This window comes from Notolepis coatsorum, assembly GCF_963971535.1.
Source record: "Notolepis coatsorum genome assembly, chromosome: 10".
NCBI classification, from domain to species: Eukaryota; Metazoa; Chordata; class Actinopteri; order Aulopiformes; family Paralepididae; genus Notolepis; species Notolepis coatsorum.
Window position 1 is genome coordinate 112,144,166 of NC_140174.1, and position 72,089 is coordinate 112,216,254.

Consider the following 72,089-nt stretch of genomic DNA (forward strand, 5'->3'; position numbering starts at 1 on the left):
TGAATCCCATTGAGATGCCACTGTCAACAAGACTTGGTCAGGTTGGTGTTTTTGTTACATGCATAGTTTTCAAATCAACCATCATGCAGCGGCAATAATGGGGATCAATAAAGGAATATCTTATCTTAACTTAGATGAGAAGTAGAGCGATATGAAGCATCTATTGTCTATTGTGTCACATCCTGCATTGTCCCTTGTGAGGTCCTATTGTCCTTGGATCGCATGTATCAGTATGAACTGTGTTGTGTGAGGTCCTATTGTCCTTGGATGGCATGTGTCAGTATGTACTGTGTCAGTGTGTAAGTCTCCGAATGTCACCACAACAGATCCCACTTTATTCATCACACATTTCTGACAATGAGGTAAGATACCACAAGCTAATATATCTGAATATAAAAATATGAGAAAATGTTAGTGATTCGTCTAGTTTCAGGGTGATTCGTCTAGTTTCAGTGTTTTCAGTTACTGAAACTAAAAATAATCCACAGACCTTGATGCTGAGTGCCATTCAGATGCGTTATATTAGAGTGTTTGTTGTATCCACACACATCCAGATTAGATTAGATTAGATTTAACAAAAATACATTTGGCATCCAACCAGAGTGCAAATGTAACAGTATGTAGCAGTCTGGAAAATATGGTATATTATTCAGAACTGCTGACTGGTGTTTTATATCCCTTTTGTACACAAAGACATTCTAACTAGTTTCATTGATTCACACGAACAATGACACAAGCGTCCCCTTCCGAGGAGCACTGGAATATGGATTATAAACGACATTATTGGATCATATTCTGCAGTCATCCTTCCCTGTGTGACTAGTAGGCGGGACCAGCAGGGGGCGGTGGCAGGCAGAGAGTGTCGGGGAGAGGTGGAAGGAGATATATGGCAGCGGAAGGAGAGAGACGCTCTCTTCGGCTTTGGACTTGACTGTGAACGGTCGCAGCCACGGCGGGCGTGTGCTTTTGGAATAGCCCCGTTGAAGAAGTGAAGCTGGAGAGCCCCGTGAGATAGCCACGGGTGATAGGAGGTACTTGCTAGTGGACACGATATCCTAGCAGTACCAGCGATAGTGTGTGAACAATTAGTGCAGAGCCAGGCACTAACAATCGGGTTATAATAGTTACAGTGTGCGGTATAGGTAGCGTGCGGCTAATGATATATCTGAGTTCACAGTAGTCGGGTTATAGCAGTTACTGTGCCGGTATAGTGTGCGAGCCAGATACGGGCGTGGACCTACAAGCAGTCTGCTCCGGCTGTCAACAGCTGTCTTCACCGGCGTCCTGCATCAGCTCTGCACCTGGCTGCCTGCAACACGGGAGTGCGCGCCGACCAGCAGAGGTCGGCATCGCCCAGCACACGCTCTCAGCCAACACTGCCTCCCTGCTCCAGCTCCGCCTGCTAGCACCTGCAACGAGAGCGTTCGACACCATTTTGCCACCTGGACGGTGGTGGAGCGGCGCGGCCGCCATTTTGGTAGAGTAACATTAGGGCTTCGGTGCCCAGGATCTATTGCACGTTACACAGTGTGGTGCGGCCTGCGGGCGAAGTTAACGTTGCTAACTACAGACCCCAAACATTACATGCCGGCATTAGCATAGGGCTTTTGTTTTGGGTAATTGTGGGTCCACACTTTTGTTTTATTTCCTTTTCTTTGAGCGTGATAACATGTGTGTTTATTAATATTTTCTCATTCAATTAACCCTTCCCTGTGGGAAAGGTACAGACCTGGTGCATTATAATTAAAGCCTTTGGAGGTATTATTCTGGCCGTATAATCAAAGCCTGTTGAGGTATTATACAGGGTGCAGACCCAGACGTTGGTGATGAGTCAAACACAGTGAAGTATATTATCCCTGATATTAACCCAGAGGTGGGTGTATAATATACGTGTTTATGAGGTATTGAGTTACACACCGGAGCTATAGTAGGACTTCAGTCCAGTAGACCACTCCTATTAAATAATTGTAACTGACAGTATAATTAACATAAAGACTTGAATGGGGTTCTGTGTGCGTGTCCATTCCTGTGCCCAGCATTAACTCTTTTGGTGTGGGTAACGTATATATGATTAACCCCTTCCTACCCAACTCTCCCCTTTTCATTGTGAGGTTTCTAGGGTCATTGAGGGAGGGTACTGCTTGCGGGGGGAACTCAGAGTATTTGATTACAATTCAGTCACGAGGTGTGGGAGGGTCTAAGGAGCAACTAGGAGGAGTGGGAGCGTGTTGGGGAGTACTGCTGACCGCCCTGCGGCAGGGAAGGAAGACCAGAGTACCAGACCAGGTTGGTAAATCCCGGGCCCCATCCACTCACACTACCAGCCTCCAGTCGACGCTCCAGGCCCAAAGACGAGGGTGCAGTCAGACAGAGTTCTACTGTGTCCAGCTACCTCCTGACTGCCAGCAACCGTTCCCACGAAGCAGGGATAATCCACCCTGCTACAAGTAAAAACAGCAATATACAATGTACAGGTGATTCAATTGGGTACAAAATATACAGATTAGTACTACTGAGTAATAGTGCTAATCAGATGTATGTACAGAGTTGTAGCAAAATATGTACAGTGATACAGGTATAAAGACACTATGGTCTTTACGACAGACATCTCTATGACAGATCTCTACGACAGACATCTCTACGACAGATATCTCCAGATTAATAGCACTCTGGGTAATGGATTTGGTTGTTGTTCTTTTGTGTGTGGACGGGACCTTAACTCTTTAACCAGCAGTATGAACTATCCCTTTAGTTCTCTTAGTCCCTGTAATAGGATTTCAGCTCCTTGACTAACGCAGATCCGCTGCCATTAGCAGGATCAGAGAGCTGTTGACAGCCTGGTGGAGACTGACATATACAGTATATATAAGGCTTGGTCCCAGATCTAGGATGTACATTAGCAATACCTCTCAAAATATACAGAACTGTATATTTGTATATTATTGTATATATTACTCATTGCCTTTATTTCTTAAGCTTAGCATTGTATTTTAAAACTTTTTTTTATCATGTCAATTCTATTTTATTATCTATTCTATTTTATTATTTGTATTTTTGCACAATCGAGGCGGGCATGACCTTCATTAAGCCCTTCATTATGTTGGCCATTCATTAAGACCTTCATTAAGACCTTCACTGCTGATGGAGATTCAGTGTTCAGGATAACAGAACATGAGGTGAGGAGGACCTTTAAGAAAGTGAATATCAGGAAGGCAGCAGGACTGGACGGCATCCCCGGCCGCGTCTATTCTTTTACTAACGGATTTCCAGTTCCGCGTTCTGCGATCTGATTGGACACTGACGTTTCTGGTGCGATCTGATTGGCCACTGACGTTTCTGGTCATGTGACATGTGCGCCCAATCGCGTGACGCGCCCATTTCCGCCTCGAACAGCAGCAAACTACCTAACGCCTAGTTTATCACTGGTTAAGCTTAGGTGACTCTTTCGAAGTTGGTTAAGGTTAGTTTGGAATCAGGGCTGGTGTTCTATCGCCCTGCTCTAAGACAAACTCTAACCGTAACCAACTTCGAAAGAGTGCCTAAGCTTAACCGGTGGCAGAACTTGCCGTCACACGATTGGCACGACCAGAAACGTCAGTGGCCAATCAGAGCGCAGAACGCGAACGCGGAACTGGAAATCCGTTAGTAAAAGAATTCAGGCTCCCCGGCCGCGTCCTAAAAGTCTGTGCTGACCAACTGGCCCCGGTATTCACTGACATATTTAACCTGTTCTTAGAACAGGCTGTCATCCCCACCTGTCTGAAGAAGTCCACCATTATCCCTGTACCCAAGAAATCCAAGCCTGCTTGCCTCAACGACTACCGCCCTGTAGCTCTCACCTCCATAGCCATGAAGTGCTTTGAGAAGCTAGTGAAGGGCTACATCTGCTCCTCCCTCCCCATCAACCTGGACCCCCTGCAATTTGCATACCGCCCCAACAGGTCCACGGAGGACGCCATAGCCCATGTGCTGCACACAGCAGCATCACACCTGGACAAGAGGCAGGGGAACTATGTGAGAATGCTATTCATCGACTACAGCTCAGCATTCAATACCATAGTCCCCTCCAAACTCATAGCCAAGCTCAGGGACCTGGGCTTGAACTATGACCTCTGCCAGTGGGTCTTGGACTTCCTGACGGGCAGACCCCAGGTGGTGAGAGCAGGCAACTGCACCTCCTCATCCATCACTCTCAACATAGGGGCCCCCCAGGGCTGTCCTGAGTCCTCTCCTCTACTCCCTGTAAACACATGACTGCGTGGCACAGCGGAACAACAACACAATCATCAAATTTGCTGACGACACAGTAGTGGTGGGCCTGATCTCTGCAAACAATGAGAGGGCCTACCTGGAGGAGGTTAAGGTTCTAGCGGGATAGTGTCAAGAGAACTGCCTCTCCCTGAACGTTAGCTAAACAAAGGAGATGATTGTGGACTTTAGGAGGTCGGGGGTCAGGGACTACAGCCCCCTCAGCATCGATGGGGCACCGGTTGAGAGAGTGAACAGTTTTAAGTACCTCGGAGTCCACATATCCGAGGACTTGACATGGACCACACACATTGACAGTGTTATCAAGAAGGCACGACAACGCCTCTACTTCCTTAGGCGCTTAAGGAAGTTCAACGTGAGTCAGAAGATCCTCAAGAACTTCTACTCATGCACAATAGAGAGCATCCTGATTGGCAATATCACCTCCTGGTTTGGGAATAGCACTGCACAAGACCGCAGCAGACTACAGAGAGTGGCCCGTTCAGCCGAACGCACAATTGGAGGGGGGCTTCCCACTCTCCAAGGCATTTACAACAAGCGGTGCATGGGCAAGGCGAAGAGAATAATCAAAGACTCCAGCCACCCAAACAACTGCCTCTTTGAACTGCTGCGGTCAGGCAAGCGATACCAGAGTCTCATGGCAAGCACAGAGAGACTCAGAAGGAGCTTCTATCCCCAGGCCATCAGGATGCTCAATGAACAATGATTGCTCAATGAACAAGGTTTGAACAATGAACAATCGTAACAACCATCAAATGCACTCACAGCACACACATCCACACGCACACACTCACTTTAAACAAACAACTCACTGCTGCACCCACTTTAGAACACCTAAACACACTTTATATTTATTGGCAAAGAATTTGCACTACAACCCATACCTCATTACACCTTACTGTAAATTGTACCTAAATTGTACCTCATCCCATTTCTGCATTGTACTGTATAGTATATAGTATATTGTATTGTAACTCAGTTACTTTTATACTCTGCATTGTACATTGTATATATGTATATATTGAACTTTTTGTCTACGTACTTGACTTCTATTTTATACTTACTATACTTTTTATACTTATCTATTTTTATCTAGCACAATCTCTGGAGCAAAACAGAAAGAAGCATTTTATATAAAAGTATTCTGTACTTCTGTATGACAACTAATATATAAACTTGAAACTTGAACTTCATTACAGTCAAAACACACAGAAACTGATAAAGTAGCAAAATTGTTGATTCTCTTTATTTAGCCACAATAACTTACTGTAAGTTTCTTTCAACGTTGCTCTAAACAAAGATATTGTTCGCAGCTTCTGGTCGATACAGTAGGACAAGAATATAAAGAGATTCATACAAACTGTGAAAAAAATTATAATAATAATAATAAAAAGTTAATCATTGCATTGCATTTCCCACCATTGAGTCACAACTGTCAGAGTATTCAGAGATTTGATTACGTGGAACGATCTTTTGCAGGGATGGGACTTTAACCCTTTCACTACCACACTACAGAAGGTTAACCTTTCACTACCACACTACTACAGATGGTTTTAACCATCTGTAGTGTGGTAGTGAAAGGGTTACCCCTTTGTCGCGTGGCAGCGAAAGGGTTAACCTTCTGTATTGTCGCAGTGAAAGGGTTAACCCTTTGGTGGTGTGGTAGTGAAAGGGTTTAAAGCAGGTAGCAGCAGCGATCTGGCTAAGGCAGTATTCATAATATATACAGTACGTACATTATTCCTCCGTTCAGTCCGGTTCCTGGATTATGCCCGAGGGCGAGGACAGTCCATGTTTTGTGGGTCACAGATGCGAGGCCCAGCCTGTACAGTGTTGCACACAAGACTGTCATTATATTCCCAGCGCCGGCCGCAGACCACTATATATATATATATATACTAGTCTAGTTTCAAACAGCCTCCCACTGTAGAAGCACTGCAGCCGCTTCTGCTTCCTCCAGAAACCCGACACGGACCGTGTTCTGTCGTCTATCGTTCTGAAAACCTTGCAGCTCCAATTATGCAGTTTTTTTTTGTATGCATCGATTCGTAAATGTTTTACTTGAATTAAAAATCTAATGATTCGGCAAAAGGGCATAAGAAGGGCGGCTGGGTAGCGCAGTGGACTAAGCACTCGCCTACCACCACAGAGACTCAAATACAGCTTAGCTGTACCTCCGGCTTGGTCAGTCGTCCCTACTAATAACAATTGGCAGTGTTAGCGGGTGGGAAGCCGGTGGGGTATGTGTCCTGGTCGTTGTAAAATGCGACTCCTACTGGTCGGTCGGGGCGCCTGTTCAGCAGGGAGGGGATCTGGGGGAAATAGCGTGAACCTCTGCACGCGTTACATTCCCCCAGTGAAACTCCTCACTGTCGGGTGAAAAGAAGTGGCTGGCGACTCCACATGTATTGGAGGAGGCTTGTGGTAGTTCTACACCCTCCCCAGGCCGACAGTGGGGCAATGCGCGCAACGACCAGGATGGGATGGGTGAAAAATACAGAAAAAGCCCAAAAATAAATAGAATATTTTTTTTTAAAAGGGCATAAGAAGGGAATAAATCAAATGCAAATAAACGCGTCGCTTTGAAAATGGGATTTTCTGTCTAGCAACACTTTGCTCAGCGCTCAGGGTTGACCTTTACCCTCAAAACCAAAAGGACACAAATTAAACAGGAAACAGATTTATTACGGCCAAAACTACAAACGCCTCGTACAAATGAGAGTTATTGAGTTCAAAGGTTAGAATGCGAGATGTCACATGTTGCAGGAGTTATTAAATACAGCTCATTGAAATAATATATTCCTTTATTGATCCCCTTGGGGAAATTCAGGAAATATTAAGAATTTCATGATTAACAGGTCCTGGAAAGGCACATGCAAAGGCACTGATATATATCAAGGAATTGTGCCTTTCCACATATATTAGATTAGATTACATTCAAATGTATTGTCATTATACAGCACAGTATGTATGTATAATGTGTACAGTACAACAAAAAGAAGTTTGGCATCCTACCAGAGTGCAAATGTTATATATAATGTATATATATATATATAATTTCACTCAGCTGTATGTAATATTTCCTGGAATATTTCGCACATTCCAACTATTTAATTCCTTAACTCTCAAACCAGTTTGTAGTTTATATGATATATATATAGATTACAGGCAACATAAAAGTCTTCTTTTCATTTGTTTTTAGCCGTATACCTTTAAGTTCATAGGCTGCATCGTTGTCTCTGAGAGCGAGTGTTGCTGAGGAGTTAAACAGGCCCCACACAGCGCACTTAGCGCACCGCCGCTCTCCACTCCTCCACAAACATTCGGGGGAAGCGCTTCTTTTTCAGGAGCCAAAACAGTGTTGTTTCTGCCGGTGCCCCTCGTTACTAGAGTTTGTATGTTTGAATGAGTCCCGGGAGGGGAGAGCGACCGGTCCCGGGGGGAAAGAGGGACCGGATGAGTTTGAGGAGCCCTGCTTTAAGGGAGCTAGCTCAGTCTGCCGGGTCGGGAGCCTCAGTCTGTGCTTCCGTAGTGGTTCCCGTTGGACTGGTTGTCCTGCAGACTCGGGTGGGACGTCTCCTCCTCCTCCTCCACCGCCGCTGGGTCCACCGGTCGTTTGAAGAAGTTGGCCACGAAGAACACCTGTAGAGATGAGACATTAACTGGTTTATTACCACAGTGTATTCATACAAATGACAAAACAAATTAAATAAACAAATTAGAGTTTGACTTTTTTGTTTGTTATTTTTAATTTCTTATTTTTTATATACATTTATTATTTGAACGGCTTAAGGCTATATCTGTACTTGATGTTTGTTTGTTGTGTTGCATATTGAAATAAACTTCAATCCATCATCAATAAAAAATACTCGTACCACTGTATGTAATATTTAATCGATTGTTGCACTGTTCTGTTGTTGATCTGTTGTTGTCTGAGAAGGGGGTGGGGGTGGTGTGTGTGACAAGAGATTAGTGGGGGAGGGCAGTGGTGCAGTCGTAAAATATGGGCCAAGGCCAAACGCCACGTGCACGCGCGCGCACAGTTTCCTTCAGACTGAAGCACAACTTGTCTCATCCTTCCAGTCGGGAGATCAAGCAACCCTCCACCTACAGGGCTTGTATTTTGGTTGTCGGTATCCTATTATTATGCAAAGTCTAGGTGATAAGTGCCGGCCGGGATATACGGCGCGACAAGTCATTTTTGTGTCGTCGCGCCGTATACCCCGGCCGGCACTTATCACCTAGACTTTGCATAATAATAGGATGCGCGCACTTCTGCCTCAGTGACGTAGCCTAAGCAGCGTTTAACCGCGTTTGACCACCACTGCATGCCTGGGGGAGGGGGAGAGGGGACTGAGGTAGGGTTGACTCTGCTCACACAGAAGATTACATAAAGATGTGTAAAACACTAATTTTCTGTGATATTGTTATCGACTTTGGACATGTTCTTCTAGGTAAGACTTCAGGCTATGGCCGCAGCAGTGTTTCCAGCTAATAACTACAGAGTACCGTACTTTTCGCACTATAAGCCGCACCTGACTATAAGCTGCAGCAGCTAAATTGAATGATGTGTACACATATAAGCCGCACTGGACTATAAGCCGCAGGTGTTTTAATGTTTAATTACCATATGTAAGGGTTCGTGCACAGAGGGGATTGTCGGAAAAGAGATGGCTGTTTGAGGAAGCTCCCATTTATTAACATTTCAACAAACAAGTTGCATATTTGCATAACAAGTGTTACCATTTAGTGCAATAGTATACTAAAAAAAGCAATATTTCGATTAAAAAATGTTCGGGTTTGGTCCACATATAAGCCGCACCGTTATATAAGCCGCAGGGTCGAAAAATGGGGAAAAAAGCTGCGGCTTATAGTCCGAAAAGTACGGTAGATAGATCTGCAGGCATCTGTTTGCAAAAATAATTCAAATGAAAATGAAAAACAAAATTCAGTGTGTTCAAACCTCTGTAACTCTATGACAATAGCACTCAGAGTGATTCTTCAGAGTGTTTCCTTTCAAAAGAGGTTCCCGAATAGCATCCAATTTACTTTCAGTATGCAATCGACAGGCATTTTATGCACAATTTGCAGGACTGTTAAGAGGTCGTTAGTCCCTAATTACTCCCGATGAGCAGGTTGGCACCTTGCACACTCCGCCGTCAGTGTGCGAATGTGTGAGGTTAATTTCAAACCTTTATTTAAACTCTAGAGGACTAGAGGTCTATAGGTCTAGAGATCTATACTGTAGGTCTATAGGTCAAGAGGTCTATACTAAGTGGCGCAGTGGGCAAGGTGCTCGCCACTAACGCAGGAGATGCTGGGTTCGAGCCCAGCTCTCGGCGTTGCTACCAGCTTGGCTGGTCGTTCATACTAACACAATTGGCAGTGTTAAGGGTGGGAAAGCCGGTGGGTGGGGATTGGACGTTGTGGACAGCGACTCCTACAGGTCGGTTGGTGCGCCTGTACAGCAGAACCAGGAAGTATCGGGGGCAGCGTGAGCCTCCCACGCGTTACTCCTCGCCACTGAGAGATCGCGCTGTGCAGGTGAAAAGATGCGACAGCTGCCTCCTCGTGTACCGGAGGGGACACGTGATGCAAGGCTTGGTCCTCACTGCAGCCGACCAGTGGGAGGCATAGTCTAGCGACGTTCGAGACAGGGGAGGGAAGAATTGAAGGGAGATTTGGCGAGGCGAAATTGGGATGGGAGAAAAATAGAAAAATAAGGAGAAAAAGTGGATTAAAAAAAGAGGTCTATACTGTAGGTCTAGAGGCAGGGGAGGAAACTAACTTTTTGGCTTACCAGCCAACTGGCGAGTATCTGATTTTTTTTACCAGCCAAACAGATTTTTTACCAGCCAAAAAAAAATCGCTAATTGTGATAATTACTTCTTTGTATGTCTTCGTCTAAATTGATTTCCAATCATAGTAATAATCACACCGTGTCTCTACTCTTTAAAATATTTATTAGCATAAAACATTAATAGTGTCTCTACTCATATTAACATGAAAGAGGGATCTATTCTGGACTGGGTTGGGCTGAACTGGGCAGTGAAAGATGCTGGGTTGGACTGGGTTGAGCAGTGAAAGAAAAAAACCGAAGTATGTTGTGAAGTGTATAGATAGATGTGAAATGTATAGATGTAGCAGTACTGTCTATCTGTATGTCGTGTATGTCATATGTTATGATGAATTGAAAATGGGGGACCCTGATGTAAACAAGACGAAAGTCTTTCTCTGGTCTGCATCCCCTTAACAATTGTGTGTATTGAGCCATACTGTATTGTACCCATTCTGCAATCTGTTAATAAAGTTTTCAATCAATCAATCAAGTTAACTTTGAACCTCGGTTGTCAAGCCGCGTCAATGTTGTGTATGCATCTGAGTGACATCACAATGGTGTTCACTGTGCCTTTAAGACAGCACGGTGGTCTTACGACAGTGCTGTGAAGTACCGTCAAGTGTTGTGGTATCGTCAGTTGGGTTGGTGTGCTGTTATGCACTGGTTGAGCTAGCCCCTTTCGTGACTGCGATGTGCAAGCCAGGGGCTTTTGAGCATGAAATAAAATGTCTAACCTTACGTCGTAGTCCGGTGCTTTTTTGGAAACATTATAGTCATAACAGATACACCTAGCTGGCTGCTTTGAGCACACGCACACACGGGGCTAACGTTAGCTAGCAAGCAGCTATAGCTAAAACGCTAACTAGAAGCTAACCACTGTATACAGTTCCAGTAGACTAACATTACACCTGTGTGATTTAAATGTGTCCTTAGTAACTTATACTCGAGGGTTGTACTAGGGTTGGATGCAGTTCCCCGTTGGTCAGTCTGTCTGTTTTCCATCTTCTGCTGTGTTTAACGTTATCTGTTTGCGAGTGCTCCTGATGGCTAGCCTAGTACCGCGGGACTTTTATTATTATGTCCGCGGGTTGGCCAGTACTGCGCGGACTTTTATTAAACATTATATGTCCGCGGGTGGTCTTGTGCAGTGCTCTCGTGGCACTGTCAACTAAAGCGAGCACTCAGAAGACGCGCACCGTTTGCCAGTGCAGTGATTGCAGATTTTTTTTTTGTATACTCGCTAGACTGGCAAGTGGTCTTCATGAATCACTCGCCAAACGTAAAAAATACTCGCATTTGGCGAGTAAAGTGGCCTAATTTGCTCCCCTGTCTAGAGGTCAAAAGGTGCAGTGTGAACGTGGCCCGCGCCGGTAACTCACCGTGAGAACGGCCACCGTGGCTCCCTGCAGCAGGCCCGCCAGCACGTCGCTCCAGTGGTGCTTGTAGTCGGAGACCCGCGAGAGCCCCACGTACAGCGCCGTGGCGATCAGGAAGAACTGCATGGTGGGGCGCAGCAGCCGCGCCCACTCGTACCGCAGCCGGGCCTGGATGTACAGCTGTACAGGAAAAACAGAGAGCGCAAGAGGCATTAAGCGGCGTTTCATTTTCACCTTTATTTCAACTTACAGCGACGACGAGCTCACAAAACAAATAACGTAAAAAAAGTTCTAAGTAAAAATGGCAGTCCATCCAGATATAAACAATTCTTATAAGGAATTTAGAGAACATTCTATATATGGTATATATATATATTACTATATATATGGTCTATATATATATAGTAATTAAGGCTGTCAAAGTTAAAGCGGTATTAACGCGTAATTTTTTTTTAACTCACGATTAACTTTTACGAAAAAAATAATAAATATATATTTTTTTTACTAGACTTCACTCAGATGTATTATTGATGCTCTCATTGATACTATGTTTGTTTCTGAAGTGTGTGTGTGTGTGTGTGTGTGTGTGTGTGTGTGTGTGTGTGTGTGAGAGATAGAGAGAGCGAGAGAGAGAGAGAGAGGGGGGGGGGGTGAGAGATGAGGAAGGGGCAAGAGAGAAAGAGAGCTGGGAGAGTGTGTGTGTGTGTGTGAGAGAAAGAGGGGGGGTGATTACTCAGCCCTTGTGTGGGTGAATGTAACAAGTTCCTAACGTTTTCTTTGCCCTATTATTTCATGCAGACTTTATTCATTGTTTTAAATTATTATTTTCTTTTAAGTTATTTTGTGCATCACTCTGTTTTGAATTTGATGCAAATTTGCAATGCATGAGGGTCATCCTTTTGTGTTAAATTGTTGCATAACGCAAGCATTTGTTGACTCTCATGTTGATAAGAGTATTAAAACTTGGAACTTGAAAAAGATCCGTTTAAGGTAGATAATTTTTTTTTAAATGCGATTAATCGCAAATGAATCGCATTTAAAAAAAAATTAACTTTGGACAATCATGCGATTAATCAGATAAAATATGTTAATAGATTGACAGCACTAATAGCAATATATATATATGTATAAAAGATAAGGTAATGACATCTGAAGCCAGAAACTACTATGTTTCTTATAAAACCTTTCTGAAGGCAGAAACTATAGATTTTTTTTTATCTAACCCTAACTAACCTTACTGTCATGCACTTGTCCTAATATACTAACCTACACACTGTAGCACTCAACACTTCGATGAACATTGTTACTCAGCTGATAGAGTTGTACCCTTCCTGATGACTTGTCGTACAGAACTTGTAAGTCGCTTTGGATAAAAGCGTCAGCTAAATGACTAAATGTAAATGTACTATGTTTCTTAGAAAAACCTTTCTGAAGGCAGAAACTATGTTTCTTTATAAAACTTCCTAAAGGCAAAAATGTCAGGTTATTCTATAACCCTAGTTATATGAGTATAGCGAGCGCTCTGCTCTATTGGATCCCATATGACGCGTCCGAGGGAAAAAACCCTGTCAACACCGCTCTGTATATAAGAGGGAAGACAGGGAATCCCCCAGAGAGACCTTCCACGTGAGTAACAATTGAAAAGATATATGTAAACATTGAGCCACGTGACCAAAAGCTCAATACATATTTAAAAAGAGAGCAGAGCAGAAAACGAACAGTTTCCAACGCATCGCATCACCCAATCTTAACAATGACAGTGGTCCATAGCATGGAGCTTGAAAGAACTCACGGAAGTCTCATGACCAATAGAAACGCGCCCAAGTGACGTATTCTATGGCCGGGGAAATCACGTGACCCACCTATCCAAATATGGCATGGGACCAGGGAACCCCCCCCCCCCCCCCTTTCCCCTCCCTGTGACGCGCTGACCCCACAGCGTCACAGGAAGACCGACAAACAGGAGGTCCAACCCCCTGGCCAATCAGTAAAAGGGGGGAGGGGTTTATCAGTTCACCCCCTATGACCCCACACCCCGGATACGATGAAAACAACAAGCAGTGCATGATACCAGTTGTCTAGCATGCTACATGAAAAAGCGTATATCCTCTAGGACAGGGGTCTCAAACTCAATTTACCTGGGGGCCGCTGGAGGTAGAGTCTGGGTGAGGCTGACAGATATCAAATATTCCACAAAAAAAGGGTTTCAAGTATTCCAATTTTTTTACAACTGATCCAATCTTCTCAATCTTTAGCAATAACATTTCAGAACATGAACAGTTCTTCAGAACATGAATGGTTCTTCAGAACATAGGCTTCTCAGTGGTGTCAGTGGACTCATCCACAGCTATGGAAATGCACTGTGCATTTTTTTTTATTCTATCACAAAGCTGTTTAATCAAATCACCAGCCAGTATTTCAGTTATTCTGGTTGCTGTGCGATCTGAGGGGGATTTGCTTTTGTTTGCCTTCAAACATGGTCTCCATCACTTCAGTCATACATTATTTTATTATGTATGCATCAGAGAGAGAGAATGGCTTCTTGCCACTGAGTGAGGACTTGGTATCAATTCTAGCCTCCGATCCCATGACGTCATTTATCTCCTGCGGAGAGTGAGGATTATAAAATGAACGTGTTTTAAAGTGTGATGCTGTTTGTCATTTTCAGATACACTTTCTTAAATTCCATTGTCCCCAACAGAGCATGTGACGGGGAGCTTGGACGGGATGTGTTTTGCTTGGTGTTATTATAGCATTAGCTGAAAAGCTAGCTAGTTGGAACAACATCCGCTTTAACGTTACATCAAATCAGATGATGGCCCGTCCTTTCTCCAGGACCTGACACTGTCCGTCTATCAACAATAATGCACCCACGGTGAATCGTATTTAAGTCAAGTAGCTACTGACTAGCATTAGCTGACTAACGTTATTAAATGTCAATGTGAAAACCTTGCAGGGAAGACGAGCTAGGTCAGCTAGCTTAGCTTGACAACGGTACCGTGGCTAAAGTTGGTGCTATTCATAATCCAGCAATAATGGCTGCAGACCTGCAAGCAAAGTACAGCAAGTTCCAAGTGCCAAAGGATAAGAGTCTGAGGCGGAGTCTCAAAAGAGAATGTTGAATATTTATTTGGGGGGCCTGCTCACGTCGATCCCTACCGTACCCTCCGGGCGTGCGACAACTGGCTGCAGCGGTCGCGGCACTCCCTCCACTCCTGGCCTTCTTCGCATCGGGCATCGGGGTCGGGGGAAATGTGGCTGGAGCACGGAGCGCTCCTCCTCCATCTCCCTGCAGGCTGCCGTGATCTGCTGCATGGCCGACCCGAATAATCCAGCATGGGAGAGGGGGGCCGTGAGCAGCGGAATCCTCCTCTGGTCCGGCACCCGTGCCTGCTCCAGCCAAAGGTGGCGCTGGATGAGAGTGGCCAGGGCGTGCTCCTTCCCGGCGGCTATCGCCTGCAGCTGGGTAAGGTGCAGGATGGCTCCAGCCGCCTGGGCGTGAAGGTATCGTTGATGGTCATCCAATACCGACCCGCCCGCCATCAGCCCCGACATGTAGCGCGCCAGCTGCGCGATGTTGGAGGTCGCAGCCAGGCTCTGAGTCGAGGCGATGTACACCTGGTCACTCCACGATGCCAACTGCCTAGCCGATTTCCCCTGGGGAACCGGCTTCCTTAACGGCTCCCACACCATTTCGGGGCAAAGTATGGCTGCCATCGGGCTATCAAGCCGAGGCACCCCGTCCATAAGCCCCTGGACCAAACCCACCACCCGCGTGACTGGCACATAGGCGGGGGTAAGGCCAATGATGCAGGAGATTACCTGTCCCTGTGCCACGTAAGCCTCCATTGCTGGGAAGAATGGGCAGACAACGCCTGTCTCTCTCACAGGACGACATTGCCAGAGATGACCTATCATGTCATCAGGAACAGGTGCCGGCAGTGGCGGCGGCAACGCCACGCCATTAGCGGCTGCGGCGGCCGCCATGAGCTCGGGGAACAAGGCAAGCAACTCCCCTTGTGTACTTCCCTCCACGTCACTCATGTCCCTCATGTATGGGAGGTAGGGCTGGGCGATATGGCCAAAAATGATATCGCGATATATTTTGGCTATATCGCGATACACGATATATATCGTGATATTTTTACATTTCCTCTAAATCACTTAAAATGCTTGATTTAACCCTTTGATGCATAGTCACGCCAATATGATGATTATAATAAGTCCCTGCAACATATGTTTGCATTATTAAACCATGAAGATGCTTTAAAAAATAATTTAATGAAAATGTACTAAGAGTAGTCTACTGACACTAATAAAAAAGATTATTTACATCTAAGACAATTTATATAAAAACTCTTGGGTGCCTAAGACTTTTACACAGTACTGTGTTTTCTATCCACTTTAGCCAAACACACACATATATATATATATGTATATATATACACACCCTACTGTGAGAAAATAATAATCACACACAAAGGTATAATGGCTTATAGCAGACTTAATGATTTTAGAATATTTCAGATAATGAAATTAAATGTTTATATCATCAACTATCCAGTTAGTATTTATACTGTCTGTAACGTTTGGCTACTTTAAATCATTGAATGTAGAGAGAGAGCGAGAGAGAGAGAGGGGGCAAGAATGAACAAGAGAGCCAGCCCCCCCCCCCTCGGGGTTTGTTCTAGGTTCGCGTTTTGATCGTCTAAGCTGCCGTAGGTGATAACGTCACACTCGAATGTAAACAGGAAGAGATGGAGATGGAGACACACGGAGATGGAAATTGAATGATATACAGAAACGAATAACTAATAAATATGAAGTTATGTTTAAACTGCTGTTGTCAAGCGTTGTCAATATAACCCACCCCATTTCCTCACGAATGGAACTAGTCTTGTGGAGTCCGCTTTGACCGTTTACCAGCTATCGCTAGTTAGCTTAGCATAATCCTAATGGATACCAGCAGCTACCGTTAGCTCATTGCTCGTGTCAATTAAATTACATGTTATTAAAGGTCCGCGCTGGTCTGTCTAATGAAATTACAACCGCAACATTATATCGCACTGTACAGCCCTGACTACACTAACGTTAGCCTATAGCTCCGCCGTCCCTTCTCGAGGAAAGCACTGCGAGTGTCTCTCGGCCGCGGGCGGCGCCATATAAACTAAATACTCGATGTTCGCGATATAGTACAGTACTACATCTCGGGTAGAACAATCCGCGATACATCGAGTATACTCGATATATCGCCCACCCCTAATGGGAGGCTGCCACGGGCGCCACCATCCAACGCGGCAGATAGCTGGGCATCTTGTCTTGGGGTCGGAGGTTCTAACCCAACCCTGGAGTACAAGGGACCCCAAGGAGACGCAACACTCCCTGCCACTCCCAGAGGGGGAGAGTGATACGTCTCTACTGGGGCTTCGAACAAGAGCTCTCGCCCCCTCCATATAATCCTCAGTCTCCATCGGAAATGGAGACGAGGCAAGAGAACTCTCGTCCGGCTCCAGCACAACATCAAAGCCAGGCCGTTCGCCCCCGCTGCTCACTGCCTTATGACGAGAGCGAGCTGAGGCGAAGAGTCTGCGTCGCAAATCCCCTGCCACCAGAGGAGCTGTCGGCCGACTGTCCACTGGCGGGGGAACCAGGGCCGGAACCAGGCCATCTCACGGGAGATGGAGGCTCAACGGCCCCTCGGCGAGGCAAACTTACCACCGGGCGCCGCCTAGGCGTATCTGGCTGCCACGACCGCGGAGCCAGAGACGCCCCACAACGCACGGAGGATGCGGCGATGGTGAAGCGCTGGTAAAGGGTGACGTTGCGAGCGTCCAAACCCTCCGAAGGTGCAAACATTATGTCTTAGCTTTTCTCATAAAATTGCGAGAGAGAAAAAAATAAGATACAATGTCCACGTAGCTCCTTTCCAACAACTATTTCGGCACTAAACTCAAAGTGGTGTATACAGTCACTTCTACGGTGGTGAAAATAGGGAAGGAGCTGTTAGTATGGCCACGACCCCGCTTATGTAGAGGAGCGGATGTGGGTGTGGCCAGGCGGATGGGTGTGTACATGTGAAGAAAATTATTCAGTATTAGATTGATAAGGGATGTGGTTCCACTAGAGTGCAGAGCATAAGCTATACGATAATATAACTATATGATTCTTATAAAAAAACGTTCTGAAGGCAGAAACTGTAATATAGTCTATATTACTAGTATCTATTACTATAACTATACTATATCTGCATTTTGCTATGCCTCTAGCTCATGGAATGAACTCCAACAGTCCTTAAAACTTGAGTTTCTTGCCTCTGTTGCAGAGTTTAAAACCTTGATCTCCAACCTTTGTCAATCAATTTGTATGTGTTTTAATTAATTAGTTATCTTTACTTTGGTCTCGTCTTGTTGTCTTATTTTTTTGGTGCTTATTTCTCTATGTACACTCGACGTGACTGTAAATGAGGGAAACCTCAGTTGCCTTTCGAGTTTAAATAAAGATTTGAAATTAAATGAAATATGTTTCTTAGAAAACATTTCTGAAGGCAGAAACTATATGTTTCTTATAAAATAGTTCTGAAGGCAGAAACGACATGTTTCTTATAAATAAAACCTTCTGAAGGCAGAAACGACATGTTTCTTATAAAACTGTCTGAAGACAGAAACTATATGTTTCTTATAAAACCTTCTGAAGACAAACTATGTTTCTTATAAAACCTTCTGACGTTTTTAAACAGCATTTGAAAATCCATCTCTTTAACTTGGCTTTTAACTGTATTTAGTAACTCCTTTTGTTTCAATCATTTTATAAAAAAAAATTAAAAATTCATTCTATTTATTTTATTGCTTGTGATATGCAATTTGTCTACTGAGTCCTGCATTTTATTATTAATTTGTATTAATTAAATTAATTAATTTGTTTCCAATATGGGCCCAAACAGAGCTGTATGTTGACTGGAGAAAATAATAATAATAATAATAATAATAATAATAATAACTTTATTTATATAGCACTTTTCATACAAGATGCAGCCCAAAGTGCTTCACATTACATGATAAAAGAAAGAAAGAAAAAACAATGAATAATAACAGATTTAAAAAAAGAACATAAAGTAAACCACACAGTCTAAAATCACAAGCAAAGAAAATGGATAAAATGGATAAAATAATAATAAAAATAGTTGCTAATTATAAGCAATATTAAAAAGGTATGTTTTCAAAAAGTATGTACTTACTACCAGGAACAGCATGCAGTACATGGAGAAGGATGAATGCCCCGAGAAGAAGGAGAGTCTGCGGAAAGAGGTGAAGAGAGGAAACACATCTGAAACGGTCTGCTTTCTAATGTGATCCCGCCACATCCTATGATAATGATTAATTCATCCCAAGATGTGTAGATGTTTGTAGGACTGCAAATTGTCACTCAGTATTCACTGTGAAATGATTTGGGGGCAGCAGTGGCCTAAAGGTTAGAGAAGCGGGTTTGTGACCGGAAGGTCGCCGGTTCGATCCCCCGGACCGGGAGGAAAAATCTGGGCTGGGGAAATGAATTAATAACTCTCTCCCATACCCTTAACACCAACCGCTGAAGTGCCCTTGAGCAAGGCACTTAACCCCCAACTGCTCCAGTGGAGTTGCTCAGTGGCCAACGGGTGTCAGACTGTGGTTGTACTGGGCAGCTCCCAGGTGTGAATGGAGCTGTGTGAATGTGAAGCAGGGCGTAGCTGAAAAAGAGCACCCGGCCATCCATGCTCAGCGAACCTACCCTGGGTAAATAAAGGTTAAGAAGATACTCAGGCGTCAAAGTGGTGCCCATGCTTTGCCGAGGGTGGCGCCGAAAGCCACCGTGAGACCTATATACAGCTGGCCATGAAAGTAACCAGGACAACATGTAGGTATGGTTGTCAGAGAAAAGAGCCACCGCAGCCAACAGCAGAAGTATATCCTGGCCTTTACTTTAGTCATATGTGGGGTAAAGGCATTGGTTCCCTTCCCAGGAGCGCCAGCGAAACAGGAAGTCAAGACAATGTATTAGAATTACCATTCTGACCATAGGTATCCCTCACTCTCTCTCTCCACAGTTATCTCCCTTCCTACAGTATATAGACAATGATGGAGTTCTGTACTAAATCATATCGAACAACAACTATCTTCTCATATTTAGTTTATTTGACAATTTCGCAAGTCATGCATCCTAAAAGGACCAAGGATTGTTCACCTCAAAACAAAGCATTGCTGTTGATTTAAACGGATTGACAGTGAAGCATGTAAGTGAAACGTGTTGTATTTACACCGATCTGTTCCAGTTGAACTTCATTTTTGTACTAATCCCAAGGCCATAGAACCACGCCTATACAGATACAATAGCTGTGGTTTCTACTGATGCCCAGTCACAAATACTGTACATACAGGATCATGGCTTCCCCTCCGAGGCTGAAACCTGTACCTAGACAGTTTCAAACAGTGAGTCCTGTCATCAACATGACGGCTAGCTACCGAACAAGTTAAAATCCAATGCATGCTTGATTTAGCCAAAGGACAGTATTTATGAGGAGTGAATTTAACAGACTCCAACTACACACAGATAAATTGGCCTAGACTCACACACATACATTTGTTTCTTATAAAATGCTTTCTGAAGACAGAAACTGTATGTTTCTTATAAAAACCTTTCTGAAGACAGAAACAACATGTTTCTTATAATTCCTTTCTGAAGGCAAAAACTATGTTTCCTATAAAACTGTCTGAAGGCAGAACTATATGTTTCTTATACAAACCATTCTGAAGACAGAAAATATATATTTCTCATAAAAACCTTTCTGAAGACAGAAACTATATGTTTCTTATACAAACCATTCTGAAGACAGAAACTATATGTTTCTTATACAAACCATTCTGAAGACAGAAACGTACGGTTATCCTATAACCATAGTTATATGAGTAATAGCTTACGCTCTGCGCCTACTGGAATATATCCCATATCAGTCTATATACTGAATACATTTCTCCACATGTACCTATACACACCCATCCGCCTGGCCACACCCCCATCCGCTCCTCTACATAAGCAGGGGCGTGGCCATACTAACAGCTCCTTCCCAAGTCTTTCACCACCAAGGCGAAGACCACAGGGTTCTCAGTGAGTCCGGCGCAGAGTGCCGCTATTACTCATATAACGGATATAGGATATAGGATATAGTTATAGGATAACCGTACGTTATATATCGTATAGCTTACACTCTGCGCCTACTGGAATACAGGAGCTGAGCAGAGCGGAAGCTCGACAAATGCACCCGCTGAGGCACCCCACAACCATCAGAACCGGGGAGGACCCGAGCTCCCGGACCCCCCTAGTGGAGGACGGGAGGGAATCGGATCCGACTGTGTGAAGAGGGTTTAGCAACTCAAACGCACAGGGTGAGCAGACCGTGGGACTTACCTTCCCACAGAAGAACCCACGACTACACAAACGCGCAAACCCACATGCCACTAGGGAACAAATGGGAAGAAACAAAACCCCCGTTACAACCCCTAATATCACAGGGTCAAGGGCAAAAACCCAACCCCGTGGCAAGGCCGTAGCAGCGGAGCGCGAAGGAGGACCCAGCCCCAGGAAGGGACTGGACCCCCCGGAAAAGGGGGCCTGGTGAGGCCAACGACGCCGCAGCATCGAGACCCCACCAGGCGGTCACTAGTGACACCACCCCCCACATCGCCAGCGTATCGGACAGGGCCCATCCAAGAGCAGGCCCTTCCCCCCTACAGCACGCCGCCCTGAAGCACTCAAGAGGCTACACCCACAGCGGGACCAGGCTAGGCCTGGGCGGTATAATTTTTTTCACACCGTCATACCTTGATGACCTAATACCCCGGTGTGCGGTATATGACGGTATGACTTTCATTTTCATCAGCGGGGGGGGGGGGGGGCAACCCGTGTTACCAAGTAAACAAATCGCGGAGATGGCCAGTTAGCCCGCAGCATCCGAGTGCTACTATCATTAGCTCTCAGAATGGTAGCCACTAGCCAGAAGCCCGCAGCATCCTAGTAATACTAACGTTAACTCTCAGAATGGTAGCCAGGAGCCCCGCAGCACCCTAGTACTAGTAACGTTAGTATTGTGTATTCAAAAACGCACCGGACTGCGATGTAACGTTTCACCGTTTATTTTCTTGCTTCACCAGTCCACAACAACACACACTCTCGTTACCACAACGCTTTACGGTATTTTCACAGCACTGTCGCAACATTACCGTAAAGCGTGACCACCGTTGTGATACACATACACAACAGTTAGCTCTCAGAACAGCCAGTTAGCCCGCAGCACCAGGCAGCAACGGTAAGCGTGTCTCATTTAATTTCCAGTGAAGCGGGGTTTCCCCTCCTCCTCCTGTGTGTAGACAACCAGCTCTGCGGCTCGCTCCACTAGTGAGGACTGGTCTCGCCCTCTGCTGGCGCGTGTGTGCAGTGCACTACAACCAACCACTGTTAAAACTCTGTTTCACTGTAATATAAACTGAAACGGATCTGTGATTTTGACGGTATTGGTTTTCAATACCGTCGGGATTTCTAAATACCCTGGTATACCGTAATACCGCCCAAGCCTAGACCAGGCAGCGCACCGGGGAGACAACCCCCAAAGAGGTTGATCCCTCAATCCAGGTAACAGGTCAAAAAGACTTGACCTGAGCCTGGAGCACTGCGGAATAGACAGGCGCCAAAGGGGTCTGCTGAAAACAGCACCCCGGCGGAAGGGGCGTACGGTATGCTGTGCACCATGCCGCAGCCTCCACAAAAAACCCTGACCCTCTAGAGACAGGGTCAAGCCCGGCCTAACCCGAGAGTCGACTCCGCTACCAACACACCTGGAAACCAACCACCACCTAACAGGAGGCGGTTGTTCCTATAACCCCCCCAAGAAAAAACTCCAAAACACAACTGCGGGTATACACCGGCTATACAGCAGTACAAGTGTTTCAGTTCTCAAGAAGGGGTTAACCCAGGCCAACAGGTCGACGAGAACGAGTCCGGACCTGGGCCCGGCGGACCGGGACGTACACAGGGATGCCAGAGGGGTACAAGAACCACCTCGACAGCCCCCTCCCAGCCCCGCCAAGCAGGAGAAGAGAGGGGCGAAAAAAGAATGGAGAAGGACCAGGCTCCTTTAGCACAGCACAAGGTACAACACAATATGGACCAAGCAACAGTGAAGGATAACACACAGTGACATAACCACGAACACCTCCATAACATCAAACCCTGCAACGCCCGGGCCGACCCGGCATTTTCCCCCCGAAAAAGCACAAGTCCCTCAGGGTACCAGAACAGCAGATCTGCGCCCCGGCGGACAACGGGTTAACTGACCTGGTCCGGCGCGACCAGAACCAGTCCCGTGTCCTAATCACGCCGCCATCCCCAGTCCCAGGAGGGGGGTAGGTACGCGTGTCGATCTAAAACATCACAGAGGGCGCCACCAAGCCGCGCCCGGTGGCCCACCCCAAAGGCGTGAGACCCCTCCACCAATGCTTTGATCTATTCCGTTATCTCCCCCCAGAGATGAAAGAGAATTCATCGAGACTAACCTAGTACACTGGCGCTCGGAAGAGACAAAACTCCATCCTAATTGCCCCATAAAAACGCAGTTTCAATGATGAGCAACCAAGGCGCGCAAGCCCATGCGTGGTTCCACACAGAAGCACCCAGGGCCAGCACTATGTACACGTCGAGACCCAAAACATATCAATGGTAATTCGAACAAGAACCCAGATAACGTTCCCTCCAAGCCGCCTGGGAGAGCGGCAGGAAGCTGGCCAAGACACAGATATGGGTCCCATATGACGCGTCTGAGGGAAAACACCCCTGTCAACCCTGCCCTATAAAAGAGAGGAGACAGGGAACCCCCAGAGAGAGACTTCCCACGTGAGTAATAATTGAAAAGATATATGCAAAATTGAGCTACGTGTCCAAAAAGATTCATGTAACAATTAGACTAAGACTCTCTGAGGAGGAGGCTCTGAAACTCTGAGGAGGCTCTCTCACTGAGGGAGGTTCTGAAACTCACAGAGGAGGCTCTGAAACTCCCTGAGGAGGAGGCTCTGAAACTCCCTGAGGAGGAGGCTCTGACCCAATATACACTACTAGTAGGGAGCAGAGCAGAAGAACAAATTGTCTCTACTGCATTGCATCACCTACCAAGCTCAAGACACATACAACAGAGCGCAGAGCAGAACTTCCTTTTAAGTTCTCACGCACCGCATAACTCATCTTGACAATAAGAGGTCCACAACATGGAGCCTGAAAAGAACTCACGGAAGTCTCACAACCAATAGAAACGCGCCCAGTGACGTACTCTATGGCGGGGGAATTCCGTGACCCACGGCCCAAATATGGCATGGGACCAGGGAACTCCCTCCCCCCCCTACCCTGTGACGCGCTGACCCAGCAACGTGACAGGAAGCCCGAAGGACAGGAGGTCCAACCCCCTGACCAATCAGAAAAAAAGGGGAGGGAGGGTTTATCAGTTCACCCCCCCATGACCCCTCACCCCTGATACGATGCAATGACAAAGCAGAGCCATGACACCAGTCATAGCGTGCTACATGAAGCGCATGTATACCTGTCAAGGTAACAGCTTCACATAGGCTCATGTGCGAACCTGCCACCTACATTTTTACACCTTTTTCTAAAGGAAGAAAAAACACAGACCAAGAGAGGGCCAAGGGCCCTGGTACAAGAGCTTACACATGTAACTTCTGTAGGCCAACACCTAACCCAGTTGTGGATCTGAAACGTGAAACGACACACACAACCCTCCATCACAACAAAAAAGGGCGAAAGTACACTCTCACTACTGTAAGAGGAACGCCGTTTTTCATGACGAGAGAAGACACAAGTCCTCGATTAAGTACTGGTCACAGGCCTTGCTAAGTCCACATGACAGCGACCAAACAATTTTCAGAAAAAAATTGCCTCTCTAAGCAAGAGCACAACCCCAGCAGAAGCTGAGGGGTTACACCAAAAACATAGTGAAACAACACACATATTGTAAACAAAATCATGTTTGAGGGGAGAAACCGGGGAAACCCACCCCTCACCACCTTACCCCTGATATGACGCCAATGTGTAGAGTAAGCTTTACATCATGCACGCCAGCACAGCCAAAGACCTTGTTTGAACAGGCACAGCCCTGTTCATGTGTGAAAAAAACTTGCCACTTGTTATTGTCATCACAAGCTGAGAGAGGGACTCATCCCTCGATCACATGCCACTATGCACAGCATTGTAGGATAACCCAGCCAGTTGTGGGCTCAGCCACGTTGTCTAACGTTACATGAACACACACAACTTCTCATCATACAACAAAAACCCAGTTCATTTTACTCACGTAAAAAACAACGCTGTTTCTAGGTAGAGAGAAAAGCACAAGCTTTGGTCAACGTTACCCAAGCTATACAAGCGACCAAGACAATTCACACACAGCACATGTCGTATCTCCAAATGTAGCGAAGTAACATACGTTTTGGGAAAAAACATCGTTATCAACAAAACATTCGGGAGGGGAAGGAAGGAAGAGTGGGGTAATGTCCAATGGACATCTTACCTGCACCAAGGAACGCAGGACGAAAAGGCCGCAACACAGGCTGGTCTCCATGTTGACGAAAGGCCTCTCGCTGGCGGGGCAAAAAGAAGCTATGGCCGAAGCCTCGCTCCGCGCGATGCCCCCCTCCTGCAGCCGGTCATGGTGCAGGCCCGATTACATCTTCTGTCAAAGATGACGTCGTAGTCGGAGTGCCAGGGCCTGCTATTCTCACGGCTAATGTTTAATGGTTGTAGCACAAGCTAACAGCTAACTCTAGGCTAACTGATAGCATCAAGCTAACGTTCCCAGCCGAGCGAACGTAACGGGCAGCTAACGTCGTAGCTAAACAGCTAACTGGCTAACAGTTAGCTCAACCCGGCTAAGAGCAAGCTAAGCAGCTACCACTGAACAACAGTACAACGTGAGAAAGCAATACATGCCAACACTTCAGACAGCCGCTGTCTTTCCCTCTTCTCATCCGAAGAGAGAAGAGAAAAAGAAGGCAACACACGCCCCACTACAGAACGGTGTTTACCATTGCGGTGCCGGCAACAAGTCCCTCGCGGACTATAGCCGACTTGAGCATGGAGATATTCTCATAATGAAACACCAAGCTCACCTCCCTCGCACCGGGTGCTTTTCATCTTTGAAAATCGGGGCCAGCGCGGCGACAGAGGGTATCCGTTTGTCCAGAGACCCGGGGAATTGAACCGCAGATTCGGAATCACGGTCCCAGGTAAACAAAGCTCCTGATGAGGAGCTCATGTTAACGTGGGCATCAAACCAGAACCCTCTCCACGCCACTAAGAGGCAGCGGAAAAAAGGATACCAGCCTGGAGCAGGACCTTCGTAAGCTGTGTAGCTGTTCCCCCCACAACCAACACACCTGGCGCCCGTGTTGCAAAAACATCCCCCGCCCCAGAGAGGCTGCCAGCCCTCACACTGCAGAGCGCCTCCCAAGCAAAGTGTCCAACTGCAGAGCCGGAGGTAATGCCGGCGGGGATTGCTCAGCGACGCGAGCCCCTACTATGAAGCTCCAATGGAGGTCAGAATGATCATCATCTTCTAGACACTCCGGTGGCGAAGACATTATCGCTGTATTTCCTCGAAAGATTGTGAGAGAGAAAACAAAGATATAATGTCAACGCAGCTCCTTCTCTTCAACGTAACTCCTTTCCAACCATTTTACACTAAACTCAAGTGGTGTATACAGACACTCGCCATGGTGAAAATAGGGAAGGAGCTGTTAGTATTGCCACACCCCTGCTTATGTAGAGGAGCGAATGGGGGTGTGGCCAGGCGGATGGGTGTGTATAGGTACATGTGGAGAAATGTATTCAGTATATAGACTGATATGGGATATATTCCAGTAGGCGCAGAGCGTAAGCTATACGATATATAACTATATGTTTCTTATCAAACCTTTCTGAAGACAGAAACTATGTTTCTTATAAAACCTTCTGAAGGCAGAAACTATATGTTTCTTATAAAACCTTCTGAAGGCAGAAACTATTATGTTTCTTATACAAACCATTCTGAAGACAGAAACTATATGTTTATTATAAAAACCTTCAGAAAGCAGTTTTTTACAGTGTAGAGGTATTTCCCTTCCTGGACCACATTGTTACCTTGCCTCGTCCACCAGGGACGTCTCCCCGGTACATGTGAAGTTCTCTATGTATCCTCCGGCCTTGCAGTTGATCTGGTCCCAGACAGGCTTACAGACGGCCAGGAAGTGAGGCCGAAGCCGGCCAATGGAGTATTTGGCGATGTCCGTCAGCGATTGGCTGGCGGCGGCCCCGAACAAATAGCTTCCCACGGCCTTGTAGATACATGCCGCGTAGTTGGAGCCCAGCGATTGGTTCTTCACGCGGGACATGTAGACGGAAAGGCACTCGCCGCAGATCATCTGCAAACCACAGAGAAAATCACAGTCATCAACGATGAGCAGCTGCCTGGTAGACACATGATCAGAAACACCTTGAAGGTACCAATCTGCCCGTCCTGCCTGGCGATGGACTGTCTTTTCTCACTGTTCTCAGTTTGTTCTTGTGTCATTGTTCTGATAGTGTGTGTTTCAGTCCTGTGTTCCTGTTCTTGTGTCATTGTTCTGATAGTGTGTGTTTCAGTCCTGTCTTCCTGTTCTTGTGTCATTGTTCTGTTAGTGTGTGTTTCAGTCCTGTGTTCCTGTTGTGTCATTGTTCTGATAGTGTGTGTTTCAGTCCTGTGTTCCTGTTGTGTCATTGTTCTGATAGAATTGATGAAGATTATGAGTTGTTGAATGTAATCAGAGCAGCATAACATACGGTTATCCTATAACCATAGTTATATGAGTATAGCGAGCGCTCTGCACTCTAGTGGAACCCTATCCCTTATCAATCTAATACTGAATAATTTTCTTCACATGTACACACCCATCCACCTGGCCACACCCACATCCGCTCCTCTACATAAGCGGGGTCATGGCCATACTAACAGCTCCTTCCCAAGTCTTTCACCACCGAAGGCAAAGACCAGTCAGTGCAGAGCGCTCGCTATACTCATATAACTATGGTTATAGGATAACCGTATGTTGTATATCGTATAGCTTACGCTCTGCACTCTAGTGGAACACAGGAGCTGAGCAGAGCGGAAGCTCAACAAATGTACCCGCTGAGGCCCCCCACAACCATCGGAACCGGGGAGGACCCGAGCCCCCGGACCCCCCTAGAGGGGGACGAGAGGGAATCGGATCCAACTGTGCGAAGAGGGTTTAGCAACTCAACGCACAGGGTGAGCAGATCGTGGTACTTACCTTCACACAAAAGGACCCGCAACTACCCAGGCGCGCATCCCACATGCCACTAGGGAACAAACGGGAAGAAAAAAAAACCTGTTACAGCCCCTAACATCACAGGGTCAAAGGTCAAGAACCCAACCCCGTGGCAAGGCCATAGCAGCGGAGCGCGGAGGAGGACCCAGCCCCAGGAACAGCCTGAGGGCCAGGACCCCCCGGAAAGGGGGCCTGGTGAGGCCAACGATGCCGTAGCATCGAGACCCCACCAGACGGTCACTAGTGACACTACCCCCCACATCGCCAGCGTATCGGACAGGGCCCAATCCAAGAACAGGCCCTTCCCCCCTACAGCACGCCGCCCTGAAGCACTCTACAGAGGCTACACCCCCACAACACTGTGGGGCCAGTCGGCGCACCGGGGAGACAATCCACAAATAGGTTGATCCCTCAATCCTGGCAACAGGACAAGAGCGTAACTTGACCTGTGCCCGGAGCACTGCGGACTAGACAGGCGCCTAAAGGGTCTACTGTGAACAGCACCCCGGCGGAAGGGGCGTTCGGTAAGCTGTGCACCATGTCGCAGCCTCCACAAACCCAGACCCCCTAGAGAGGTCGAGGTAGAGAAGGCTGACACGATTGGCAGACGTCATGAAAAGTGCGGGGGCACACTCGCAGGCAGACAGGGTCAAGCCCGGCCTAAACCCGAGTCGACTCTGCTACCAACACACCGGGGTATCAACCACCCCCCTATGTTTAGTTTAACAGGAGGCGGTTGTTCCCTTAACCCCCCCAAGAAAAAACTCCGAAACACAACTGCGCGTATACACTGGCTATACAGGCAGTACAAGTGTTTCAGTTTTCAAGAAGGGGTTAAACCAGGCCAACAGGTCGACGAGAACGAGTCCGGACCTGGGCCCGGCGGACCGGGACGTACACAGGGATGCCAGAGGGGTACAATAGAACCACCTCGACAGCCCCCTCCCAGCCCCGCCAAGCAGGGGAATGGAGGGGCGAAAAAGAATGGAGAAGGACCAGGCCCCTTAGCACAGCGCAAGGTACAACACAATATGGAGCAAACTGCGAAGGATAACTCGTAGTGACGTAACCACGACACACACCTCCATAACATCAAACCCTGCGACGCCCGGGCCAACCCGGCATTTCCCCCCCGAAAAAGCACAAAGTCCTTCAGGGTACCAGAACAGCAGATCTGCGCCCCGGCAGACAACGGGTTAACTGACCTGGTCCGGCGCGACCAGAACCAGTCCTGTGTCCTAATCACGCCACCATCCCCAGTCCTAAGAGGGGGGTAGGTACGCGTGTCGATCTAAAACATCACAGAGGGCGCCACCAAGACGGTCAGAACATGAACGCACCGTGCTCGGTGGCCCACCCCATGGGCGTGAGAGATGAGCGAGAGTTCGTCGAGACTAACCTAGTACACTGGCGCTCGGAAGAGATAAAATCTCCATCCCAGTTGCTCTACAAAAAACGCATTTTCTTTTTAACCTTCTCTTTCTCCTATTTTTCAGATTTTCTCCCCGTCCCAATTAGTTGTTGTGCCAATTCCCCCCCTCCCCTACCTGGTTGTTGTACGCATGTTCTCCCACGAGTGGGTACAAGGGTGTCCTGGACTCCTGATGTCGAACGCACGCTTCCTCCGAGACGTGCGCCGTCAAGCCAGTGATGCTCTTTTCACTTGGCAGCAAGGACTCTCATTGGTGAAGTGTAACGCGTGGGAGGGCACGCTATCTCCACCAAGTCCTGCCCCGCTTAGCAAGCACCGAGACCTGACCTGTAGGCGTCGCTGTCCACAACGCCAGATTCCCACCCGCCAGCTTTCCCACCCCCTAATACTGCCAATTGTATTAGTATGAACGGCCAGCCAAGCTGGTAGCAACGCCGCGAGCTGGGCTCGAACCCAGCGTCTCCTGCGTTGGTGACGAGCGCAATCTCCGCTACGCCACCTGACCGCCCCTACAATGGTAATTCTAACAAGAAACCAGATAACGTTCCCTCCATGCCGCCTGGGATGAGCGGTAGGAAGCTGGCCAAAAGACACAGATACGGGCCCCATATGACGCGTCTGAGGGAAAAAACCCTGCCAACACTGCTCTGTATAAAGAGAGGAGACAGGGAACCCCCAGAGAGACCTCCCACGTAAGTAATAATTGAAAAGATATATGTAAACATTGAGCCACGTGACCAAAAGCTCAACACATATGCAATAGAGAGCAGAGCAGAAAACAAGTTTCCAACGCACCGCATAACTCAATCTTGACAATGACAGCGGTCCACAACATGGAGCCTGAAAAAAAACTCACGGAAGCCTCACGACCAATAGAAACGCGCCCAGTGACGTATTCTATGGCCGGGGAAATTCCGTGACCCACCTGCCCAAATATGGCGTGGGACCAGGGAACTCCCCCCCCCCCCCCCCCCCCCCCCCGCCTCTCCCCACCCTGTGACGCGCTGACCCAACAGCATGACAGGAAGACCGAAGAACAGGAGGACCAACCCCCTGGCCAATCAGAAAAAAGGGGGGGGGTTTATCAGTTCACCCCCTTATGACCCCATACCCCGGATACGATGAAAACAAACAAGCAGCAATGATACCAGCTTACCTAGCATGCTACATGAAAAGCGTATATACACTAGGATAAGCTCAACCATTGCACGCCAGCCACAGACGATAAACTCGTTTGTGAAAACGGGTTTTTATACAAGGCTTTAGGCTCATGTGAGAACACGTCACCCGTGTTTATATACTTCACCAAGTAAAGAGAAAACACAGACGTTTAAAGAGAGGGTCAAAGACCTCGGTACAAGCTACATATGTGATTACTTCTAACCTGGTTGTGGACTCGATGCCATGTTTCCCAAACGTAACAGAATACACACAACCCCCTCAGATAAAAAGGTAAAGTTCACTCTTACTACTGCAAGAAGAACACAGTCTTCTTCATGATGAGGGAAAACAAGTCTTTCGACTGAGTGCTAGCCACAGGCCATTGCTAAGCACACATGTATAGCGACCAGAACACAATTTTCAAGAAATATTTCCTACTCCCTAAGCAAGCACACAACCCCACAGCTAGGTGAGGGTTATACATTGTATCCCCAATATATAGTGAATAAACACACATTTTGTAACAAAAAACAGTCCCTCACCAGGAGGGACTTTTTTATTTAATAACAAAATCATATGTTGGGGGGGGGGAAGGGGACAGGGGTAAACAGGGGAGTCACTAGCGGCGCCTGCCGCGTGCAGAGCACTGTTTGCCCCCACGGGGAGCCGGCCCGGAGGAACGGTTCTGGGGAGCCTGGTCACGACGATCCCTACCGTTACCTCCGGGCGTGGGCCGGCTGGCTGCAGCGGACGAGGCACTCCCTCCACTCCTGGCCTTCTTCGCCGAAGGTCCAGCAGCGGCGGCGGCGGAGGCAACGGTCGCGGTCCTCTGCCGGCGTTGCTTCTTCCGGACATCACCGGTGGCATCAGGTCGGGGGAAATGGGGTTGGAGCACAGAGCGCTCCTCCTCCATCTCTCTGCAGGCTGCCGTCATCTGCTGCATGGCCGACCCGAATAGCCCAGCATCGGAGAGGGGGGCCGTGAGCAGCGGAATCCTCTTCTGCTCCGGCACCCGCACCTGCTCCAGCCAAAGGTGGCGCTGGGAGAGAGTGGCCAGGGCGTGCTCCTTCCCCACGGCTATCGCCTGCAGCTGGGTTAGGTGCAGGATGGCTCCAGCCGCCTGGGTGTGAAGATATTGTTGATGGTCATCCAATACCAACCCGCCCGCCAGCATCCCCGACATGTAGCGTGCTAGCTGCGCGATGTTGGAGGTCGCAGCTAGGCTCTGAGTCGCGGCGATGTACACCTGGTCACTCCAATTAGCCAACTGCCTAGCCGATTTCCCTTGGGGAACCGGCTTTCGCAACGGCTCCCACACCATTTCGGGACAAAGTATGTATGCCATCGGGCTATCAAGCCGAGGCACCCCGTCCTTTAGCCCCTGGACCAAACCCGCCACCCGCGTGACTGGCACGTAGGCGGGGGTAAGGCCAACAATGCGGGAGATTACCTGTCCCTGTGTCACGTAGGCCTCCATCGACAGGAAGAATGGGCAGACAACGCCCGTCTCTCTCACAGGACGACGTTGCCAGAGATGACCTATCATGTCATCAGGAACAGGTGCTGGCAGTGGCTGCGGCAACGCCACGCCATTAGCGGCTGCGGCGGCCGCCATGAGCTCGGGGAACAAGGCAAGCAACTCCCCTTGTGTACCTCGCTCCACGTCACTCGCGTCCCTCATGTACGGGAGGCTGCCACGGGGACCACCATCCGACGCGGCAGATAGCTGGGCATCTTGTCTCAGGGTCGGAGGTTCTAACCCAACCCTGGAGTACAAGGGACCCCAAGGAGACGCAGCACTCCCTGCCACTCCCCGAGGGGGAGAGTGATACGTCTCTACTGGGGCTTCGAACAAGAGAGCTCTCGCCCCCTCCATATAATCCTCAGTCTCCATCGGAAATGGAGACGAGGCAAGAGAACTCTCATCCGGCTCCAGCGCAACATCAAAGCCTGGCCGTTCGCCCCTGCTGCTCGCCGCCTTACGACGAGAGCGAGCTGAGGCGAAGAGTCTGTCGCAAATCCCCTGCCACCAGAGGAGCTGTCGGCCGACTGTCCACTGGCGGGGGAACCAGGGCCGGAACCAGGCCATCTCACGGGAGATGGAGGCTCAACAGCCCCTCGGAGAGGCAAACTCACCACCGGGCGCCGCCCGGGCGTATCCGACTGCCACGACCGCGGAGCCAGAGACGCCCCAGGACGCACGGAGGACGCGGCAATGTTGAAGCGCTGGTGAAGGGTGACGTTGCGAGCGTCCAAACCCTCCGAAGGTGCAAACATTATGTCTTAGCTTTTCTCGTAAAATTGCGAGAGAGAAAAATAAGATAAAATGTCCACGTAGCTCCTTTCCAACAACTATTTCAGCACTAAACTCAAAGTGGTGTGTTACAGACACTTTTCGGTGGTGAGAATAGGGAAGGAGCTGTTAGTATGGCCACACCCCTGCTTATGTAGAGGAGCGGATGGGGGTGTGGCCAGGCGGATGGGTGTGTACATGTGAAGAAAATTATTCAGTATTAGATTGATAAGGGATAGGGTTCCACTAGAGTGCAGAGCGTAAGCTATACAATATATAACTGGACTGGACCACATACTACTTTAACATAACATTTAATCAGAACAGCAGAACTGGACCACATACCACTTTAACATCACCTATAGAGGTCAACGGTTCGAAGATCGAATGCCCCCAAGCACTGGGATACACAAACGTTATGTAGAATGCATACTTTCACTTTTGATACTTAGTTACATTCAATATCAAACACGTCTCTACTTTTACTTAGGTGGGATTTTGAATGGAGGACTTTTACTTTTACCAGAGTACTATTTTATCTGGGTATTTCTACTACTTGTGTACTTCTTCCACCACTGGACGCTATACAGGAGAGCCCCGCCCACCCCCACTATGAGCATTCCTGTCGCGGCGGCTGCTCTCTACATCGCTCGTATGTGTGTATTACGGCCGGATGGCGTCCAGACTGTGTGGAATGTCGACTCACAATGCGAGCTGCGGCCCTCCCTAAGCTCAATCGGATCACAATGTGAGCAGAGTCCGGTTTGCGGATGGTCCGGAAACTCCAGACATGACATGTTATTGTGTCGCGCGGCGTGGCGGGATTATAGAATATCACGTTCAAACAACCGTAGCCTGTAGCGATTGTAGCCTGTAGCGACTGTAGCGACTGTACACTACCCAGCTGCACCTAGTGCATAGACCTCTACATTACCCAGCCACTCTAGTGTTTAGACCTCTACAATACCCAGCCTCTCTAGTGTTTAGACCTCTACACTACCCAGCCACTCTAGTGTTTAGACCTCTACAATACCCAGCCTCTCTAGTGCTTAGACCTCTACACTACCCAGCCTCTCTAGTGTTTAGACCTCTACACCAGGGGTTCCCAAAGTGGGGCAGGGGGGTCGCGAGCCGCCGCGCGCGGGGGGGGGGGGGGGGGGGGGGGGGGGGGGTGGTTGCCAGATGATTTTTAAAAAATTATAATAATAATCCAAAAAAAAAATGTCTAGTTGCAGCAGCGCAATAGTTAGATAACCTAGGTGGGGAACAACCAGGAGATCACTGCAACTCACACAAGTTGGAGAACTATCTCTCTCTCTCTCTCTCTTTCTCTCACACACACAAAGGGAGCCGCATGTGATTGGTGGAGGCGGGACCCTTACAAAAAACTGTTGTTGCTAATCATTGACACATGCTAGCCTGTAATAATCCCCCCCAGAAAAATCTTGCATTTGATATATTGCAAATATATGCCATCACACACACTGGCATTTAAAGGGTTAGAATTATGTTATGGGTTATGATCAGGGCTGAAGTTGAATAAAAGATTGTATTTTTTTCAATCTGACATTACAAAAAAACAGAAAATCTAAATCAGTGTTGTTGCTAATCAACATAATGCTAGCCTGTTTTTTAAGAATAATTTGTGATGCCATCACAAACACTGGCATTTAAAGGGTACAAATAAAAAAATTCCTGCACCAGAATGCAGGAAATGAAGTCTTTGTAACAAAAAGAATCCTGGTGGGGGACCGCCAGACCCCCTGCTTAAAAAGTGGCCTGACTGGGGCTATATTTTGCACTATATTTCCTGGCCTGAATGATTTCCCCAGTCCGGCCCTGGTTAAAAGCCTCCAATGCTTATTAGTGTGTGTGCGTTTGAATGTTTGCATGTTTCAACCATACATTTCCATTTATAAAAAAAAGAAAAGTTTGGGAACCCCTGCTCTACACTACCCAGCCACTCCAGTACTTAGACCTCTACACTCCCCAGCCAATCCAGTGCTTAGACCTTAAAACTACCCAGCCACTCTAGTGCTTAGACATCTACACTACCCAGCCACTCTAGTGTTTAGACCTCTACACTACCCAGCCTCTCTAGTGCTTAGACCTCTACACTACCCACCCGCTCCAGTGTTTAGACCTCTACACTACCCAGCCACTCTAGTGTTTAGACCTCTACACTACCAGCCACTCCAGTGCTTAGACCTCTACACTACCCAGCCACTCTAGTGTTTAGACCTCTACACTACCCAGCCTCTCTAGTGTTTAGACCTCTACACTACCCAGCCTCTCTAGTGTTTAGACCTCTACACTACCCACCCGCTCCAGTGTTTAGACCTCTACACTACCCAGCCACTCTAGTGCTTAGACCTCTACACTACCAGCCACTCTAGTGTTTAGACCTCTATACTACCCAGCCACTCCAGTGTTTAGACCTCTATACTACCAGCCACTCTAGTGTTTAGACCTCTACACTACCCAGCCTCTCTAGTGCTTAGACCTCTATACTACCAGCCACTCCAGTGTTTAGACCTCTACACTACCAGCCACTCTAGTGTTTAGACCTCTATACTACCCAGCCACTCTAGTGTTTAGACCTCTACACTACCCAGCCTCTCTAGTGCTTAGACCTCTACACTACCCAGCCACTCTAGTGTTTAGACCTCTACACTACCCAGCCTCTCTAGTGCTTAGACCTCTACACTACCCAGCCACTCTAGTGTTTAGACCTCTACACTACCCAGCCACTCCAGTGTTTAGACCTCTACACTACCCAGCCACTCTAGTGTTTAGACCTCTACACTACCCAGCCTCTCTAGTGCTTAGACCTCTATACTACCAGCCACTCCAGTGTTTAGACCTCTACACTACCCAGCCACTCCAGTGTTTAGACCTCTATACTACCAGCCCCTCTAGTGTTTAGACCTCTACACTACCCAGCCACTCTAGTGTTTAGACCTCTACACTACCCAGCCTCTCTAGTGTTTAGACCTCTACACTACCCAGCCTCTCTAGTGTTTAGACCTCTACACTACCCAGCCACTCCAGTGTTTAGACCTCTACACTACCCAGCCACTCTAGTGTTTTGACCTCTACACTACCCAGCCACTCCAGTGCTTAGACCTCTACACTACCAGCCACTCTAGTGTTTAGACCTCTACACTACCCAGCCTCTCTAGTGCTTAGACTAGAGATGTTCCGATACCATTTTTCCCTTTCCGATCCGATTCCGATACCTAAGCTTTGGGTATCGGCCGATACCGATATTTATCCGATACCAGTGCATAAAAAAAAATTAAAAAAAAATTTATATAAATTATACTTTTTTTTTTTTCAGATACTGTTATACTGTTTTTTAGTAATAACTAGAACGTATGGTATTTATTCAACAACAGGTGATTGTATAGATTTGTATTAGTATCATTAATCAATGAGTATGGGCTGCAGCACTGCAGATATACCCTACTCCAATGATCCACACGGACATTAAACGGTGTTGCACTCGCTACTCAGTGGCTCTGCAGATATACCCTATTCAGTCTGTAAGCTAGTGGCAGACGTTCATGTTGTGATTTTTGATGCAAAATAAATATTCAACATTCTCTTTTGAAACTCCGCCTCAGACTCTTATCCTTTGGCACTTGCTGTACTTTGCTTGCAGGTCTGCAGCCATTATTGCTGGATTATGTGAATAGCACCAACTTTAGACACGGTAACGTTATCAAGCTAAGCTAACTGACCTAGCTCGCCTTCCCGCATCGACATTAAGATAACGTTAGTAATAGTCAGCTAACGCTAGTCCGTAGCTACTTAACTTAAATACAATTCACCGTGGGTGCATTATTGTTGATAGACGGTCACGGACAGTGTTAGGTCCTGGAGAAAGGACAGGCGATCATCTGATTTGATGTAACGTTAAAAGCGGATGTTGTTCCAACTAGCTATCTTTCCAGCTAATGCTATCATAACACCAGCCAAACACATCCCGATTCCCGTCCGAGCTCCCCGTCACACCGCACTGTCGGGGACAATGGAATTTAAGAAAGTGTATCTGCTGTTAAAATGACACAGCATCACACTTTAAAACATGTTCATTTTATAATCCTCACTCTCCGCAGGACTCGGCAGGAGATAAATTACATCATGGGATCGGAGGCTAGAATTTACGTGTACTCGCCGATACCGATACTAGCATTTTAGGCAGTATCGGCGGCATTTCCGATACTAGTATCGGTATCGGAACAACTCTAGCTTAGACCTCTACACTACCAGCCACTCCAGTGTTTAGACCTCTACACTACCCAGCCTCTCTAGTGTTTAGACCTCTACACTACCCAGCCACTCTAGTGTTTTGACCTCTACACTACCCAGCCACTCCAGTGCTTAGACCTCTACACTACCAGCCACTCTAGTGTTTAGACCTCTACACTACCCACCCGCTCCAGTGTTTAGACCTCTACACTACCCACCCGCTCCAGTGCTTAGACCTCTATACCCAGCCACTCCAGTGTTTAGACCTCTACACTACCCAGCCACTCCAGTGCTTAGACCTCTATACCCAGCCACTCCAGTGCTTAGACCTCTACACTACCCAGCTGCACCTAGTGCATAGACCTCTACATTACCCAGCCACTCTAGTGTTTAGACCTCTACAATACCCAGCCTCTCTAGTGTTTAGACCTCTACACTACCCAGCCACTCTAGTGTTTAGACCTCTACAATACCCAGCCTCTCTAGTGCTTAGACCTCTACACTACCCAGCCTCTCTAGTGTTTAGACCTCTACACCAGGGGTTCCCAAAGTGGGGCAGGGGGGTCGCGAGCCGCCGCGCGCGGGGGGGGGGGGGGGGGGGGGGGGGTGGTTGCCAGATGATTTTTAAAAAATTATAATAATAATCCAAAAAAAAAATGTCTAGTTGCAGCAGCGCAATAGTTAGATAACCTAGGTGGGGAACAACCAGGAGATCACTGCAACTCACACAAGTTGGAGAACTATCTCTCTCTCTCTCTCTCTTTCTCTCACACACACAAAGGGAGCCGCATGTGATTGGTGGAGGCGGGACCCTTACAAAAAACTGTTGTTGCTAATCATTGACACATGCTAGCCTGTAATAATCCCCCCCAGAAAAATCTTGCATTTGATATATTGCAAATATATGCCATCACACACACTGGCATTTAAAGGGTTAGAATTATGTTATGGGTTATGATCAGGGCTGAAGTTGAATAAAAGATTGTATTTTTTTCAATCTGACATTACAAAAAAACAGAAAATCTAAATCAGTGTTGTTGCTAATCAACATAATGCTAGCCTGTTTTTTAAGAATAATTTGTGATGCCATCACAAACACTGGCATTTAAAGGGTACAAATAAAAAAATTCCTGCACCAGAATGCAGGAAATGAAGTCTTTGTAACAAAAAGAATCCTGGTGGGGGACCCCCAGACCCCCTGCTTAAAAAGTGGCCTGACTGGGGCTATATTTTGCACTATATTTCCTGGCCTGAATGATTTCCCCAGTCCGGCCCTGGTTAAAAGCCTCCAATGCTTATTAGTGTGTGTGCGTTTGAATGTTTGCATGTTTCAACCATACATTTCCATTTATAAAAAAAAGAAAAGTTTGGGAACCCCTGCTCTACACTACCCAGCCACTCCAGTACTTAGACCTCTACACTCCCCAGCCAATCCAGTGCTTAGACCTTAAAACTACCCAGCCACTCTAGTGCTTAGACATCTACACTACCCACCCACTCTAGTGTTTAGACCTCTACACTACCCAGCCTCTCTAGTGCTTAGACCTCTACACTACCCACCCGCTCCAGTGTTTAGACCTCTACACTACCCAGCCACTCTAGTGTTTAGACCTCTACACTACCAGCCACTCCAGTGCTTAGACCTCTACACTACCCAGCCACTCTAGTGTTTAGACCTCTACACTACCCAGCCTCTCTAGTGTTTAGACCTCTACACTACCCAGCCTCTCTAGTGTTTAGACCTCTACACTACCCACCCGCTCCAGTGTTTAGACCTCTACACTACCCAGCCACTCTAGTGCTTAGACCTCTACACTACCAGCCACTCTAGTGTTTAGACCTCTATACTACCCAGCCACTCCAGTGTTTAGACCTCTATACTACCAGCCACTCTAGTGTTTAGACCTCTACACTACCCAGCCTCTCTAGTGTTTAGACCTCTATACTACCAGCCACTCCAGTGTTTAGACCTCTACACTACCAGCCACTCTAGTGTTTAGACCTCTATACTACCCAGCCACTCTAGTGTTTAGACCTCTACACTACCCAGCCTCTCTAGTGCTTAGACCTCTACACTACCCAGCCACTCTAGTGTTTAGACCTCTACACTACCCAGCCTCTCTAGTGCTTAGACCTCTACACTACCCAGCCACTCTAGTGTTTAGACCTCTACACTACCCAGCCACTCCAGTGTTTAGACCTCTACACTACCCAGCCACTCTAGTGTTTAGACCTCTACACTACCCAGCCTCTCTAGTGCTTAGACCTCTATACTACCAGCCACTCCAGTGTTTAGACCTCTACACTACCCAGCCACTCCAGTGTTTAGACCTCTATACTACCAGCCCCTCTAGTGTTTAGACCTCTACACTACCCAGCCACTCCAGTGTTTAGACCTCTACACTACCCAGCCTCTCTAGTGTTTAGACCTCTACACTACCCAGCCACTCCAGTGTTTAGACCTCTACACTACCCAGCCACTCTAGTGTTTTGACCTCTACACTACCAGCCACTCTAGTGTTTAGACCTCTACACTACCAGCCACTCCAGTGCTTAGACCTCTACACTACCAGCCACTCTAGTGTTTAGACCTCTACACTACCCAGCCTCTCTAGTGCTTAGACTAGAGATGTTCCGATACCATTTTTCCCTTTCCGATCCGATTCCGATACCTAAGCTTTGGGTATCGGCCGATACCGATATTTATCCGATACCAGTGCATAAAAAAAAATTAAAAAAAAAATTATATAAATTATATATATTTTTTTTTCAGATACTGTTATACTGTTTTTTAGTAATAACTAGAACGTATGGTATTTATTCAACAACAGGTGATTGTATAGATTTGTATTAGTATCATTAATCAATGAGTATGGGCTGCAGCACTGCAGATATACCCTACTCCAATGATCCACACGGACATTAAACGGTGTTGCACTCGCTACTCAGTGGCTCTGCAGATATACCCTATTCAGTCTGTAAGCTAGTGGCAGACGTTCATGTTGTGATTTTTGATGCAAAATAAATATTCAACATTCTCTTTTGAAACTCCGCCTCAGACTCTTATCCTTTGGCACTTGCTGTACTTTGCTTGCAGGTCTGCAGCCATTATTGCTGGATTATGTGAATAGCACCAACTTTAGACACGGTAACGTTATCAAGCTAAGCTAACTGACCTAGCTCGCCTTCCCGCATCGACATTAAGATAACGTTAGTAATAGTCAGCTAACGCTAGTCCGTAGCTACTTAACTTAAATACAATTCACCGTGGGTGCATTATTGTTGATAGACGGTCACGGACAGTGTTAGGTCCTGGAGAAAGGACAGGCGATCATCTGATTTGATGTAACGTTAAAAGCGGATGTTGTTCCAACTAGCTATCTTTCCAGCTAATGCTATCATAACACCAGCCAAACACATCCCGATTCCCGTCCGAGCTCCCCGTCACACCGCACTGTCGGGGACAATGGAATTTAAGAAAGTGTATCTGCTGTTAAAATGACACAGCATCACACTTTAAAACATGTTCATTTTATAATCCTCACTCTCCGCAGGACTCGGCAGGAGATAAATTACATCATGGGATCGGAGGCTAGAATTTACGTGTACTCGCCGATACCGATACTAGCATTTTAGGCAGTATCGGCGGCATTTCCGATACTAGTATCGGTATCGGAACAACTCTAGCTTAGACCTCTACACTACCAGCCACTCCAGTGTTTAGACCTCTACACTACCCAGCCTCTCTAGTGTTTAGACCTCTACACTACCCAGCCTCTCTAGTGTTTAGACCTCTACACTACCCAGCCACTCTAGTGTTTTGACCTCTACACTACCCAGCCACTCCAGTGTTTAGACCTCTACACTACCCAGCCTCTCTAGTGTTTAGACCTCTACACTACCCAGCCACTCTAGTGTTTTGACCTCTACACTACCCAGCCACTCCAGTGCTTAGACCTCTACACTACCAGCCACTCTAGTGTTTAGACCTCTACACTACCCACCCGCTCCAGTGCTTAGACCTCTATACCCAGCCACTCCAGTGTTTAGACCTCTACACTACCCAGCCACTCCAGTGCTTAGACCTCTATACCCAGCCACTCCAGTGCTTAGACCTCTACACTACCAGCCTCTCCAGTGTTTAGACCTCTACACTACCCAGCCACTCTAGTGTTTAGACATCTACACTACCCACCCGCTCCAGTGTTTAGACCTCTACACTACCCAGCCACTCTAGTGTTTAGACCTCTACAATACCAGCCTCTCTAGTGTTTAGACCTCTACACTACCCAGCCACTCTAGTGTTTAGACATCTACACTACCCACCCGCTCCAGTGTTTAGACCTCTACACTACCCAGCCACTCTAGTGTTTAGACCTCTACACTACCAGCCTCTCCAGTGTTTAGACCTCTACACTACCCAGCCACTCTAGTGTTTAGACATCTACACTACCCACCCGCTCCAGTGTTTAGACCTCTACACTACCCAGCCACTCTAGTGCTTAGACCTCTATACTACCCAGTGTTTAGACCTCTACACTACCCAGCCACTCCAGTGCTTAGACCTCTATACTACCCAGCCTCTCTAGTGTTTAGACCTCTATACTACCCAGCCACTCCAGTGTTTAGACCTCTACACTACCCAGTGTTTAGACCTCTACACTACCAGCCACTCTAGTGTTTAGACCTCTACACTACCCAGCCTCTCTAGTGTTTAGACCTCTACACTAGTACCCAGCCTCTCTAGTGTTTAGACCTCTACACTACCCAGTGTTTAGACCTCTACACTACCCACCCGCTCTAGTGTTTAGACCTCTACACTACCAGCCACTCTAGTGTTTAGACCTCTACACTACCAGCCACTCTAGTGTTTAGACCTCTACACTAGTACCCAGCCTCTCCAGTGTTTAGACCTCTACACTACCCAGTGTTTAGACCTCTACACTACCCAGCCACTCCAGTGCTTAGACCTCTACTACCCAGTGCTTAGACCTCTACATTGCCCAGTCGCACCACATTTTACATTTAAAGATGAATACATTTTCACACAGGGGGTCAGAGGCGATGACTTGCCACGATCAGGGTGAAGGGGATCATGACCCCGCCCAGCAGCTGATAGGAGATGGTGTCATCCTTGAGCGGGTAGCGGATGGACTCGTCGTTGCAGAAGAAGCCCCGTCTGAACGGGCTGTGCTGAGGAGTGAGGATGGCAAATGGGAGTCCGACTGGTAATGAGAGGAGAAGAGAACAAGAGGATGAGAGGAGAAGAGAACAAGAGGATGAGAGGAGAAGAGAACAAAAGGATGAGAGCAGAAGAGAACAAGAGGATGAGAGGAGAAGAGAACAAGAGGATGAGAAGAGAAGAGAACAAGAGGATGAGAGGAGAAGAGAACAAGAGGATGAGAAGAGAAGAGAAGAGAACAAGAGGATGAGAGGAGAAGAGAAGAGGAGAGAACAAGAGGATGAGAAGAGAAGAGAAGAGAACAAGAGGATGAGAAAAGAACAAGAGGATGAGAGGAGAAGAGAACAAGAGGATGAGAAGAGAAGAGAACAAGAGGATGAGAAGAGAAGAGGAGAGAACAAGAGGATGAGAGGAGAAGAGAACAAGAGGATGAGAGGAGAAGAGAACAAGAGGATGAGAAGAGGAGAGAACAAGAGGATGAGAAGAGGAGAGAACAAGAGGATGAGAAGAGAAGAGGAGAGAACAAGAGGATGAGACAGGGTTAGAAATTAACATTTTTTTTCAAGGGCTTTTTTTGCCCCCCTTAATTGATTTTCGGGGGCTTTTTTTTGTATTTCGGGGGCACTGCATTTTTATGATAAACGGTAGGGGTGGGACGGTTCACAAAATGGGACGGTTTGGTTCGTATCACGATTTTGGTGTCACGGTTTTCAGTTCGATATATGTAAATTTTTATTAAAAAAAAATGTAACACTCAAATCTAAACATGTTTCTCATTTATTAAAAATAAAATAAAAGGTTTACAGTGTTTACAGCCTTAAATAATGTTTGGCACACAAAGACCGAACTGACTGAAAAATATAGGCTACATTTGTCAAAGTATTAACTTAGTGCAAACAAACAATATGCTCAGCCAGCACTAGACTTTCCTTTCTTTAATATAAACACACAAAAACAATGTCAACCATGTTTAAATTCCCTGATCGTCAGTTCTTAATGGAAAGATTCGTTTTCTGCTTGAAATTATTATGTTTCTGTCTACATTTATTTAGACTAACATTATTTAAATATTGAGTGCAACTGTGGTGGATTACGTAATTCGGTGAGTTGGAACTATCTATGGGTTGGCGCCGGGTCCCCACGGACATTTTAGCGTCACGGACCACCAGCCCAGACAATGTTATCAGCTCCGGTAACGTTAGGAGGAGACGTTCTAACATCAACATGCAGTGGAAAAGCGGCAATAGTCCCGGTTGGAGTTAGTAAAACACAGTTGTATGTTAGCCTTCTTGGATGTTGAATAAACGCCTATCATTGTCTTTAAACACCCCGCCTCTCAGACTCCCATTTCCTCCTCTGCTACAGTAGCTAGTAGCTACGGTGACATTTCATTGACTACAGTATTAGCTTGCGGGCTGCGTCGGGCTACCATAGTTAAAACGTGCGTTGTGTTTACAAACTCCTAACGCTATGGCAAGATGTGTGTAGGCATATGTAATGTTAATGGCTATGTTTTTAAAGTCGTAATGAAGATTGATTTATATTGTGCGTGCCATTTTTACACAAACTGACTAGCACCTGGCAGCTGGCTGCTGCTGCCTGCAGCCAGTGCAGAACACCGGCTCCGCCAAATGAATTTTTTTTTATTTGCGCGTCATCTGAACCGTACTCCCACAGACGCTCCATTACCGGATAAATATATATATAATTAGTAAACTGTCGGGGGCATTAAGTGCCCTCCTTAACTGATTTTCGAGGGCATTTTGTCCATTTTCAAGGGCATTATGCCCCAAGCCCCCGTTAATTTCGAACCCTGGGATGAGAGGAGAAGAGAACAAGAGGATGAGAGAAGAGAACAAGAGGATGAGAAGAGAACAAGAGGATGAGAAGAGAAGAGAACAAGAGGATGAGAGGAGAAGAGAAAAGGAGAGAGAGAACAAGAGGATGAGAATAGAAGAGAACAAGAGGATGAGAGGAGAAGAGAAGAGGAGAGAGAGAACAAGAGGATGAGAATAGAAGAGAACAAGAGGATGAGAGGAGAAGAGGAGAGAACAAGAGGATGAGAGGAGAAGAGAACAAGAGGATGAGAGGAGAAGAGGAGAGGAGAGAACAAGAGTGTATGTATCACCATGCTACCACATTACTACCATGGTAGAGGTTATGGATCACCATGCTAGCACACTACTACCATGGTATTTATGGTATGGTATTTAAACTAGGGCAGGGTATCGCCACTGATTTCCCAAAACGATTCGATTCCGATTCACAAGGTCCCGAATAGATTCTATTTCCAATTTAATTAGATTCCGATTAACAAGGTCCCAAATCGATTAGATTTCCGATTAAATTCGATTCAATGCTATACAATTTTAATGGTTCAAGGAACCCTCTAACATGTTGCATTGTTAAAAATAGCAATGTTTTATTTAGTTTAAAAAAAAAATTATATAAAAAAAAAGGAATTTAGATCGATCTTGGGATTTTTTTAATCGATAATCGCTCATTCAAATGAAGATCGAAAAATGGTGTTGCATCCTTGAGCTCGATTTCACATCAGAAGAGCGTCAGAACATCCAAATTTGCTTCACATTGTGGAACTTCCCCACACATTCCCCCCCCCTGACCTCACATGACCTAGGAGCGGCGGAGAGTTGGGAAGCAAGGACAACGTGTTGGGACAGCTCCGCATGATTTTTTTTCCGTAGCTGCAGTTTGCGAAGATGCTCTCCGAATGCTCTCCGAAGGGCTCTGGGATAGAAATGTCCGTCTTGTACATATATATTCTCTGCTTCAAAGTGGTTATGCTTTGGCCCTCTTTCGAAGTGGTTTATGCTTAGAGTTTGGAATCAGGGCTGGTGGTCCATCGCCCTGCTATAAAGATAAACTCTAAGCATAACCCACTTCGAAAGAGGGCCAAAGCATAACCAGTTCGAAGCAGAGAATATATATGTACAAGGCGGAAGAGCCCTTCGGAGCTAAACCAATCAGAGAGGGTCTTCGCTGTACGCGGGCTAGCCAATCAGAGAGCGTCTTCGCAAACTACAGCTACGAAAGAAAATCACGCGACAGCTCCTAATGACAGCAGTTCAGTTGCACCCCCCCCCCCAAGATGTAGCTGACAGTTCGTCACAGAGATCTTTGTATATTTTTAATCTGTCTATTCTATTTTACTCTTTTATTTGTCTATTCTATTTTACTAACTATTTTATTGCACTGCACTATTGCATTATTTGACTCTGTCTACTCTATTTTACCAACTTATTTATTGCACTGCACTATTGCACTAATTTACTCTCTCTACTCTATTTAACCAACTCTTTTATTGCACTGCACTATTTTACTCTGTCTGTCTACTCTATTTTGCTCTTTTATTACTGTCTATTTTAAAATGGATCAAACCATAAACAAACCTTATTGTGATTATGTGGTTATGTGATTCATGATTATGTATATGTGTGCCTGCCTATAGGTGTTTATACATGTATAGCTTTGATTAGTCTCTGTACACTATTTTTTTCTTTTTTTTATAGATGCACGAATGCTAGAGAGTGAATGTACAGAATATGTTTTAAACTGTTTTTATATTAGCTTTAATATCGTTCTATTTTTCTGTTTCTTTTCTGGCTTAAACATCTAGCCCAGGGACTACAACTGAAAACTAGCAACCCTGCTAATGTTGGAATATTTACAGTTTCATTTAAAATGTATAAACTGTTGATTGATATGCACTGTCCCTGATCAAATAAACTGAGTAAACTAAACAAAGAGGCCTGTTGGGACGTTAGATCCTAATGACAGCAGTTACCGCCCCCCAACACGTGAGTCCAGGGACGTGCACAGGACTTTAGAGGGGCAGGTGCTCAAAGGCTGAAAAGGGCACTACACTTGTGTGTATATATTAAGCGAGCGAGCGTAGCGCGCAAGCGCGATTTTTAAGGGCCCTTTTCGGGCGGGAGGCCCCCTTTTTATGCTTTTTGGGGGGTTTTGGTGATCAAATATTGAATATTGAACTATAATAATCAGTGCATGAGCTCACTTATCCTTGAAAGACACTTTTATCACTGACTTAAAAGGCCCATACATCTCCATAAATGTTCAGGGGGGAGGGAATAAGTGCTTACCCTACAGACCCCAAGAAGTGCTGTATATTCTGTATTGTTTAATATAAATGCATTTTTTATTCCAATCCCGATTTGTATTTGAGATTCCCAAATCCCATCGGACTTGACTTCTTTGTGTCCCTCAATGAGTGTAATACCAGCATTCAACTGTATGCGCCACAGCGGTTTCTATCATCATCATCATCACCACCACCCACGCTATGCATAAAATATATAGGTCCGCGGAGAGGCATGCTGAGGAGGCTGTGCAAACTGCAATGGAATATGGGGCATCTCTCTCTCTCTTTACCTAATATTTTGATTCTATCCTGACATTTTTCAGTTGGAAGGGCAGTCTATATGCGTAACAGTAAAAAAAAAAAAAAAAAAAAAAATTCAAAAAGGGCACTTTTTTGATGAGGCTCAAAAAGGCAGGTGCTCAGGCACCCCTTGGCCTCTATGTGTGCACGTGCCTGTGTGAGTCAACACGTCAACGCGTCAACACGCCAACACGTCAATGCATCAACACGTCATCAACACGTCATCAACACGTCAGTCTCGCTGGGTGGGTCCACACACAGGATGTGTTCATGTGTAACACCTGAGCTCAGGGGCTTCCCCTGCCAGGTGTACTGAGCGTGACAGAACACAACGAAGAAGCTCCATCCAACACACAACACAGACATCAGGGGTATAACGATTATCAATACAGAATCAGAAATCTCTCTGTTTAAAAGGTGATATGTATTAGATTAGATTACATTTAGGGATGTCCCGATCCGATCACGTGATTTTCCGAAGATCGGCATCGGCAAAAATACAAATAAAAAAATCTGCAATTTCTTTCTTTTAACTTTTTTTTTTTTTATTCAACAAACATGACCATGTTCACGTCTTAAACTCATACTGAGGCCTTAGTTTTGGTTTTAAATTGCATATCATCATTCATTTATTTATTGTCACACAGAGCAGAAGAATTTTGCCAAAACAAACCAATAGTATCCAGCTGCAGAATGGCAAAATTCTTCTGCTCTGGTACGCTGTGAGCCTATATGCTACCTTGTCTCCGGTACGCTGTGAGCCTATATGCTACCTTGTCTCCGGTACGCTGTGAGCCTATATGCTACCTTGTCTCTGGTACGCTGTGAGCCTATATGCTACCTTGTCTCTGGTACGCTGTGGGCCTATATGCTACCTTGTCTCTGGTACGCTGTGAGCCTATATGCTACCTTGTCTCTGGTACGCTGTGAGCCTATATGCTACCTTGTCTCCGGTACGCTGTGAGCCTATATGCTACCTTGTCTCCGGTACGCTGTGAGCCTATATGCTACCTTGTCTCTGGTACGCTGTGAGCCTATATGCTACCTTGAAAGATGGCGCCGCTACGACCGGCTGCCTGTCTGTGCGCTCCGTCGAGACTGTGCATACTTTTGTTAATATTTATAGTTTTAAGAGTTTTGTCTGTACCAACAGTAGGTGCATTTAATGTGTATGGCCGTCAGTCACTTATAGACATTGGATTACGGGAAACTTACCGACTGGATTACTCTCTGGATCAGCTCTCTGAACCGCAACAATGGCCCGTTGAGATCTTGAGGACATCAGGACCGGATCTCGCCCCCAGGGACAAAGGACCCAGACGGCGAGGAAAGAGAGCTGGAGTCCGTAACAGGCTGAGAACCAGGCGGCACAGGACACCACTACCCAGTATATTGCTAGCCAATGTACAATCAATAGACAATAAACTAGACGACATCCGAGCAAGGATTCAATTCCAGAGAGACGTTAGGGACTGTAACGTTCTCTGCTTCATCGAGACGTGGCTGGCGCCAGAAGTCCCAGACCACGCCATCCAACCGGCCGATCATTTCTTCATTCACCGCAAGGATAGAACAGCAGAATCCGGTAAACAACGTGGAGGAGGTATTGCCTTCATGTTGAACAAAAATTGGAGTGACCCAACTAACGTGAAGGAATTATCCAACCACTGCTCCCCAGAACTGGAATATATAACCATCAAGTGTCGTCCTTTCTTCCTCCCGAGGGAGTTAACGGCGATCGTCCTGGTCGGAGTGTATATTCCACCGCAAGCCAGCAACAAGGTTGCGCTCTCCAGACTACACAACGAGGTAAATAGAATCCAAGAGGCGAATGTTAACGCCGCCATTTTAGTTCTGGGAGATTTCAATAGCGCCAATCTGAGAAAGGTATTACCTGACTTCTATCAGCATGTGACTTGCAACACCAGAGGCGGTAACATCCTAGATCACTGTTACACGCAATTTAAAGGTGGCTACAAGGCTCATTCTGATAGTGGCTTCGGTAAGTCAGATCACGCATAAATTTTTCTTTCACCAAAGTACAGACAGAGAATTAAAAGTACTCCCGTAGTCTCGCGAGAGGTGCAGAAATGGGATGTGACGTCAGAGGATACGATCCGGTCAGTGTTTCACAACACAGACTGGAATGTGTTCCGCGACATAGATAACATTAATGTCTACACGGAGACAGTGCTGGACTATGTTTGTACTAGGGTGAAAGAAACAATCCCCACTACCAAAATGAAAGTTTACCCAAATCAAAAACCCTGGGTAGACAAATCCGTCCGTGAAGCTCTGAGAGAGCGCACCAAAGCATACAACGACGGCCTAGAGGCAGGCAACATGAATGACCACAAGGTGGCGCGATACAACGTAAGGAGGACTGTGTCAGAGGCCAAACGACGCTACAGGGATAAAATTGAACTCCAGTTTGAACAAGCTGACTCTAGAGCTATGTGGCAGGGGCTCAAAACGATGACAGACTACAAAGGCGCCTCCCTCAAACTGAACAGTGACATCTCCTTAGCAAATGACCTCAATACCTTCTATGCGAGGTTTGATGCTGGTAATAACAACACCAGCTCACAAGCCTCGGCAATGGGGGGGGGGGGGTCGGCTGCTGATGGAGGCGCAGTGTTCAGGGTAACAGAGCATGAGGTGAGGCGGACCTTTAAAAAAGTGAATATCAGGAAGGCAGCAGGTCCAGACGGCATCCCCGGCCGCGTCCTAAAAGTCTGTGCCGACCAACTGGCCCCAGTATTCACTGACATATTTAACCTGTCCTTAGAACAGGCTGTCATCCCCACCTGCCTGAAGAAGTCCACTATTATCCCTGTACCCAAAAAATCCAAGCCTGCTTGCCTCAACGACTACCGCCCTGTAGCTCTCACCTCCATAGCCATGAAGTGCTTCGAGAAGCTAGTAAAGGGCTACATCTGCTCCTCCCTCCCCATCAACATGGACCCCCTGCAATTTGCATACCGCCCCAACAGGTCCACGGAGGACGCCATATCCCATGTGCTGCACACAGCAGCATCACACCTGGACAAGAGGCAGGGGAACTATGTGAGAATGCTATTCATCGACTACAGCTCGGCATTCAATACCATAGTCCCCTCCATACTCATAGCCAAGCTCAGGGACCTGGGCTTGGGCTATGACCTCTGCCAGTGGGTCTTGGACTTCCTGACTGGCAGACCCCAGGTGGTGAGAGCAGGCAACTGCACCTCCTCATCCATCACCCTCAACATAGGGGCCCCCCAGGGCTGTGTTCTGAGTCCCCTCCTCTACTCCCTGTACACACACGACTGTGTGGCTCAGCGGAGTAGCAATACAATCGTCAAATTTGCTGACGACACAGTGGTGGTGGGCCTGATCTCTGCCAACGACGAGAGGGCCTACCTGGAAGAGGTCAAGGTCCTGGCGGGATGGTGCCAGGAAAACAGCCTCTCCCTGAACGTCAGCAAAACAAAGGAGATGATTGTGGACTTCAGGAGGTCGGGGGTCAAGGACTACAGCCCCCTCAGCATCGACGGGGCACCGGTTGAGAGAGTCAACAGCTTTAAGTACCTCGGAGCCTACATATCCGAGGACTTGACATGGACCACACACATTAACAGTGTTGTGAAGAAGGCACGACAACGCCTCTACTTCCTCAGGCGCCTAAGGAAGTTCCAAGTCAGCCAGAAGATCCTTAAGAACTTCTACTCATGTACAATAGAGAGCATCTTGACCGGCAACATCACCTCCTGGTTTGGGAATAGCACTGCACAAGACCAAAGCAGACTACAAAGAGTGACACGTTCAGCCGAACGCACAATTGGAGGGGGGCTCCCCACCCTCCAGAACATTTACTACAAGCGTTGCAAGGGCAAGGCTAAGAGAATCATTAAAGACTCCAGTCACCCGAACAACTGCCTCTTTGAACTGCTGCGGTCAGGCAAGCGATACAGGAGTCTCAAGGCGAGCACAGAAAGACTCAGAAGAAGCTTCTATCCCCAGGCCATCAGGCTGCTAAACGAACAATGAATGAACACTACACAACAACAACCACCAAACGCACATAGCACACACATCCACACGCACACACTCACTTTAAACAAACACACTGTAGCACCCACTCCACACACTTATAGCACACACCCACTTTAAACAAACACACTGTAGCACCCACTCCCCACACTTTATATTTATGGATGAAGGATTGCACTACAACTCGTACACCTTACTGTAAATTGTACCTAAAATTGTACCTCATCCCATTTCTGCTTTGCACTAGATAGTACTGTACATTAGTACACTGCATAGTATTGTGTATTGTATATTATATGGTAACTCAGAACATTGTACATATGTCTATACCGAACACTGTGACCTCATTTTCTTCTTCTAAATTCATGCTATATTATGTTATTATGTTATTTGATACTATCTTGTCTAGCACAGTCTCTGGAGCGTAACAGTAAGAAGCATTTTGTATGAAAGTATTCTGTACTTCTGTATGACAACTATTAAAGAACTTGAACTTGAACTTGAACTTGTCTCTGGTATGCTGTGAACCTGTATGCTACCTTGTCTCTGGTACGCTGTGAGCCTATATGCTACCTTGTCTCTGGTACGCTGTGAGCCTATATGCTACCTTGTCTCTGGTACGCTGTGAGCCTATATGCTACCTTGTCTCTGGTACGCTGTGAGCCTATATGCTACCTTGTCTCTGGTATGCTGTGAACCTGTATGCTACCTTGTCTCTGGTAGGCTGTGAGCCTGTATGCTACCTTGTCTCCGGTACGCTGTGAGCCTGTATGCTACCTTGTCTCTGGTACGCTGTGGGCCTATATGCTACCTTGTCTCTGGTACGCTGTGAGCCTATATGCTACCTTGTCTCTGGTATGCTGTGAACCTGTATGCTACCTTGTCTCTGGTAGGCTGTGAGCCTGTATGCTACCTTGTCTCTGGTACGCTGTGGGCCTATATGCTACCTTGTCTCTGGTAGGCTGTGAGCCTGTATGCTACCTTGTCTCTGGTACGCTGTGAGCCTGTATGCTACCTTGTCTCTGGTACGCTGTGAGCCTATATGCTACCTTGTCTCTGGTACGCTGTGAGCCTGTATGCTACCTTGTCTCCGGTACGCTGTGAGCCTATATGCTACCTTGTCTCTGGTACGCTGTGAGCCTATATGCTACCTTGTCTCCGGTACGCTGTGAGCCTATATGCTACCTTGTCTCTGGTACGCTGTGAGCCTATATGCTACCTTGTCTCTGGTATGCTGTGAACCTGTATGCTACCTTGTCTCTGGTACGCTGTGAGCCTATATGCTACCTTGTCTCTGGTACGCTGTGAGCCTATATGCTACCTTGTCTCTGGTACGCTGTGAGCCTATATGCTACCTTGTCTCTGGTACGCTGTGAGCCTATATGCTACCTTGTCTCTGGTATGCTGTGAACCTGTATGCTACCTTGTCTCTGGTAGGCTGTGAGCCTGTATGCTACCTTGTCTCCGGTACGCTGTGAGCCTGTATGCTACCTTGTCTCTGGTACGCTGTGGGCCTATATGCTACCTTGTCTCTGGTACGCTGTGAGCCTATATGCTACCTTGTCTCTGGTACGCTGTGAGCCTGTATGCTACCTTGACTCCAGTACGCTGTGAGCCTATATTCTACCTTGTCTCTGGTATGCTGTGAACCTGTATGCTACCTTGTCTCTGGTAGGCTGTGAGCCTGTATGCTACCTTGTCTCTGGTACGCTGTGGGCCTATATGCTACCTTGTCTCTGGTAGGCTGTGAGCCTGTATGCTACCTTGTCTCTGGTACGCTGTGAGCCTGTATGCTACCTTGTCTCTGGTACGCTGTGAGCCTATATGCTACCTTGTCTCTGGTACGCTGTGAGCCTGTATGCTACCTTGTCTCCGGTACGCTGTGAGCCTATATGCTACCTTGTCTCTGGTACGCTGTGGGCCTATATGCTACCTTGTCTCTGGTACGCTGTGAGCCTATATGCTACCTTGTCTCTGGTACGCTGTGAGCCTATATGCTACCTTGTCTCTGGTACGCTGTGAGCCTATATGCTACCTTGTCTCTGGTACGCTGTGAGCCTATATGCTACCTTGTCTCTGGTACGCTGTGAGCCTATATGCTACCTTGTCTCTGGTACACTGTGAGCCTATATGCTACCTTGTCTCTGGTACACTGTGAGCCTATATGCTACCTTGTCTCCGGTACACTGTGAGCCTATATGCTACCTTGTCTCTGGTACACTGTGAGCCTATATGCTACCTTGTCTCCGGTATGCTGTGGGCCTATATGCGCCTCCACATAGTCATGGGTTTGGCAGAGACAGATAGAGTCATCAGAGCCAGCGGTAACCACGGCAACAGGTTGTTGTTATGTCTACAGCTGACCACCAGACGTTGACTACACATGCTGCCGATGAGTCATATGGAAATGTTTTCCGCATTATAGTCCCGCGTTATGAAGTCAGCTGTGGTTTGGACCCCTTGGCCCTATTTATTACTGACCAACGGTGTTGTCGATCGTCAGAATCCCCTCCTCATCTCCTTCTCCAATGGAAGTCGACCAAACCACCCTCTAGAGTCTATAGCACCCAATGGCTGAGAGAAGTGATGTCCTTTGTAAAATTAGAAAGAATCAGATATTCCACCAGAGGTAATATAAGTACATTCCAAAAAAGAAATGGGACCCACTCCTGACATACTTTAACTCCATCTAATCCCACCCCACCGAAGGATCGAGCCCCCCCCCCCCCCCACCTCTCTCTCCCTCCCTCTCTTCTTCTACCTCTCCTTTTCTGCTTCCTTTTCTCCTCTTCAGTTTTCTGTATTTTATTTTATTTAATGTACAATTATTATTTCAATGTTTGTTTTATTTGTATGTGGGGAAAATGTTTTAAACTTTTGGGGGGCACGGGTTGTCCCTAGTTGTTACAGTGTGAACTGAATGTTTATATGCCTGACTCCCAATAAAAATATTAATGAAAAAAAAAGAATCCCCTCCTCAGAACAATCTGTTCCTTCATGCTAGCTCCGGCTAATAAGCTACAAACCAATGCAGAGTCAATGGGGCCGAGCTTTCCGCCTGTACAATCTGACTGTGAAGCTCACTGAAATCTACTTTGTGTGCACTGTGGAGTAAGTTTCCGTTAGCTTCAGTCCACTTGTACCGACATGAGCTTGGCCCCATTGACTTTGCATTGGTTTGTGGCTAACCAGCCGGAGCTAGCATGAGGAACAGCATGGATTGTGCGTCCCCGACGCATAGATTGTGCGTCTATGTGTGTCCCCGACCGCCAAGAACCTTGGTGTCGTCCTCGACGACCAGTTGAACTTCTCCGCTTACATCAAAGCGACAACCAGAACCTGCTGATTCCTCCTGAGCAACGTCAGAGGAATCCGTCCCTTCCTGACAAAAGAAGCCACCCAACTCCTCATCCAATCAACAGTCATTTCCCGCCTCGACTACTGCAACGCACTGCTTGCTGGCCTTCCGACCACTGCCACCAACTCATTCAAAACGCAGCGGCCCGCCTGATCTCAAACCTACCGAAGTCAGCCCATGTCACCCCACTTCTCAGGGACCTGCACTGGCTCCCAATTGCCGCACGAATCCGCTTCAAGGCCCTCGACCTGGCATATCGTGCGGCGAAGGGAACGGCTCCAGCCTACCTCCGTTCAATGGTCTCTAACTAACCACCCTCAAGACCCCTACGCTCTGCATCTTTTTTTTATTTATTTTTTTCCCCTTCTTTTTCCTCAGTTTTTCTCCCATCCCAATGTTAGTCGTTATGCCAATTCCCAATCCCCTTCCTGGTCGTTGCGCACCTCCCCCCTACAGTCGATCTGGGAGAGTGGAGGCTATCACATGCTTCCTCCGACACATGTGTAGCCAATCAACCGCTTCTTTTCACCTGGCAGCGCGGACTCTCACTGAGAGGGTGTAACGTGTGGAAGGATCACACTACCCCCCTTAGATCCTTTCCTCGCTGAGCAGGCGGCCCGACTGAACTGTAGGAGTCGCTGTTTACAATGACCAGGACCCACCCACCGGCTTTCCCAACCTCTAACACTGCCAATTGTGTTAGTATGACGGCCGGCCAAGCCGGAAGCAACGCAGAGAGCTGGGCTCGATACCTGTATCTCCTGCGTTGGTAGCGAGCGCCTTGCCCACTGCGCCACCCGGCCGCCCTACGCACTGCATCTTCTAACTACACACCCTCAAGACCCCTACGCTCTGCATCTTCTGGCAGCCTCAGACCTACTCCTATCCGAGCTCAGTCCTTGCCCCACAATAGTGGAACGAACTTCCCACCACAGTTAGGACATCCGAAACCCGTCCAATCTTTCGCCGTCGACTAAAGACGCACTTCTTCAATCATTATCTGAAATCAAATAAAAAAAATTAACTATAACCCTAACTAACCTTACTGTCATGCACTTGTCATACTAACCAACACTGTAGCACTCAACACTTTGATGAACATTGTTACTCAGCTAATAGAGTTGTACCCTTCCTGCTGTCTTGTCGTACAGAACTTTTTTTTTTGTATCCACTTTTTCTCCTTGTTTTTCAATTTTTCTCCCATCCCAATTTCGTGTTTCCAATTCTCCCCTCCCCTGTCTTGAACATTGCTCGCATATGCCCCCCACTGGTTGGTTGTAGGGAGGATAGAAGCCTTGCATCACGTGTGCCCTTCGGTACACGAGGAGGCAGCCTGTCACATCTTTTCACCTGCCAGCGCGGACTCTCATTGGCGAGGTGTAACGTGTGGGAGGCTCACACTACCCCCGCCATTTCCTGCCTCTGCTGTGCAGGCGTCCCCCAACCGACCTGTAGGAGTCGCTGTCCACAACGTCCAGATTACCACCCATCGACTTCCACCGCTAACTCTGCCAATTGAGTTAGTATGACGACTGGCCCAAGCCGGAGGAAACGCCGACAGCCGGATTCGAACCCGGTGTATCTTGCGTTGGTGACGAGCGCAATGTCCGCTGCGCCACCCAGCCGCCCTTTGTCGTACAGTCGCTTGTAAGTCGCTTTGGATAAAAGCGTCAGCTAAATGATTAAATGTAAATGTAAAATGTAAATGTGCTGAGAAAGGACTGATCAACAGCGTCATTCGAAACAGCGCTAGGGGCCCAAAAATCACAACTAGATAAGATAAGATATTCCATTATTGATCTCCTTGGGGAAATTCGGGCATCATAGCAGCATGAGGGAGGGGGGGGGGGGTATGGGCAGGGTAATAGTAGAAAGACATAAATATAGGCAATACAATTAGATCTGAATATAAAAATATGAGAAAGCTATTTGGAGGTTTGGTTATACAGGAGACTAAGACAACGTGTCTCCTCCCCCTCAAGGTAGGCTACACTGATTACATCATTACAAGGGCTTTCAGGATGATGCAGGTGTGTGTGTTTGCCCTTTGCAATGGGCCGGCATTAAAGGATTTAGGCCTTTGGACTCGAAGCTACAGTCTTCAACAGACAAGAAATAAAACAAGAGCTCAACAGCAGCCTGATAACAATCGTATTACACCGCAATAAAGCAACTGGAGCGGATGAAACCATAGAACTAGCCAACACGTACTTCCTGTAAAATAAGTGTTAACAGATGAGCACAAATACATAAATAAAGTGCATATTTATAAAGAGCAAACCATTTTAAAGATAAATTTTTTAGCGTTTATCGCTTTTTCATGGTCAGACATGACCGACAGATGAGGAGAGGATGAACGGGAGAAGAGGCGGGGAAGACATGCAACAAATGGAGGTCACCGGGAGTGGGAAGCGAACCCGGGACGGCCGCTTCGCGACGCAGCGCGATACATGGTGTGGTACTAGAGCGCCCCAGAGCAAACCATTTTAGGTTTATGTTTAGGTTTATGTGATATGATATGTCCCCCATAGGATGTATATTCCATAACATAGGCTACTATAGTGTAGCCTATAGTTTCCAGTGCTGTTAGGTATACCCGAGCTTGAAAAGTTGCCAACAGCAGATCTGTTGATAAAATACAGGCTATAAGGCTGGTCTATGTTAACATACAGGATATAAGGCTGGTCTATGTTAACATACAGGCTATAAGGCTGGTCTATGTTAACATACAGGCTATAAGGCTGGTCTATGTTAACATACAGGCTATAAGACTGGTCTATGTTAACATACAGGCTATATAAGGCTGGTCTATGTTAACATACAGGCTATAAGGCTGGTCTATGTTAACATACAGGCTATATAAGGCTGGTCTATGTTAACATACAGGCTATAAGGCTGGTCTATGTTAACATACAGGCTATATAAGGCTGGTCTATGTTAACATACAGGCTATAAGGCTGGTCTATGTTAACATACAGGATATAAGGCTGGTCTATGTTAACATACATGATATAAGGCTGGTCTATGTTAACATATGGCTCAAACAAAGGACTAAACACGTTTCGCAATTATGCCACATCAATGTGGAACGCCCTACCCAAAGCTGTAAAGGAATGTGAATCACTACCCACTTTCAAAAACACTCTCAAAAAACACCTAAGGGAGACTGCAACTCGAAACTGGCCCCTGTAAATGTCCTAACACAACCCCCTCCAATGTACAGTAAATGACCAAGTATGGTCTTGTCAATAATCCAATGTACAGTGTTGTTTGTACAGTTGTACAGTGTCCCACCCCCACCCCTCACCCCCCCCCCCCCCCACTCCTACCCAACCCCCCCCCCCCCTCCTACCCACCCCCCCCCCCCCCCCCCCCCCACCCACCCAACCACCTCCAATGTACAGTCCCCCCCCACCCCCACCTACCCAATCCAATGTACAGTTTCTACGCCTAATGTATATACTCTTTTCTTTCTGGACTCTTTTTGTATCACAAACAGTACTGTAATTGCAAATCTGGTATGTCATAAATGTATAGATGTAGCAGTACTGTCTATCTGTATGTCATGTATGTCATATATGTCCTGATGAATTGAAAATGGGGGACCCTGATGTAAACAAGACGAAAGTCTTTCTCTGGTCTGCATCCCCTTAACAATTGTATGTATTGAGCTGTACTGTACCCATTCTGCAATCTGTTAATAAAGTTTTCATTCATTCATTCATTCATACAGGCTATAAGGCTGGTCTATGTTAACATACACGCTCAGTTGGGTAAACAGTCGCGCTCTTTACATACCGAGGATGACACAAGTGATGTCAATTAGGATGAGGGGGACTCCTCCCGTTTCAAACATGGTGTATCTTCTTCGGCGCGCCGTCGCCTTTGAAAATAGTCCCGAATGGTGATGATGATGATGATGATGGCGGGCCGCTCGGTGTCTTTCTGCGAGAAGAAGAGCAGGTAGAAGAACGTGCCTCGCTATTCGCAACAACAACAACAAAAGGTCAAAACAAGAACTCTGTCATTACAAGTTGTAACCTATAATAAAACGAACAAAAAAACACTAGCGACTATACGGCTCTACTACACACTAGTAAAAAGACAGTGCGATCCTCTCTCACCCTTTTAAATGATCACACAAAGCCAACTTCATAGCGAGTGGACTCCCCTCTCAGCTCATGATGATTTATGGTCGTCAATTATACAAACAAACAGACGCGCCTGGACTGTGATTCCTCCTCCTGGGAGAGGATCTGCTGGTATCAGGGTGGGGGGGGGGGGGGGGGGCACCTATCCTGTGGTTGGAGCGTCACTGACAGCAGAGGTGGCCCCATGTCCAGCCCAGACGCCCCACCCTCTCTCTCTCTCTCTCTCTCTCTCTCTCTCTCTCTCTCTCTCTCTCTCTCTCTCTCTCTCTCTCTCTCTCTCTTCTCTCTCTCTCTCTCTCTCTCTCTCTCTCTCTCGTCTTTAACCGTCTGTGTGTCGTCGCAGTGAAAGGGTTAACTGTTTGGTAGTGCGGCGGTGAAAGGGTTAATATAATAACCCGGGGGGGGGGGCAAAAGAGGAGGAGGAGGAGGAGGTGGTAGTTGACGAGGTTACGTCAGCGGTTCTATAAATAGACAACTTCAACGGGATTGTGCGTGGTGGTAAAAACGTGTTCAGTTCTTCAACTGCCTTACACACTGATGAATTGAAAATGGGGGACCCTGATGTATGAATGAATGAATGAATGAAAACGTTATTTAACAGATTGCAGAATGGGTACAATACAGTACGGCTCAATACATACAATTGTTAAGGGGATGCAGACCTGAGAAAGACGTTTGTCTTGTTTCCATCAGGGTCCCCCATTTTCAATTCATATAGACATTTATGACATACACAACATACATGACATTTGTGGCATAGGGACATTATAGGTATTTAGTACTGATACATTTGTGACATAAACGGTATTCAAATATACAGTACTGTTACCCCTAGATCCTGACAGAGTATATACATATGATGGGGAGGGGACTGTACATTAGGAGGGGGTGGGTGGGTGGGAGAGAAATATACATACGGCGGGGAGGGAATATATACATGCGGTGGGGAGGAGACTGTCTATTAGGAGGTGGTGGGGGTTTTGGGCATTTACGGTGGCCAGTTTAGAATTGCAGCCTCCCGTAGGTGCTCTTTAAGAGCGGTTTTGAATGTGGGCAGGGATTCACATTCCTTTACAGCTTTGGGTAGGGCGTTCCACATTGTTGTGGCATAATTGCGAAACGTGTTTAGTCCCTTGTTTGAGCCGAATGTAAACAAGACGAAAGTCTTTCTCTGGTCTGCATCCCCTTAACAATTGTGTGTATTGAGCTGTACTGTATACCCATTCTGCAATCTGTTAATAAAGTTTTCAATCAATCAATTCAATCAATCAATCAACACTGCAATCATATAGTCATCATCGTATTTTGTGACTGTAGGGGACTGTAGGGAACTTCAGGGTAAAAGTCTGACCCACTTCCAGTGATGAAGCTAAGCTACGCTAACGGTGCGGGCGTTCCCTAAGCCTAATGCATGCAGATAGACAAAAAAGGTATGTATCTTCTTGTCTAACTCCAGGGAAGATGTTAAATAAGCTAATTTCCCAAAATGTTGGAGTTTTCCTTTAACCTTCCTCAAACTATAGACTACCCATATAACTCTGTATGATAGCATGCACAATAGTGCTGTATATACCGTATAGATTTATATTGACCGTATATGTATATATATCCATATATGTCTGAATATACCTGCATATAACGGTTATAACCCATATATAACTCTGTATGATAGCATGTACAATAATGCTGTATATACCGTGGCGTGTATGTATATATATTTATTTTGTACATATCCTATACTATAGTTATGCTGCTGCTACCTGCTGGACAGTATGGCTTTATTGGCTTACTAGTGTATTCATACCTGTATGTACATATTAATACTACTCTGTACATACATCTGACATCTGATTAGCACTTGATGTTACAAATCAGCTATGACTTTGTAAACAACAATGATAGAATGACCAATTTCAGGGCAAGAAAGTGGATGCTGGATACAGGTTGAAATTCAATGGTTTTCAGATTTCTCCAGTTGATTTATTCAGCATAGCAGTAATCGGTTCACAGGATACAAATAATCTCTCAGAGTGACACAGACAACTTGGTTCTGTCCAGTGTGTTCTAATGTCGAGACTGCTCAGTATTTAAACACTTTCTCGACCCCCGTACCTAGTACTGGAGTTGACTAGTCCACATAGCATAATGACAATACATTTATTTGATCACAAAGGCTGACTTTCGTTCTAGACATTAACATGGTAATTCACTCATTCTGGCTCCTGTGTGGAGGGTAATCTTGTTCCACCGGTATGTGGGTCCTCAATGTTTTAGTTTCGTGTGTGTGTGTGTGTGTGTGTGTGTGTGTGTGTGTGTGTGTGTGTGTGTGTGTGTTGTGTGTGTGTGTGTGTGTGTGTGTGTGTCACATGCATCTAGTGCGTGTCTCTCTCGTTCATCAGGTTTACAACAAAACTGGTTCCTGGGTGGGGGTGAGATAGTGTGTGTGTGTGTGTGTGTGTGTGTGTGTGTGTGTGTGTGTGTGTGTGTGTGTGTGTGTGTGTGTGTGTGTGTGTGTGTGTGTGTGTGTGGTGTGTGTGTGTGTGTGTGTGTGTGTGTGTGTGTGTGTGTGTGTGTGTGTGTCTGTGTGTGTGTGTGTGTGTGTGTGTGTGTGTGTGTGTGTGTGCCAACTTAATCAGGTTTACAAAGGTCAAGCCAAACTGTGGTCAACTAGCCATTCTGAATAATGCTATAATACTGTTGAATAACTATTACTAATCAATAAAAAATACACTATAATATCAAATCTAGGGCTTCCGGTTTAGCTATAGAATGGAGTAAGTCGCATGTGACACAGCTGCTCACCCGTTTTTTTTTCTTCTCGTTTTAAAAACATATTTATATACCACCAATGCGTGTAAAACTTGACGCATATATCAACTGAGATTATCAACTAACTATATTGACTGAAAGATTCGAGATGCCATTAACAAGGAAAGATAAAACGATTGCAAAACCAAGCGCAGAGGCCGCGGGATACGTGCGAAAAATAGCAGAGGATATAGACGGTGGGCCGAAGGTTGCTAGAGGCTTCCGTTAGTGAAATGATTGATCTGGTTTTAGAGAGTATATGTTATTGTAATATGAACTACATAATATACTATAATAACACATTTCCGTTTGTTGGCAACTGTTTGGGTCATATCTTTATGAAAATTAATGTGTTGATAAGCTAAAAACGACCTACGTTTGTGAAAAGGGGCGTTGCTGCGGAACCAATAAAAACGCGTTACAACGTCAGGTGACTACGTTGTTATTATTATTATTATTATTATTATTATTATTATTATTATTATTATTATTATTATTATTATATTATTATTATTATTATTATTATTATTTTTTAAACATTGATCTTACTTTGGTTGCCTTGGGTTAAATTCATGATATACCATAGGTTGCCGGCTCTATTTGTCTATGGAGAAGTACCCCTTCTTTGCATGGCTATAACTTTTTAAATTCTATTGCTACATTGCCATTATTAGGGCCCATTCAAAGTCCTATATGTATTGTTCATTGTGTAGCAACGTTAAACTTTTTCATTCACATATTCATAGTAAAGTATGGTCTAATGTATAAGTATGTTTTCATCTCTTTCTGCAGCTTTCTCCAGAACGTGATCTATAGCCCCAAATGCATTATATTGATGATGCAATACAGTTTTATGGCAATCAGCGCGATATAAAAAATTCCAACTAGACGTACTTCTAGAAGTTACTACACGTCATCTGATGTTGACCGGATGGGCTAGGGGGCGTTTATAATTCCGTGGGCAGCGTTATACCAATCATCTAATGTGGGTCAAATGTTGATAATAGCAGTTAGTATCGAAGACGGTAACGTTACACGCTGAAACTCACCCCAGTCTCCGCGCGCCGTTGGGCGATCATCGTAGAGTAGAAATCTTATCATTATGGGATATATTTTTACCCGGTCCATCTCCAGCTTGTATAATGGTATATACGTCCAAATCATGTTGTTTATCGAGTTATTGGCAATCGATCACTGTGTAGCGTGACAAGCCAGAGTCCCGGGACCTATAGCGAGTACCCGGAAGTACTACGGATGTCTAGCACAACCTCTATGGCACATCCTGTTAAGCGATTGCGCCGATCGGCCACCAGATGGCGCTCCTGAACCGCCAGAGAGCTCAGTGGGTCCTGCTGGTGGATCTCAGGCCAGCGGAGGGGACATATGAATCCGATCGCAGATTTTTGAAATATTGATATAAGGACGCTGTACAGCGTCCTCCGGCAACTTGTGCATGGCCAGCAATGACGTCTAAACACGTTTCATGGCAGTCAAAGTGTTAACTGATCACTGTGACTTTATTGCTTTTATCGTTATATATGCCTATGTTTGTGTACAGCACTTTGAGCTACATGACATGTATGAAAGGTGCTTTATAAATACTTACTTACTTACTTACTTACTTACTTACTTACTTACTTACTTACTTACTTACTTACTTGATTTCTCCCAATGACATTCCTCAAGCTCCGGAACTAGGAAGTAAATATTGCGACTCGTCTGTTCAACAGTGGATTTAGCTCTGCATCGGTAAGCTCTCAATTCATATACATTACTATTGAAATGCATTTTTACTTAACTTTACAGCATTATTCAAACGTGATAGGAAGTTATGAGTCATCAGCAGTTTATATGCAGTCCGTTTTGACTTCCGATTACACATTGGAAAATGTTGTAGCCAGCTCACATAGACTAACGTTACGTTAGCATTTTAACTTTCTCAGATAGCAATCTAACATTACGTTAGTGTAAATCAAACAACTCTAACCCAATACTAATAATAGTAACTTGTTTCACATTCTTGCTGTGTGTTACACTATGGTATAGCGGTCTGTGTTGTTGCCTGTGACGTTAGAAGTTTGAGGTGACGTTGTCACAACCGTTACATATGTACAAAATATACTGTCTCATAAATATACTCTTCCAATATATAAATATACATATAAATATATTGTTTTAGATGCTGTTGTCACTATGAATTACAAATGGGGGGCCCTGATGTAAACAAGACAAACGTCTTTCTCTGGTCTGCATCCCCTTAACGATAGTTTGATATTGGATGGTCCCTGTGCTGTTGTTTACTGTCTATCTGTATGTCATGTATGATTATGTTATGATGAATTGAAAATGGGGGACCCTGATGTAAACAAGATGAAAGTCTTTCTCTGGTCTGCATCCCATTAACAATTGTGTGTATTGAGCTGTACTGTACTGTACCCATTCTGCAATCTGTTAATAACGTTTTCAATCAATCAATCAACATTTATAACACAATAACAAGTGTGAAAATAACATGTTATTTATTTGAACAGAAAAAATAAATAACGCACATCCTCCATTTGTTGGTGCTGAGCCAAACTGTAAAAACAGTAATACATAAGAACAAAGCGGGGCTCGCAACTCACTTGTAGTTCCAAGGTGATTTTAATAAACAAAAAAGGCAGTAGATGCAACGTTTCGACCTTACCGGTCTTCCTCAAGCATGCCATTGACTGTCCCTTTGAACCTAAACATCTTCTCTTCTGCACTTCTCCACTCAGCTCCAGTGGGCAGGATGGGAAGGCAGAGGAAGAGGGTGGTGACAGGTGAAGCTGCTCCCCTCCAGAGGAAAGAGGAGAATCCTGCTGCCTTGCACCGCAAGGAGAAGAAGAAGGTTGACATGGGCAAAGTGTTCATCAAGATCTCCATCGGCCTGTGCATCTTCAGCCTCGTCTGGTTCTTCTATGCCCTCTACATGCACTCTGCCCTAGCTAAACATTGATTGATTGATTGAAAACTTTATTAACAGATTGCAGAATGGGTACAATACAGTACAGCTCAATACACACAATTGTTAAGGGGATGCAGACCAGAGAAAGACTTTCGTCTTGTTTACATCAGGGTCCCCCATTTTCAATTCATCAGGACATATGACATACATGACATACAGATAGTCAGTACTGCTACATCTCTACATTTATGACATACCAGATTTGCAAATACAGTACTGTTTGTGATACAGACGGAGTCAAGAAAAGGGAGTATATACATTTGACGTAGAAACTGTACATTGGAGGAGGTTGGGTGGGGGGGGTTGGGTACATTGGGATATTGACAACCATACTGGGTAATTTACATTGGAGGTGGTTGGGGGGGGGGGGGGGGCACACTGTATAAACAAGCAAAACTGTACATTGAGGGGGGGGGGGGGACACTGTATAAACAAACAAAATGTACAACTGAATTCATGATTGTAGTTCATTCAACTATTTACAAAAACATTAAACTATTTACAAAAACTCATGAATTATTTACAACAACGTCACAGGTGGTGACAATCCACCCCTCACCTCCTGTGCTTGACGCCAACAGCACCATGTCTGGGAAAATGTATGCCGCAATTCATATCTTACAAAAGATGCATTGATGTATGTGCAGGCTATTCTGCCTCCGTCTGATCAGTATGTAAAAATCACAAAGTTAGGGATATGGATGGGAATATATTTCACTGATTAAAAGAAAAACCAAAAAAATAAGCAAAACTCATTCTGTCTCTCGTATTATTTGTTCACGCCAACTGTTTTGGAGATGAGGGTGGAAGGGAAGAAAAACAAAAAATGGTAAAGAGCAAGAATAGTTTGGTTTTCCATTATTGTTGATTAATCATCAATTGTAATGCATAATCTTTACATCTCTTACTTAATTTCTCAATTCAATCCCCAAGTTCCTCCTTTCTGTAGTGTTCGCTGTCTTTCTCAACACCGTTTTTGTTTGTTCATGGTCCGAGTGGATGTAAGAATATTACAATATCACGATGCTGGAAGAAAGTTGGAGCAGCGTGAGGCTGAAGTTGCATTTTCTTTTTCTCAATTCCTGACTATTGTGGTGGTACAGTGTCTTCAACACCCATGGGGGTAATTTGGCAGTATGTTTTAATGGGGGGAGGGGGGGCATTCATTCTGTGTTTATTGTGTCATACTGGGGAATAATATTAATATTATTATGTCCTATTGGGGACATCATTTTAAATTCTGAGCAATTCAATCGTTTTTTTATAGAGAGGAATGAATGAATGAATGAATGAATGAATGAATGAATGAATGAAAACTTTATTAACAGATTGCAGAATGGGTACAGTGCAGTACAGCTCAATACATACAATTGTTAAGGGGATGCAGACCAGAGAAAGACTTTCGTCTTGTTTCCACCAGGGTCCCCCATTTCCAATTCATCGTAACATATATGACATACATGACATACAGATAGACAGTACTGCTACATCTATACATTTATGACATACCAGATTTGCAATTACAGTACTGTATTTGTGATACAAAAAAAGTCCAGAAAGAAAAGAGTATATACATTAGGCGTAGAAACTGTACATTGGACGTCTGACATTGATTGAAAACGGTTAACAGATTGCAGAATGGGTACAATACAGTACGGCTCAATACACACAATTGTTAAGGGGATGCAGACCAGAGAAAGACTTTCGTGAGAGACCAACAAAGTGAGGTATGTAATACATTTCGAATCAAATTGTGGTCAGTTAGATCTAACGTTAATATCACGTTATCCATCTAATGGCTAGCAAGCTCACCTGACGTCGGTATGGCTTAATACAGTGCGAAATACAATCTTATAGTAAGAAATAAAACACAAGTTGAACATAGTTTTGAACCTTTTATTACAATAGTATTTAGGTCGGATAGATCTAACGTTAATATCACGTTAACCATCTAAAGCTCATCTGTGACGTCGGTATGGCTTAATACAGTGCGAAATACAATCTTATAGTAACAAAACAATACACAAATTGAACATAGTTTTGAACGTTTTATTACAATAGTATTTACTGTCTCATGTTGCAATGTATAATCCAGCTAGCGTTCCAGTCAGATCCATTCTCCGTTGTTGACAAAATGTTGGGGTCCCTAATTCCCGTTTCTGTATCCTGATTGGTTTATCAGCTAGAGGTGTCCAAAGATATGCATGAGCAAACATTTAATTTAAATGTAAGATTACGAAAACCGATGACCACCAGACGGCTGGCCAACAAACGTATTTTGACTCAACATAATAACTAGATATCACACACAAAGAATTGTGTAGTCTCCCAACATGGATCAATCAAGTTCACTTTAGACACACTCGGCCTGCCATCTAATATGGACGAGTTGGCACGCCCCTCGCCATCCCCCTCAACCCCTATAAACACCTCCGCAGATACGGAATATATCATCCGGGAAATGAAAAAAATGGAGAAAACAATAACCGAAAAAGTAGATGCTATCAAAGAATATATCGAATGCAAAATAGAAGCGCTAATGGTGGATGCCGACGCACATATTAAGCGCACCGTAGCACTGGAAACTGGTTTGGAGGAACACCAACAGAATTTCAGTCGGATCTACAAAGACGTAGCTGATATCAACGATAAACTAACGGCTGAGATGAAGGGAAACTACAAAGAACCAAGACGGAGCTCAACGATATAACGGCTGAGCTTAAGCGAATCAATGAAGGACAAAAAGCTAAAATATTCGAGATGGAATATCAAAGTCGTAAGTTGAATATTCGTATAGTCGGACTGGACGAGTCGGTGAGCTGCACACATCCTGAAGCGTTTGCGACAGAATTACAGAAAATCCTGGGACCAACAATCCTTCCTACGGTACCTGAGGTGGAGCAGTGTTACAGATTGGGGACCCGATCCAACGACAGTAACGTCAGACCCAGAGTGATATTGGTTGTCCTGCGTCAAGTCAGAATAAAAGAAATGATCATTCGTGAGACTTGCAGGATGAAAGGCAATCTGAAACACAAGGATAAGTCAATACACTTCTTTGAAGATTATTGTCGGGATGTGGTGATCTTGCGGGCCAAGTACAAGACTGTGATGTCCCAACTCTATCTGGAGAAATACAAACCCATATTAATATACCCTGCAAGACTTCGCATCGTCGATAAACAAGGAGAAAGGGTTTTCCTCAACTCGCCTGAAGATGCAGTCAAATATATGGCAGCACAAAATGCAGGATAGTGTATAAACGGCCTTTTAATCTCTGTTAGGCATGGACACCATATTGTATAAACTTTAATGAACCGCTGATTTGGGACAGAGAGACCTACGAGCTCTGAGTTATTGAATGTTTTCCCCGTTGGACTTTTATTATTGAGGACATATTGGATTTAAAATTGGAACGATACAGAGAAGATGAACATGACGTGGAAGCGGTATGGAAGTATGGAATTCTAACAACATTCCGGAACATACTGGAACATTCTAACACTGTAAAAACGACATATTGGAATAATCTAGAACATTTAAAACATTCTTTGATATATGGAACATTCTGGAATAACAGCAATATGTGGCCAGACATACAGCCAGTAGACCTTCGGAGGAATAACCAATAGCATCTAGCTGCAGAACCACAGAACCATCACAGCAGCAGCTGGCTGAGGACCGGTGGGCCCATCTCGGAATAATATTCTTCATAACGGATCATCGCCCACCCCTGGCCAGGGGAAATGCTGCATATACGTATTTAAAAACTGCTTTTTACTAATTGGAAATATTTCCACTACTTCTCCAATTTACACTCTAGGTGTTTAAGCATAGCAAAGCTCTTTCAAGATCAAAGTTAATGTTATCTTTTCTTTTCTTTTTTTCTTCTCTTTTCTCTGATTTATTGAGGTTCTCTTTTCAGTTCAATACCTCTATATTATTCTTGGGTTATTATAAATTACACAAGTTCTTATAAAATTTAAGTGATTATGGTATGATAATTGAAGCTTATTTTTGGTCTTTATTTTTAGTTTTATCTTATTTTAATTTTTATTTAACGGGAGAGTGGCCAAGCCACAGTTGACATTCTACTTATGGTAGAATTTAGAATGTTAGATCCTATGGTATACATAGGAATGTTAAGGATAATTGGATCATTCTGGGATATCCGGTGGTTTAAGGGAGGGAGTTATACGTGAAGGTTGTGTTCATGGAACGATTCTCGGTGGGAGGGGGGAATAGGGGATTTTTATTTGTATATATGTATGTTTTTAAGCTCGGCTCTCAACGGGACCTCAATAATTGGATGTACATCTATTGTAGCTTCGCACTCCAGAAGCATTACCAACAACTACACAACAACATGTATAGATTATGGCTAGTTTGAATATAATGATCTGGAACACTGGTGGAATAAATAATCAACACAAACGCAAAAGCGTGCTCACACTGATGAAAAAAGAACAGGTGGACGTGGCCCTGGTAAGCGAAACGCACATTTTAGAGAAAGACATAGATACGTTAGCGGACAACACATATCATAACATTAGTCACTCTTCCTTTGGAACGAGAACTCGGGGAGTAGCCATAGTCGTTAGACGGAAGTTGAATATTGAATTGAAGGGAGTATGGTCTGATGCAGATGGTCGGATAACTATAGCTAAGATTTTACACAAGAACAGGAAAATAGCGTTGGTAGCGGTATACGCCCCAAATTTATACGAAGTTAGTTTCTTCACTACACTTACCAGAGTAATGTTAGACCTTCCCGAATACTCATTTATAATTGGTGCGGATTTTAATGCCATTTGGAATCCAAGGATGGACAAATCAAACCCCTCCTTTTCTAGCGAACAAAAAAATTCATCTAATGCATTAAAGGATTGGTCGAAGATTACAGGTGTAAATGACTTATGGCGATCACTCAACCCCACGACCCGGAAGTACTCTTGTCGATCTGCGAGACATAACACATTATCCAGAATAGATTACGTTTTTACATCCCCGAGACTATTTGATAACTACGATGTGGAAATGATACCCAATGCATTATCAGATCACTGTTATTTACTCCTAAAAGGAACATTTGGTATACTATCATCCCGAGCCCCAAGATGGCGATTTAACATGATGCTGCTTAATAACAAGGAATTCATTACACAAATCAAAGAAGCTCTTATGGTATTCCTACGGATGAATGCGAACTCGGTGCAGGATCCCAGAATATTATGGATGTCGGCAAAGGGAATGATCAAGGATTTCACTGATAGCTTTTCCTCCCAAATACGCAAGAATCGATGCTCAAAACTGGCTGAACTGGAAACGCTTTACTCAACGTTATTTAATTCTTTACAATACAACAACTCGGTTCGACTGGAAAATCAAGTCAATATACTAAAAAAAGAGATTAACGCCATATACAGACAACAATCTGAAATGCAAATACGTAGCACAAGACAACAGCAGTACTCCCAAGATTCCAAACCAAGTCACCTATTAGCTATGCGATTAAGAGTCAATGCAAAATTTGCAGATATAACTACCATTAGAGCACAACAAGGACTTGTTACAGAACCCAAATAAATAAACACGACATTCAAAGAATTCTACTCCAACTTATACAAATCAGAAACGACCTTTGATCAAAACAAAATGGACACATATCTTAATCAAATTAACCTTCCTAAACTTTCAGAGCATGACGCTAAACAGTTAGAAACACCGATCACACTAGATGAACTTAGGGAGGCCATATCTGAAATGCAAAGTGGTAGGGCTCCTGGAAGAGACGGTATCCCACCAGAAATGTACCTCTCCTGTTGGGACATAATTGGTCCCTTATTACTAAATATGATTTTATACTCAGTCAAGGAGGGGAACTTCCATAAGAATGACAATATTGCACTCATAACAGTCCTCCTTAAAAAAGACAAAGACCCCACCGAGTGCGGTAGTTACAGACCTTTAAGCCTCCTCGGAACCGATATCAAACTGTACTCTAAGGTATTAGCCATCAGACTACAAAAGCATATGACGTCTTTAATTCATCCGGACCAAACTGGCTTCATAAGAGGCCGCTTGATCACTGATAACATAAGATGATTACTACACGTACTAGATGCTAACAAGGAAGACAACACTCCTAAGGCGATGCTGTCCCTGGATGCAATGAAAGCTTTTGACAGGTTGGAATGGTCGTATCTACGGGCAGTATTAGAAAGGATGGGGTTAGGAAAAGGATTCATTGATATGATTAAAGTATTATACAAAGACCCATCGGCCATGATTACAACAGGCACAATCACCTCCGAAATATTTCCGGTATCACGTTCTTCCAGACAGGGTTGCCCTCTTAGTCCTGGACTATTCGATCTATCATTAGAGCCTTTAGCACAATATATAAGACAATCCCAATCCATAGAACCAATCGTAATCAAGGGCACACAACACAAAATTTGTTTATATGCGGACGACGTAATACTGTTCATGCAAAACCCCAACACCGCATTGCCTCATCTTCTCAAGTTGATTGAGGACTTTGGAGATTTATCGGGATTTAGGATAAATTGGCCGAAGTCGGCCTTCCTCCCACTTAACGCCCCTGCAAAAAGAAATATAACCCTCCCAGAAAAGATACCGATGGTAAAACACTTTAGATGTTTGGGAGTTGAAATATTTCCTACCATAAGCCAAACGGTGAAGCACAATTACATAAAAATCCAAAACAAAATCAAATACGACCTTGTCAGGTGGTCAAAACTTAAAAACTCAGTACAGGCACGGATATCAATAATTAATATGGACGTCCTACCAAGAATCAACTTCTTCAGCTCAACGCTACCGTTACCCCCTCCAAAGGGTTACTGGAAAGAATTACACTCCTCCACATACAAATTTATTTGAAATAACAAACCACCACGTATAAAAAGATCCACCGCACAGAGAAACAAAGCAGACGGTGGTATGGCATTTCCAGATTTCTACCACTATTTTAAGGCGTACACTTTAAGACCACTAACAACATGGTTTGATCCACAAGCATCAGTATCCTGGAGAAATTTAGAAGAAAATATAGTAGCTCCATATAGGCTGAAGGACATAGTATACACCAAATTATCAATTAAGCAATGCGAATGGAAATTTGGCCCCATAATCACTCATGCGATCCGGATATGACGTGAAACACAAAAAAAAGATTCTATCCCACATAAATGGCATAATCATACTCCCTTATTCAATAACAATGCACTCTTGATTGGAAAACAACCTATAAGATTCCCTAGATGGGAAAAGCAAGGCATACACTCATTAGGAGACGTTTTCAACAAACAGGGTTTTTGTAGTTTCGATGAAATACGCAAATAATTTGATCTCACCAAGTCCACATATTATTTTTACGCGCAGTTATTGGCATGTTTGAAGGCTCACAGTGTTCCATTAACGATACCAATTGCACACCACAGATACCACAAATTCTTCTATGAAAGAGAAACATCGAGAGGTTTTGTATCAGATTTTTATCATCAATTACTAATGGCCTCGTATGAAACCCTCCACCTAGACTCTATTTGGAGGAGGGATATACCAGACCTGGAAATAGACTTTGAGTGGCAAGAAGCCTGGGCAAATGTTCGACTTGCATCAAGGAACCCGGACCATCAACAAATCAATCTTAACTATATCCATAGGACATACTTGACTCCTATAAGACTGAACAGAATGGGTCTTAAACAAGACTCCAAATGCTCCTTATGTACAAATGGGGACGAGGGTACATTTATGCACATGTACTGGGACTGCCCACCAGTTAAGATATTCTGGAAAGAAGTGACCCAGCAATTATCAAATCTCTTAATTCTGAATATACCTGTACACCCCTCTATTACTGCTGAATGATGTTTTTGAATATGCAGAACATCCACAGCGAAAAAGATTGGTTTTATCTGGTATCACAGTGGCTAAAAAGCTGATAGCATCACGATGGTATCAACCGGAAAAAATGTGCCGGAAGGTCTGGATTCTTACATATCTCGATGTGATCTATCAAGAAATATCTACAGCAAGAATTTTGGGTCTCAATGAATCCAAAATGACAATGTGGTTAGAAGTGGTGGAGAGAATAAAAGCTAGCATA

The 72,089-nt window shown here is 45.5% G+C and overlaps 1 protein-coding gene across 3 annotated transcripts; it reads right to left on the bottom strand.

Moving 5' to 3' along the window:
• Positions 1 to 5,288: 5,288 nt before the first annotated feature.
• Positions 5,289 to 58,263, bottom strand: LOC311235865 (phospholipid phosphatase 1-like). 3 transcript variants are annotated; one of them, XM_084323376.1, is made up of 7 exons: positions 58,129 to 58,234; positions 57,803 to 57,985; positions 42,086 to 42,237; positions 26,689 to 26,969; positions 18,719 to 18,776; positions 11,488 to 11,664; positions 5,289 to 7,911 (listed from the first exon to the last, which is right to left on the bottom strand). In XM_084323376.1, exons 2-7 carry the CDS (start codon positions 57,858 to 57,860, stop codon positions 7,783 to 7,785), a joined length of 855 nt encoding a protein of 284 aa, XP_084179502.1. In that variant the 5' UTR covers positions 57,861 to 57,985; positions 58,129 to 58,234; the 3' UTR covers positions 5,289 to 7,782. The 3 variants fall into 3 exon arrangements, with proteins under 3 accessions (XP_084179502.1, XP_084179500.1, XP_084179501.1); XM_084323375.1 differs by having other exon boundaries at positions 5,290 to 7,911; positions 57,803 to 57,949; positions 58,129 to 58,263; XM_084323374.1 differs by having other exon boundaries at positions 57,803 to 58,240.
• Positions 58,264 to 72,089: the final 13,826 nt, after the last annotated feature.

Coding starts and splice junctions, on each gene's coding strand:
- LOC311235865 (XM_084323374.1), bottom strand. CDS start 57,860: ATGTTTGAAACGGGAGGAGTCCCCCTCATCCTAATTGACATCACTTGT. Junction 42,238..57,802: donor CATCACTTGTGTCATCCTCG/GTATGTAAAGAG, acceptor TCTCATTACCAG/TCGGACTCCCATTTGCCATC. Junction 26,970..42,085: donor TCCCCTTCACCCTGATCGTG/GCAAGTCATCGC, acceptor TGTGGTTTGCAG/ATGATCTGCGGCGAGTGCCT.